Below are 72,089 nucleotides of genomic sequence, written 5' to 3'. Positions count from 1 at the left end.
AACTAAATATCTATAGCAATTATAGTAGTTAATTTTTACTGGTCAGTTAGTATATGCCAGGTGCAGTCTCTATATTTATTATGTATTGTAAGTATCTTGTAATTTTAAAAATAAATTTGAAAAGTTAATTTTTATGATACAGTTCCATGGGCTGTAGGATTTCCCCTTTGCCCCTCTCCAAGAGCAGGGTGCCCCACTGATTTCCCCTATATTATTACAATAATATAGTCCTTGAAAAAACAGTCATAAGTCCCATCATTCTGCTAGTTAAGTGTATCCTGACATGGTAGGTGTGGAGAATGGCAGAGTCCAGCATGCTATTGTCAAGATACATTTGACAGTTTCACTGGGAATCCATCTTTGATTTGGAAGTAGAGGTGCGTAGTGCATTGTATCTTCACATCTCCATATGATAGTCTCTATTATACAGTTCCTCTAGATGACTACATGTACATGCAGATTTACCTATATATATTGCATTTGGCATGAAGGTTGCCTTTTATCAAAGAGAAGATATGATATTTGTTCCTTTGGGATTGACTTATTTCACTGAGCATAATTGTCTCTAGTCGGGACCACTTTGTTCCAAATGGTAGACTTTCAATGTTTAGATTAATATTCTTTTCCGTGATATGGTTTTGTAGGCATAGGGATGCCCCCTCCCTTTCCTCCCTTCCCCTTCTCCCTTCCCACTGTTTACCTCCAATTATTATACTGTAAATGTATTTTTATAAATTTCAAGTTAGTTTCTTCTATATGTCATTTTGTTTTGCTTTGTTTTCAATATTCTTGTGGAATGGATAGGAAAGTTAGTAGCACACTTTTATAAAATACCTGAATGTCTAAGAAAAGACAATCTGTTGAAGGTCACAAACCCAACTCTAAGCAGCATAATGTGGAGAAAATAATTGACCAGCAGGGGGATGAAAAGGGAGGAAGACTTCAGTTAGATAGGAGCTTAAATCTCTCCCTTTATGTTGAGGCTCAGAGGCAATTAGAATTCTCCAGGAAGTGTCTGACCAGAGGATGGGAACTGATGGGAAATATGGTCTGCCTTAACTTCAGGCAGATATCCTTGAGGACCAGGTTTGTGGAGGCGGGCTGGGCTCAGTTGCAGCACCCATTGGCCCGTATGAGATACACGGCTGGAAAAGAATTGATCAGCCAACTGCATCCACTTGTATGTGTATTGGCTGGTAAAGGTTACACTCCACCTGACCCTGCACTGGCTAGCGCACAGAAGAGTCTAGTCGGAGATCACCCCAGGTGAGGTTTCTTGGACTCTCCAGCTAGATGGCTGAACTCAAACTCTGGCCACAGGGAAAATCACAGGATGTGTGGTCTGACCTTGGAGGGCATGTATTGGGATTGGGCCTCCTCAGTTGCTGATGCCCATGCAGTGCACAGCATGTCCAGATGCACACAGGGAACACGACAGTCAGCTCCTCTAAGCCAGTAGGGGCTGTTGACTGTCTTGTCAGAGGATGGAAAGCAGAACAGGTTGTATAATTCTCCTGGCCAAGCTTTGCACAAGTGTCTGGGTCTGTGGATGCACTAAGGATGACTTTGTCAAGCAGTAGATCTTGGAAAGATTTTCTCACCCCTGATGCAATGAAATCAACAAGTTCTCAGAACCATTGAAACCACTCAAGTAACACTGTTGGAACATTCTTCCCAAACAAACTAAACTAAACTAAAGCATGTGTCCCAGCCACCTTCCTCCATTCCTGACCTTCCCCACCCTAACTAGAGGCCCACATAGGCTTGCATCTCTCTCAACTATGTAAACAATGTTAAAAGCAAAACATTTGAAAAATTAATTTAAAAAAGATCTGCCCATTGTATTGCATGACGTTGTAGTTAATTTTTAGATATGGAATCACACCAGGTGAACAATATTGCATAAGAAAAAAATGAAAGAAAAAAAAAGAGAAGGAAAGAAAGTAAGGGAGAGAGGGGGTAAGTATGGTTATCTTAGAATTTTATCTATATGATTCACAGAATCTATTCTTATATTAGTAAATTTTTAGAAAATAATACTTCAGCTGAAAGAAATACATGCATTTTGGTTCTAGAATAAGTTTTTAAAGTTACCAGTGTTGAGTGACAATAGAAAAGAATTGCAGTGACTCTTCTACACTACATTCTTTTTTTTTTTTAATTATTTATTACGTTGGATTATGTGACACAGTTTCATAGGCTCTGGGATTCCCCCATCCCTTCCCTGTGCCCTCCCCCCATGGTGGATTCCTCCACCTTACTGCAGTATTACAGTTCAAATTAAGTCGAGATTCTTTCATTGCAAACATATACCAAGCATTGAGTCCAGCATCTTATTGTCCAGATAAATTCAACGGCTTCTTGGGGAGACCATCTCTGGTCTGAAGGCAGAGCCGGCAAAGTATCATCCCTATCAATTAAAAGACCTGACATAACATCAGCAACAATCTATAACGTTATGGAATTAATTGACATGGTATTGAGTAATCAATTTGTTTAAAAAAATGCAAGTTCTTAACCACATCCTGTGACTATTTCATTGACATTTCAATTTTTGTTTGTACACGGAACCGGCTGCTATACATCTTAAAGTGGCTATAGGGTACTATTCAGCTGTCTCGTGTCTGTTTTTATTTTAGTATTTAGCATTTTATTGTGTTGAAGCATAATTTTGCTGAACTTGGTAGATTTCAGGGTAGTCTAAACTGGCTTATAACTCTAACAAGGCATTTGTCAACAGTTGAGGTGCAGAACAGTTTTAGGAGGGGTGTGCAGAGAAATCCTCCATCCCCTAGTGAGGAGTAATTAATCTTTGTGTCCTATCTAGTAAGGTATATGTGGATCCACGCTGATTGTTTCCTGTTTGGTTCTAAGCTTTCCTTGTATTTCTCTGACTATCTATTCTAATTTTTTTTTTTGGGGGGGGGGCGGTATCTGGAGTAACCCTGATGGTCATTGCAAGAGAAGGTGGGGATCCAAAGTTGGAACCAAGTAAGGACCAGGAGAAGTTCCTCTCCCTAGTCCTGAAGGAAGTTTGCTGTTCTTCTATTTCTGCAGATCCCTCAGGGCTCCTGGCTGTTGTTCTGATGACCTTGGGTCCTGCGAGGAAGGATTTGGGCCTCTTCCATCCCATGTGGTAGATCCAGACGGGGCTGGGTGACCTCGGAGTTCTCGGCCTCCAAAGGCACTCCAATTCCCCGTGTTCTCCTTGTCTGTTGGGATGTAGTCCTTGGTGCCCATACTGATAGTCCTTGGTGAGGATCCGAGTCTTCAGGGTCTACACTACATTCTTGGGGTAGAGTATTTGAACTTGAGTTAGGAGCAGCAGCAAATGGTAAACCACATAGGACTTTGTAGGCCATGGCAAAGAAGTGGGCTTTAATAAGGGTGATGGAATTCATAAGGAAGGATATTGACATAATCTGGCTTGCAATTTTAAGAGATTAATTTAGCTGTTTATGAACAATAGAATAAGAGGAAGAGGTTATAAGAATTCAGTTGTGACACGGTTGCTACTGCTGTATACATTTTACAGATGAAAAAATAAGGCTCAGAGATGTTAACTACCTTGCATAAAACTACACAGCTTCTACAGTTGACAGAACTGATTTTCACAAAAGTTGCATAACTTTTGTTGTAACCGGATACAATCTGTAAGGCCAGAGTTCAGGGAGGCTTAGCATGAGATACAAATTTAAAAATATATCAGAAATTGGGCCCGGTATGGTAGCTTTGTGGCTAAAGTCCTCGGCTTACATGTGCTGGGATCCCATATGCACAACAGTTCATGTCCCGGCAGCTCCGCTTCCCATCCAGCTCTTTGCTTGCAGTCTGGGAAAACAGTCGAGGACGGCCCAAAGCCTTGGGACCCTGCACCTGCTTGAGAGACCTGGAAGAAGCTCCTGTATCCTAGCTTCAGATCGGCTCAGCTCCGGCTATTGATGTCACCTGGGGAGTGGATCAGCGGACAGAAGATCATCCTCTCTCTCCTCCTCCAAATATCTGACTTTCCAATAAATATAGATACTTATGCATATTTAGATTTACATTGTATATATTTATATTTATATATATTTATATATCTCACAAATTCATAACATCCAAAGCAATGAGATTACAGGAGATTACCTAGGTAGTTAGAAAAAAATTAAGGAATTAAGAAGACCTCAAGTACAGTATTATTTAGACATTGGTGGAGGAATAGAAAAGGAAACTGAAAAAGTGTAGCCAATGAGGTAGGAGAATAGCATGAGGGCATATTTAATATATAAGAGAGGAAAAAAGACTTCTTCAAGAAAGAAACATAATGTGGGTGTAAACACATGGGTGCAGCAAATTAGGCACCAGCTTGGGACAGCTGCATCCCGTTTCAGGGTGCTTGAGATAGACTTCAATCTCTGACCTGATAAGCTTCTTTAAAAATGTTATTATTTTCCACAGTACAGCTTTATAGGCATGGAGGTTCATCTTTCTGCTAGAAGGCAGCAGATGACAGTTCAAGTACTTAGATCCCTGCCAGCCACATGGAAGATCCTGGCTTAGCTCTAGCTTTCACAGGCATTTGAAGAATGAACTGGTAGATGAACAATCTAGCATCTGTCTTTCTGTCTGGCTGTCATATCTCTCCTCTGTGTTGTCTTTGAGTTAGATTGAAAAGTGATCATTTGATTTAGCAATGTGGAGATCTTTAAAAGAAGTATTTCAGGAGAGTAATGAAGAAGAAAGGAAGATTAAAAAGTGCTCAAAAGTAAATATGCATTCTGAGAGTGACAGTTACCTCAGGAGGTGAAAATTTCATGCAAATTTCAGAATGGAAACTGCTCAAGGAAAAGAAAAAAAAAAAACATTCAAGCTTATGTGCCTATACTCGGTACAGTTCTTTCCATTGGATGCTTGTGCAGTCAATGTTTCTTGAATTTATTTGAATTAGATGTGACTCCTTCCAACCCTGGGGAATTGCGTTGTGTTTGGGGAAATAACACAAAAATAAAATATAACGGCATGAGATATTTTCTGTAAAATCAATCCAGGGTACATATAAAATATGACCCGAAAATGGGACCATAATCATTAAATCAAAAACCTGTTTGTAAGGTACTTGAAAAACCACTCTCAGATATTTATAATCAAGAACTTTGAAGGGTTACCTCAACCAGAGGAGAATGCCAGACTTAACTAAGTAACCTTGTTGCAATCTCTTTGTCAATTTTTTAGCATGAGTTTGAAGCTTTCACAGCTAGATGGTCTGCACCACACATTTCCCAACCAGTAGCAAAAATAAACACCAGCTTCAAGCACAGGCCAGGAGAGGGAGTTGAGGACCCCCTTCCAACCTTGAGCAGATCTCGAAGGGTGGCAAAAATATCTTGCGGCCCAGCATCGAGTTGTTGAAGCGAAGTACTGGGCAGATAAGTAATGGTTTTCATCTTTGCAGCACTGCCTATGGACACACCTCTGCAGTAGCCCCAGGATCAGGTAGAGATCTGTGTTGTTTTGATTCAGACTTGTTTTGTCATGTGTCACCACCAGCCTGTTGTGGGCCTGCTTTGTGTCCACAAGCCTGCACAGGGTGGAAATTAAAATTCCTACTCAGCCAAGCTGATAGCATAAACAACACATTAAGAAGTGAGAAGAAAATATCATAAGGCAGAAAACTGTTAAGATAACTATACAAATTCGTGATGCTTCAATAGAGCAAACAATGTAGAAACTATATCTTCACTAAGAAGATAAAAGTAACAATGTTAATAGACAAGCAATAAGTAAAGATGTGAAAGGTAACAAAAAATAAAATCCAGAGGGGGGAATAATAGAGGACAAATGTTATTATATTATTGGGCTTTCTTATCTTTTTGTCTTTTTGGTTTTTGCTTGTCTCTTTCTCTATGTTTATAATCAATTTAAGTGACTCTCATTTTTTAAGATAAGTTGTCATACGCAAAATAATTTTTTGTAAGTCTTATGGTAAATTACACAGCAAAATCCTATAATAGACTTGACAAAAATAATCAACACGGAAAACAAGTACTCCACTAAATAGATATCACTTAACCGTAAATGAGGATTTTATGAAATAGAAAAAGAAAAATTATGGTAAAACAAGTATCAAAATGACAGCAGTATACCTTACTTATAAAATATTACATTAAATGGCAAAAGACATAATTCTTCAGTTGAAAGAGTATGACTGAGTAGATTAAAAAACAGCACTTCTGAGGCTGGCATCGTGGCATAGTGGATAAAGCCACTACCTCCAATGTCAGTATCCCTTATGGGTGCTGGTTCACTTCCTGGCTGCTCCACTTCCCATCCAGCTCCCTGCTAATGTGAGAGAATGCAGTGGGAGATGGTCTAAATTCTTTGGACCCTGTACCTACATGGCAGATTCAGAAGAAACTTCTGGCTCCAGGTTTCAATCTGGTCCAGTGTTGGCCATTTTGTCTCACTACAGAATGAACCAGTCAATGGAAGATCTCTGTCTCTTTCTTTCCGTCCCTCAGTTTCTTCTTCCCTCTCTTTCCGTGATTCTGTTTTTCAAGTAAAATGGATTTTAAACAGCCAGAATTCACAAATATGTTGCTTTCAAGAAACCCATTCTTGGGCCCAGTGCAGTAGCCTAGTGGCTAAAGTCCTTGCCTTGCATATGCTAGGATCCCATATGCAGGTCGGTTCTAATCCCACCCATCCTGCTTCCCATTCAATTCCCTGCCTGTGGCCTGGGAAAGCAGGGACCCTGCACCCATGTGGGAGACCCAGATGAAGCCCCGGCTCCTGGCTTCAGATTGGCTGAGCTACGGCCATTGCAGCCACTTGGAGAGTGAATCAGTGGACGGAAGATCTTCCTGTCTGTTTCTCCTCTTTGTATAACTGACTTTCCAATAAAAATAAATATTTAAAACAAACACTCATCTCCAAGATACAAGTAGACTAGAAATTAAAATATGCAGTAAGATATTCCATGCAAAAGGAAACCAAAATAAAACAGGTAGCTATAGTTCTAGAAAATAACATTAATTTTTAAAAAAACGATTTATTTATTTTTCTTGGAAAGTCAGATTTACAAAGATCTTCCATCTGCTAGTTCACTCTTCAAATGGCTGCAGCACCTGGAGCTGAGCCATTCTGAGACCAGGAGCTTCTTCCAGGTCTCCCACGTGGGTGCAGGGTCCCAAGGCTTTGGGCCGTCCTCTCCCGCTTTCCCAGGCCACAAGCATGGAGCTGGATGGGAAGTGGAGCTGCCGGGATTAGAACCGGAGCCCATAGAGGATCCTGGCGCGTTCAAGGTGAGGACTTTAGCCACTAAGCTGCTACACTGGGCCCAATAACATTGCTTTTAAACAAAAGCTGGGACGGTTATTATGTAATGATAAAGGGTACAATTGAGCAGGAAGATATGCTGTTTTTCAACATGTATGTGCCCAGTATTGGAGCATCTAAATACATTAAAAAATATTAATAAAAGAAAAAGAATAGACTCCAATACAGTAATAGGATGTTTTAAAAATCTATTTTGAGAAATGAACAAGTATTATACACAGAAAATCAACTAAAAAACAACAGAGTTAAATCACATTTTAGGTCAATTGGATCTAACTGACATCTACAATACCTCCTACCTCACACCTGCAGAATACAAATTCTTCTCAGCAGCAAATCGAGCATTTTTAGGATAGATTACACGGTGGGTCACCAAACAACCTCAACAAATTTAGAACAATAGAAATCATAACAAGTGCTATTTCTGACAAGCATGAAATACAACACAAATTAATAACAAGAAACACTTCACGAAGTACACAAATACAGGGCCCTGCACAGTAGCCTAGCAGATAAAGTCCTCACCTTGCATGACCCAGGATCCCATGAGGTTGCCGGTTCTAATCCCCAGCAGCCCCACTTCCCATCCAGCTCCCTGCTTGTGGCCTGGGAAAGCAGTCGAGGATGGTCCAAAGCCTTGGGACCCTGCACCTGCGTGGGAGACCTGGAAGAAGCTCCGGGATCCTGGCTTCAGATCGGCTCAGCTCCGGCTGTTGCTGCCACTTGGGGAGTGAAACAGCGGATGGAAGATCTTCCTCTGTCTGTCCTCCTCTCTGCATAGCTGACTTTGCAATAAAAAGTAACTACACAAATATCTGCAAATTTTATGTCTTACCATGAATATCAATGGACCAAGGAGGAAATTATAAAATCTTCAACTGAATGAAAGTGGAAGGAAAACATACTAAAATCAAATACAACTAAGAGGGTAGTTTATCTCAATCAATGACTGCATCAAAAACAAGGCCAAAAAATCTCAAGCAATGCATACCTCAAAGCACTGGAAAAAAAAGAGTAAGTCAGATTAAAAATTGGCAGATGAAAAGAAGTAATTAAATTCAGAGAATAAATAAATGACACGGAATTTAGAAAGTGCTGAAAGCAAAGAGCTGATTCATTGAAAAATTACAACATAAACACTTGAACCAGAAATGAAAATGGAGATATTATGACTGACACTACAGAAACAAAAGAGTTTAGAGATTATTAATTGATTTTGATAAGAGTAGAAAGCAAGATATTCATGGATAAGGACAACTTATCAAGACTAAATCATGAAGATATAGATTGCATAAGCAGATCAGTAATGAGCAGAAAGGTTAAATCAATAAGAAAAATTCTCTCATCAGATTCTCAGCTAAGCCAAATCCACTGCTGAATTCTACTAAATATTTAAATAATTAACACCAACCCTTCTTAAACAATTTTTAAAAAGGACAATATATATTTAAATCAAAAACATACAAGTAGGGTCCGGTACTGTGGTGTTTTAGGGTAAGCCACTGACTGTGGCACCACCATCCCATATGGGTACCAATTTGTGTTCCAGATGCTCCTCTTTGGCTACAGCACCCTGCTTATGGTCTGCAAAAGCAGCAAACAAAATAGCCCCTCTACCCACAAGGGAGATTTAGAAAAAGATCTCAGTTCCAGGTTTTTGATTGGCTCAACTCTGCATGGGTGCTGCAGTCATCTGACAAGTGTACCAGCAGATGAAAGACCTCTCTGTGTCTCCTCTCTGTAACTCTGCCTTTCAAATAAAAATATAAATCTTAAACTAGACAAGTAAATTTAAAAAGCTTCTAGGCAATATACTTGATGAACATAAATATAAAAATCTCTACAAAATACTACCACACTGAATCCAACAGCACATTAAAACGATCATTCACCATCACTAAGTTGGATTCATCACAGAGTAGTAAAGTTGACTCACCATATGCAAATTGACAAATATAATATATCACAAAATCAAAATTAAGGACAAAATTATATAGATACAACAAAGGCGTTTGACAAAATTGAACATCATTTCTTCACAAAAAAAAAAAAAAAACTTTGACCAAATGAGGTGTAGGAGAAACATACCCCAACACAGTAAGAAGACAACAGAGAATATGTTGATGGGGTAGAGCTGAAACAGGAGATGAGTGCTCATTTCACTAATTTCATTCATCATAATACTGGAAATTCTAGCTAGATAAATTAAGGGAAAAAAATCAGAAAAGAGGAGGGAAAATTGTCACTATTCACAAAATACATCATCATATATAATAGAAAACCCCTGAAGACTCCACCAAAAGGCTGTTGAAACTAATAAATAAAATTAGCAAAATTGTTGAATACAAAAGTAATGTGCAAAAATAAGTAGCATTGTTATTCACCATTAGAAAATCATCTGAAAAAAAAGAAATGAAGAAATCACCTGAAAAACAAAATCCCACTTCCAACAGCTACAAAATTAGAATAGATAGAGAACAACAAGGAAAGCTTAGAACAGACAGGACACGGTCAGCGTGGACTCACACATACCTTACTAGGTAGGACACAAAGATTAGTTACTCCTCACTAAGGTATTGAAGATTTCTCTGCACACCCCCTCCTAAAACTGTTCTGCTCCTCAACTGTTGACAAATGCCTTGTTAGAGTTATAAGCCAGTTTAGACTATCCTAAAATCTGCCAAGTTCAGCAAAATTATGCTTCAACACAATAAACTGCTAAATACTAAAATGAAAATAGACACAAGACAGCTGAATAGTACCCTATAGCCATTTTAAGGTGTATAGCAGCTGGTTCTGTATATAAACAAAAATTGAAATGTCAATGATGTAGTCACAGGATGTGGTTAAGAACTTGCATTTTTTTTTTAACAAATTGATTACTCAATACCATGTCAATTAATTCCATAATGTTGTAAATTGTTGTTGATGTTGTGTTGGGGCTTTTAATTGATCGGGACAATATTCTGCCAGCTCTACCTTCAGACCAGAGATGGTCTCCCCAAGAAGCCGTTGAATTTATCTGGACAATAAGATGCTGGGCTCTGTGCTTGGTATATGCTTGCAATGCAAGAATCTTGACTGAATTTGAACTGTAATACTGCAGTAAGGTGGAGGAATCCACCATGGGGGGAGGGTTAGGGGAGGAGTTGGGGGAATCCCAGAGCCTATGAAACTGTGTCACATAATGCACTATAATTAATAATAAAATAAATAAATAAATAAATTTAACCAAAGAGGTAAGGATCTCCTTAATGAAAAATCTCAATCATTGATTAAATAAATTGAAGGGGGCATCAGGAAATGGAAAGTCATTTTGTGTTTGTGGATTGGAAAAGTCAATATCATGTAAATGTTAATACTATTAAATGCAATTTCCAATTCCAATTCAATCTCTATCAACACTCTAATAATATTATTCATAGAAATGGAGAAAACAGTGCTAAAATTTCTATGGAACAAAAAGGCTGTGAACAGTCAAAGCAGTCTTGAGCAAAAAGAACAAAGCAGAGGCATTATACTGTTGGACTTTGAAATATCTTACATATCTAGACCAATTATAATAGCATTATATAGGCATTAATTCTATTAGTATAATTAATATACCAATGAAACAAAATGAAGACTGTAGAAGTAAAAACAATGATATTTAGCCACTGATCATTGACAAAATGCTAAGCACATGCATTGGAAAAATAGTCTTTTTAATAAATGCTGTTGAGAAAACTGGGTATCCACGTGCAGAATAATGAAACTAGACCCCTATTTTTCACCATGTAAAAAATCAACTCAAATTAAATTGAAGAAAGAAATATGAGATGAGAAATGTGAATATATTAGGGAGAAACATTTCAGAAAATTGTCAAGGGCAAGGATTTTCTAGATTGGTGATTACAAGCACAGGAAGTAAAAGCAAAAATAGACACATAGGACTACATCTAATTGAAGAGCTTTTGTACAGCAATGAAAGCAATCAACAAAGTGAAGATACACTCTACAGATTGGAGAAAATATTTGTAAGATATGATACATCTGACAATGAGTTAATATCCAAAATATATAAGGAACTCAGACAACTTAATAGCAAAACAAACAAGCAAATAAAAAAACCCAAAAGTCAGTCTATTGAACCCATCAATTGTTTCCATACCCTTGTCTGAAAATATGTCTCTTTGTTTTGTGTATCCAATCAATTGTTCCCATTCAAATAATATCCTATCAGTTGTTCTCATACAAATGATATCCACTCGATTGTCCTACGGGCAAGGATGTGTAGGAAAAGGAATACTTGTTGGTAGGAAAGCAATTTTTACAGTCATTTTGGAAAACTGTATGGAGATTACTCAAGAAAACTAAAAATGGAGCTGTCATATGATCTAGCAATTTCACTTCTCATCTATCCATGGGGCATGAAATTCATTGTCAAAGAGACATTTGCACTCCCATGTTTATTGCACCATTATTCACAATAGTCAATAAATGAAACAACCTGAGTATTCACCACCAACAAATGGATAAAGTTAATATGATATATATATATATATATATACACACACACATATATGCAATGGTGTACTACTACTCAGTCTAAATCATGTAACCTGCAATACCATGGATGGAAGTGGAAGTCAATGTTAAGTGAAAAAAGCCAATAACAGAAAAATAAATATCAATTGGTATCAATCATATGTGTATGTCAGGTGTCTGTGTTCATTTCAAATAAATAAGTAAATGAATGAATAAATACATAAATAAAATTTTAAGAAAAATATATCAACCCAATAGATTTCTGAAGACATTGCTTTCAACTTTCTTTCAAATATTGAGTTCCTGCTTTAAGATGGCTACGTTTCTGTGCTCTGAGCAGCAAATAGATAAGTCCCTGATCTTACTGAACTTGTACTGTAGTGGAAGTTATTTTATCAAAAGCAAACCTAAATCTAATATTTTTTAAATTTGTGATTAAAAATAAAATTGGATGAAGCCATGGGAAAAAAAAACATCTCATGGGAATTATTTTAATTTGGGTGTTCATTGAAAGCTTCCCTGAGATCTGAGATCTATAGGATATTTAAGCTCACCCCGAGGTAGAACCAGACAAAAGAACAATGAAGTGCAAAAGTCACGAGTTGAGACACACCTTAAAACGTTGAAATAGGAAACCAGTACGTCCAGGGCAGTGTGAAAAGGCTGTTTACACATCAGCACAAAAACTGGAGCTGTGGTGCAGGAAGCTGATCTCTCCACTTCCAAAGGCAGGCATCCCATGTGGGCGCCGGTTCTAATCCCGGCAGCTCCACTTCCCATCCAGCTTCCCTGCTTGTGGCCTGGGAAAGCAATCGAGGATGGCCACGTCCTTGTCCTGGCTTGGAATTAGTTCCACTCCAGCTGTTGCTGCTAGTTGAGGAATGAAACAGAGGATGGAAAATATTTGTCTCTCCTTCTCTCTGTAAATCTTTTACAGAAAAGAGAAAAATCAGGATGAAGAGGCGGGGATAGAGCTGACGCGGAAGGCCTTGTAGGTAACAGAAGAACCTTGTTTCAGACTAGTGGAAGGCTTTAAGCACAGGTGTGCCCTCTTCCAATCTGCCCTTAAACAAACAAAACCTACTTGCCGACTGGAGTATGGATTTTAAGGGGGCAGAGGTGCAAAAAGGGAGACCAGTGAGGAGATTCTAGTAATCTAGCTGGGATTCTAGCGGTAAGGTTAGAGAAGGAATCGTAGTAGTGGAAATTGTCAGCTTCTGGGTGCAGTTTTGAATAGAGCCAATGGAGTTTCCTGAAGCATTGAATATGACTTGAGAAAGAAGAGGGATCAAGGTTGTCTCCAAGATTTTTGGCCTGAACAGCCAAGTGGTGCCATGAACAGGTATGGAGAATGACATTAAACATGATTCCGGATGGGTTACGCTGTAATCCTACTTAGATTTGGAGGACAGGACGTCAGGGGTCACTTTCTTCTAGCTGCCTATTTATGGAGTACAGCAGCGGCATGGTATCGCTAACCAGGGTGAATTGGAGGCATCAAGCACATTGTGGGGAATCCTTTCTGTCTCACGTGACATTCAGAAATTTGGAGATGGGCACAAATCCGAGGTGAAGTGGACTGAGTGTCTGAGCCAAGGCAGAATACAAAAGCCTCAAGCTGTTCCTCTCCAGTCCAGAAACTGCAGGGGAGCGGATGACGCCAAGGAGGGCGCTACAGAAACTTTCTGGGCAATACTAGGGAACTACTTTAGCCAGAAATAAAGTAAAGAGATGGCATGGGGTGTGGCGGGGTGTGGCTTGGGTCTGGCTGGGCCAGAAGGCATTTGGGTGGAGTCCACTATGCAAGCTTTGGGCTGTGGCCGATGGGAGACAGCCACTAACCACTAACCTCAACTTCTTGAACCCAGCAGAGAAGTCCAGGTAATTGTAGGCAACGGTAGGACCCCGGAGATTGCATCCGTCTGCCAAAGAGCGAAAACTCAAGTTGTGCTATGCAGCTTTAAAGGGGCTGGTGATTGACAGAATGTGTAACAGTGAATGGGGTGGAGCCGCTGGGTGGGGTCTGGGACAGGCAGCTGGGAGAAACCAAAAGGAAGAAAAAAAAACCATTGCCCCCGATATCACTAACGCCGGGCGGAAGAAGTAAACCAGAAACTGGGGGGAGGAGGAAGGGTTTCAGAGCTTACCTCCACTCACACCTATGGCTAACTCTCTCACGTTCTTCTCTCTTGAGATAAATAAAACAGAGCTTACACCGGCCCTGGTCGGTACTCCTTCCTTCTAACTCTCTACAGAACTCGGTTTGTGGTCCGAAGGAGTGAGGACCCCGAATTCACCAGCTCAGTCCCGGCCCCGCCCCGTCGGCCAGAGGGCTTCGAGGAGAGGATGCCTTCGGAGGCGCAGAATCCCAAAGTAAGTCCTTTCATTTTGCTTAACTACCCCCCTCCGCTGTCTTTTGCCACCTTCCCTAGGGTCTTCTCTGGACAGCAAAGTAGCCGCTTTACAGAATCTTTCAAGGAGGATCAAAAGGGTGGAGCTGGGTGGGGTTGAGTAGGAAGGGGAGGGGAGAGAGAGAGGTGGTGCTTCAGAGCCTGTGGAAGCGGCTACCGGCGGGATAAATTCGCTTCGTTTGTTGGCAGTATAGTGGGAGCCTCGATTTCACCTCCTGGTGAAAGCCTCTACTTCCTCCCCTCCGAGCATTCTTTCTTATTGTCACACTCCAGCATCCCTATCAGGTTGCTGGAAGCCTCTAGGAGCGAGCTGGGAGGGCTCCATCTTGCCTGGTTTCTTAAAGGCACAGTGCACAGTTTTAACTGAAGGAAGTCTACTTGACTGGAAGGAAATTCGGTTTGTGAAAGGATAACAGTGTTTTCCTTTTGCTACAGACCTAAGCAGGTGTTGGGGAGCATGTGTGTGGAGAGGTCAGCTTTTAGTTCCTCAGACCAGCCTTCTAACTTGGTTCTAATATCCAGTTGCTTCTTAAGTCAGAGGTGTGGCAGTGGGCAATGTTGCCAAGTCGCACATTAGTTAACTGCAGAGTAATTGGCTTTACAGTTTTAGCTGAAGGGAAATTTTTAGGTTTTCAGACAGGCACCTTGATAGTGCAATGAATTTGAAGAATGTCATTCATGATGCATCTATTTATTGAATGCTAGCTGCATTGCCTGTGGATGCTGCCGCCGCCGCTGCTGCTGCTGCTGGGTGGTGGGTATAAAATATTAAGGCTATATAAATGTCGTCGCTGGCTCCTTTCCTAACTGATTGGTGGCGAAGGTTTTTACCAAAGATGTGAAGGCAAATGTTACATTTGATCCCAGCACTCACCAAACACCTCCCACATGAATAGCTCAATGTTTCATGTTTATTGCTTTTTCTTCAGTGCTTGGCATCTATCCATATACCAAATCCCAGGTGGTTGGGAGATCGAGCTGGAAGAAATAAGGCCTTAAGTCAAAATGAACATGCAAAGGGAAAAGGAGTAGGATGCTTCACTAGGAAAGCTGGAGTCACCTTGGCTGCTCAGTCATTGCACTGTGCACGCCCAGTTAGGGAGGTTGCTCTGGGAAGCAGCTGTGCTGCTGCGGTGGTGTTAGTGAAGGCCTCTTATGGACCAGCGTGTGTCGTGCTTCGGCTTAGGGAAGATGGCAGGGCTGTGGGTGGAGCCCACAGATCCAAGACATGAAAATGCATTGAAGGTTTTAAAGCAGATGTTTCACTCTGAAAAGTTGTTGTTTGATCAATGGAATGTAATAGTTCCCTGTCATCTGCATCTTTCAGTTTTGTTCTCTCTGGTGTTAAATTCCAGCCACAGAATCCTTCTGTTCTTTAATATGAAGGGTTTCATTGCATCCTGACTGCTCACTCCCAACAAGGAATGGGTATGTTATAGGTTCCTAGGAAACATTTGTAGCCAAGGAACTCTGCTCCATCTCCTATCTTCAGTAGATTGTCTAAACCTCAAAATAGCCTCACTCTGAATGGGTTCTCCGGATTCAGATTTTTAAAAAAAAGAAAGCCTAGTGTTCTTTCTTCCCAAAAAACCTTGACTCATCAGCTCGTAAAGGCAAAGAAAAAGGTTAATTGAGATGTAATGTTCTGTTGTTTTTGACTGTGTGGATGCAGTCGTGTCATTGAGCCAAGAGCCACTTGTGCACGGCACACCCACTGAACTCTGTTATATACACCCTTGTGTAGAGAGGGTGGGGAAGGAACTATGTGCTGCTTCCATAGCAAGCCCCATGCACTCTTTATGCATGGAATATATTGGTGGCTACTGCGTGCGGAGGAAAAAGAACAGCTATCAGATTGGTGAGAGAAAGGGGCTAGATCAGATAGGATCTTATCAACACTTAGTTTCTTAGTTTGCATGAAACAGGATATCATTTTTAGAAAAACAAGCATCAACAATCATTTTATTTACAGTTCTACTCCACGAAGTATGATGAATCTTGAATTACTTGTTATAACACAATCAGGATAAATTATTTTATGTTTTGGATACAATGCTTCTTTGAGTAAAGCTTACTAAGCTTATTGCTGAGTTATTCATGTCAAGTAAAACAACCTAATTACATAATAACTATTGTTTTATGATAACTATCTTATAAAGATCTCAAACTCATTTGAATCTATTTAAGTACAAAAATCTCTTCAATGTTCTCGAATAATGTCACAGTAAGTTACAGTGTTGGAAGTTTTGACCTTTTGGTAGTGTTTATTTAGCATTTGCTCATGAAAATTATTTTCTTGGAAAGTCTTTTCTTTTTTTTTTACTTTTAGTTTTGTGGGCATACACAATGCATTTGAAATGACTTCCTGTGCTCCTCTGCAAGTCTTTGGAACTGCAGGTTTAGTTTCATTAGCACAAGGAACTCAGAAGAGTAAAAGAAAAAATGGAGATTAGAGAGGAGAGAAAGAAATGATCAGAGAATTTCAAAGTGAAGAGATGTCAAAAAGAATAGTCACAGAAATGCAAAGTAGCTTCCTTTATACTGATTGTTAACTTCGACCGCACACTGATATCATCTGGAAGCTTTTTCAAAATGCTGATAGCTTTGTGCTCTGAAATTCTGAATTTGATTAGGGTACAACCTGGTAGAAGGAATTTTGTTTTGTTTGTTTTTTTTAATGTTGAGTCAAGCTTGCAAAGAGCTGACTCAGACCAGAGGTGGTTTTTTTTTAATTTTTTATTTTTATATATATATATTTTTTATTAATATTTTGCATTATGTGACAGTTTCATAGGCTCTGGGAATCCCCCCACCCCTCCCCCTCCCCTCCCCCCTGGTGGATTCCTCCACCTTGATGCAGCATTACAGTTCAAATTCAATCAAGATTCTTTCCTTGCAAACGTATACCAAGCATAGAGTCCAGCTACTTAGTGTCCAGATGGGTTGAACAGTTTCTTGGGGAGACCATTTCTGGTCCGAAGTTAGAGCTGGCAGAATATCATCCCAGTCAATGAAGAGTCCCAGTATAACATCAACAGCAGTTTGCACAGACCAGAGGTTTTTAGTGCCTGGCCATCGGTATCAGCTGAGGACCTTTTAGCAACGCACATTTGCACGCTGCATCTGAGATGGACTGATTCAGAAATCCTAGGGGTGAACCCCACAAAGGAATATTTTTAATAAGTCTTCCAAGGTGAATTGGATGCATGCTGAAGTTTGAGGATGACTGCCTTGGAGGCTCTCAAAAAATTGTTTCAAGCCTCAAAACACATGAGGGATATAATGCACACCTGTCAATAAAGAGGCTCCCTATGCCTTAGCTGTGAGGGATGTCGGCTAGGGAAGGAATATAACCGCTCCTAGTCCGTGTCACAACTCCCATTCCCACTGTCTCATCCTAGAATTCACAATGACCATGTTAGAGTGCATGGCTCTATCTGGTCTATGCATCGATTCGTGTATCTTCTTTTACTGTTAGCATTCTTTGTTTTCAGGCATCATGTTATTTAATCCTCAGAATAAGCTTGTAGCATCTCTAATTTTTAGATGAGGCTTGTGAAGCACATAGAAAAAAAATAGTTTCCTAACGGTATGGAAGACATACGTGCTTTTCTATATATTCTGGGAAATTGTTCTACCATTTTGCTTCCCTCTCTTCTGTCTTGTTCAGCTTGATTCTCCCACCCATTCAGCCAGGACTGCCTTTTTATAGCTAGTACTTATTGGAGATTTACTCTATACGAGGCTCTCAACTGAGCAGTTCAAATGTATAACTTTGTATAATACAACAATCCGTTGTTTTCTTCATTGTTTAATTAAGGAAATTGAAAAACTGAAAAGTCAAGCAATTTGCCCAGCCTCACACAGCTAGCAAATGGCAGAACTGAGACTTGAATTCAACTCTGCAAAGTCTATGCCTTGATTATTATGTTGTAACTCATAATCTTCAGTTTGTAAACACATTTTTCCATGACTCAAATCAGTGTTTTTGATGTTTAACCAAGTCACCCTTCTTGCTAAAGTTATCTGAAGATCTGTCATGTCTCCTGCTCTCTCACACACTCTATCTGACTCCTGATATCTATCTATCTTTTTTTATTTTTATTTTTTTATTTATTATTTTTGACAATTTTGACATAATTAGGGTAAAAAGGTTCAAGCACTACAGGAAGATGGGTAAGACAATTAGTTCTGTATTGTTTCCTTAATGTATCTGATGTAAAAGGAGATTTTAAGGGAGAAGCCCCACCCAGTCTCCCACCCACCCCAGGTCCCAGATGTGGGGCATGCTCCAAGGGTCTTGCTCAAGTGGTTCTGATAATTCAGCAGTTCTGAATTGCTGCCACTCTCACCACTCCAAGCATGATGCGGTTGTTGGAGAATCCACTGATTGACATAGTCCATCATAGAGTCTCCGTTTGCCCAGTATTTTCATTGCCAACATATAGCTGAGGTGGTTGATTGACTTGTTCTGTCCTCTGTCATTTGATGGTTAGGGTTCTGAGTCCGAAAGTTCAATTGGGAGGATCCCCAAAGAAACTTTGTCTGAGGTGTTCCCAGACCAGATTCTTGTATGTATTAGCAAGCACAGGGCCCGGTAAAGATCCTGTGATTTTCACCGTGGAGAAATTCTGAGTCCAGTGATCCAGTCGTGTATGGGGTACCCAAAGAAACCTCACCAGAGGTGACTCCAGACCTGACTCCTGTGGGTGCCAACCAGTGTAGGCTCTGGATCACTCCATCACAACATCTGCCTACATACACACTGGTGATTACAGTCACCTGGTCAGTTCTGTCTCCAAACCCATCTCATACACAAACCAATGGATACTGCAGCCCAGTCAGAGCTATCCCCAATAACCTCCCCCCAGGCCCAACCCCAACACCAGCTCTTTGCACATGCTGGTATGTGCAGAACAGTGCTTCAGTCTGTGCCGCATCGCATTCAGCTCTTGCACACAGCAGTGGGCATTGAAGTATATCTCAGCCCAACTACACGGTATTCTGAACATGCCGTGGTGTCTTTGCTCATTCTATTCCCTCTTCTATAAATGCCTTTCTTTTTCCCATAACATTAGTAGTGAATCCTTTTCTTTTTGGTGAGCTTCTAAGCACATAATGATACATAATTCGAATTCTGTTTTCTCTGAAGTTTATCTGTGTTTTAAAATATAGCTGGGGTTTGAATAGCCAGAGTGGAAGAGAAAATAAGATCTTTATAAATGAAGATAATGGGCATTAGCCTAGTAAGTGTTAGAGGGGTTTAGAGAAGGAATGAGTTTGGAAAAAAATTTTTTTTTCTGTAGTGGTAATACACGTGGGGCAGAAGCAACAAGGTCAATATTCTTTTCATGGTACATCAGGGAAACAGCCAAGTTCAAAAGAATGCTGTTATTTAGCTTAGCCTCCTAATGCTAAGATGGCCTATATTTTATGCTATAGATAGCTGGGGTTTTAAAATAACTCCTTGAGATGTGAGTATTTTTGCTGGCCAGTGACAAAATTATGATATGCAATGGAGCAGAAAGGAGTTTTTCCTGCTGCTTTAGTCTAATTACCCCTGGTCTCATGCATTAATCATTTCCACATATACAAGCCAATGGATTTGAAAGGAGGAAATGGCATCCACTCATTGATTCATTCATTCATCCATTCACTCAGTAGGTTTGCCCTGAGAACCCTTTAGTTGGCTGCTTCTGCGCTACAACAGGAGACTACAGAAGAGATTGTAACTGCATCGGAGCTCAGCTGGAAGACAGACAAAACTTTAATATGTAGCATTTTTTTATTTCTTATTATATGACAAATACTAGGCTAAGCCTTTCGCATGTTTCTCAATTAAATTCAGGAGAGTTATGTCCATTTCAAAAATGAAGAGTGTGAAGGAAGTTGAGACAATTTTGGGAGGGGGATTATCGGCAAACTTACAAGATAGCAAATCAATAGTATGATCAGGAAAGATATGAGTAAAACGGGATGAGGAGATCAGAGAAGACGTATTCAAATATGATGTTTGAATCTTGAAGGATAAATAAATTTCAACATATGTAAATCGGAAAAGGAAAAGCATTTTGTATGGTAGGAACATCATATACAGATGAATGGAGGCACCAGAGAGTTTATGAATTCAGGAAATAGGATTTCATTTTGGCTGGTTGCTTATTTGGTGTCAGAAAGCAAACAAGTAGCCCTGGAAGAGTAAACAGAATCCAGGATGCCACCATAAAGAAAGAAGACTAATCCAGTGCTGCTGTATTAGGGACATTTACCAAACCAAAGCTATTCTTTACTATTTGTAACCTTACTGACTGTATGCAACTGCTCGTGGCAGTAAAGAGCTAAATTAGCAAGGTTTTCGGCACTGGGGGGGCGGGTGTTTAGTCAACAGACACCAGAGAAAATTACTGGGTTAGAAGGTAGACAGAAACATAAGGGGTCATTGAGTCCCAAAAGTCATCAGAGATAAGGGGTGAGAGCCTCTTACTTTACAGGAGGCTGGACTGATCGAAATGAATACAAACCAGGGAAAAGTGATTGTGGTAATTATACTTAATAGTAATGCAATAATAAGTGTTCCAGATGTTATTCTAAACACTGAGTGATCCTCATTTGATAAATGGGAAACTTTGGTACTCCCAAACTGTCTATAACTGTAAAAAAAACCAAACCAAACCAAAACAAATAACTGGGAAATTCTGCTAGTAACTGGGATATTTACATTTGAACCCAGTTACTTTGGCTCCACAAGCCATGTTTTTAATCATTATATTGATCACTACTGATTATTTTATTCATTATTATGTTTAGCTAGCTAATTAACCAAACTGAAGAGGAAATAGAAACCATGTAGTTCATTAACTCCAGACTCTGCTAGCGGTCTAAAACAGTATGCCATGGATACATGATGAAAAGACAGGAGTAGATTAAATAAATATCTAGGTAGTATGAAAAAGTAGGTAGGACAGATTAGTCCTTGCCTTCTATATTCAGGCCACAATGTACTTTGTGTCGAGCAGTGATGTGAAAGATGTTTTCTGACAAGGGCAATTTAGATATGTATTTTTTAAAGATTTATTTGTTTTTATTGCAAAGTCAGATATACAGAGAGGAGGAGAGACAGAGAGGAAGATCTTCTGTCTGATGATTCATTCCCCAAGTGACCACAATGGCCGGAGCTGAGGCGATCTGAAGCCAGGAGCCAGGAGCCTCTTCCAGGTTCCCACGTGGATACAGGGTCCCAAGGCTTTGGGCCGTCCTTGACTGCTTTCCCAGGCCACAGGCAGGAAGCTAGCTGGTAGGGAAGCAGGGCTGCTGGGATTAGAACTGGCGCCCATATGGGATCTCGGTGTGCTCAAGATGAGGACTTTATCTGCTAGGCCACTGCTCCGGGCCCTAGATATTTATAACATCTTCCAGGTCATGCAAAATTATTAACTTAAAAATTAGCCTGCTATAGATTTATTGAATTTTGAGCCCCCCATTTGTGGTTGCCTTGGCAAGGCCATATCAACTGTTTTTTTTAAAAAGGATTTAATTTATTTTTGTTGGAAATTCAGATTTTACAGAGAGAAGGAGATGCAGAGAGAAAGATCTTCCATCCTCTGGTTCACTCTCCAAGTGACCACAATGACCAGAGCTGAACCAATCTGAAGCCAGGAACCGGGAGCTTCTTCCTGGTCTCCCATGTGAGTGCAGGGTCCCAAGGATTTGGGCCGTTGTCTACTGCTTTTTCAGGCCACAAGCAGGGAGCTACATGGAAAGTGGAACAGCTGGGATTAGAACCAGTGTCTATATGGGATCCCAGTGCGTGCAAAGCGAGGACTTTAGCTGCTAGCGTTTGGCGCCGGGCTCTGGAGTTTTAGAGCTAGCTAGGGTGACAGTGACTTACTGTTTCTACTTCATGGGTCCGCTTGACTCCAAGGAATTCCCGAGCTTCCTGTTAGTGGTTTAGGCTTGGGACACTTATCTTTTCAATGAGTTTTGTTTCCCAGTTATTTTAAAGTTCCCTTTGTGACATTTATTATTGAGATAACAATTGGTATTTCATGGGGTCTGCTCTCATTCCAGTCTCGTCATAGCTATTCTCCGAAGTGGGGTGCTGGAATCACCAGGTATCTTTAGAAGATAGTTAGCCCCGAGGTAGCAGGTGGGCCTGCTCTGGCTGCAACTGTCCTCTCGCCAGATCCTAGGGTAGATAAAAATTCAGTTTCTGTCCAAATCCTGCTGCCTAGTCCTGGAATTCACTCTGAGTTTAATATATTGAATAGAATTATACTGACTTTGAGGTCAGAGATGCTCGTTTCCAGGGTGAGAATGTATATTCTTTAGAGTGAAGTAGGGAGAGCCCAGAACTGAAACAAAGGAACTTCTCAGAAAGAGAAATCTCTCTTGGAGCATTTGAAATCAGGACATACATGTGTTTGTTTTCTTTTACTTTCCTTTTGATGAAATCAGTTTACATTTTTCTAAAGCATCTGTAGTTTCGTTCCTTTGGCTCCTCTGTGTCTTCCTCCAGCCCTTTCTTGACAGGTTTATACAGTATTCCTTACAAATAGCAATGAGAGTTCAAGTGTATTGAGCAGTTACTATGTGCAAGATGTTGTTCTGAATTCCTATTTGCTAAAATTATTCTCTTAAAAAATATGTAAAAAATATTACTGTGGTTTAAATATTCCTTCCAAAATTCATATTGGAGTATTTCATTTTGTTGATCTTATTTTAGAGGATGAGGAGGAAAAAAGAGAGAAAGAGGCCTCCATCTTCTGATTCACTTCCCGAATGTCCACAGGAGGCGGGACGGGAGCTAGGCCGGAGCTGGGAGTTGACAGTCCAATCCAGCTCTCCCATGTGGGTTGCCAGGAAACACAGCACTTGATCCAGCAGCTGGAATTGAGAGCAGAATCAGAACTTGAACAGGATACAGGCCAAGCCTGTGCCCCTTGTGTTGAAATGTTATTGTCACTGTGACAGTAGCAGAATATTTGATCTTTTGTGGATGATCAAATCATGAAAGCACCTTCATGGCCGGATAAGGAACTTACCTGAGTATAAACATACGTTGCTTATTTGGGCTTCTCTTGCACACGCGCTTTCTCCCTGTGTACTGGCCCCTATGTTAAGGTGAGCAAGAAAGCTCACCAAATGTCAGTGCCTTGATCTCAAAATTCTCAGCCTCCAGAACTTACAAATGATGTTCTTTATTAATTTACCCAGCCAAAAGGATCTCGGGGTTTAGACCCGCCAACAGGCCCCGAGGTCACCAAGGGTGAGGCAGACAGTGGTCTTCGGCCTCAAGAGCCACGGGAGATGGGCTGCTGGGGAATGTCCACTCTATTACACACAGGATACAGGCTTTAAGGGGTAAGGAAGGGGAGGGCAGGAGGAAGCCTTCCGGCAGACCCCACACGTTGTAATTAGCTGATAACAATGAAGATCAGCTGCAGGGATCGCCCACAGCAGTACCATGTCATAACAGAGGAAAGTTGACTAACTCAAGTACCTAGCATATAATGTTCAGTGAATAAGAGTATTCATATGTTCTTTTTCTAAAGATTCATTTTTATTGGAAAGTTAGATATACAGAGAGGAGGGGAGACAGAGAGGAAGACCTTCTGTCCAGCTGTTATGGCTACTCCCTAAGTAGCCATAACAGCTGGAGCTGAGCCAATCTGAAGCTAGGAGCCAGGAGCTTCTTCTGGGTCTCCCACGCGGGTGCAGGGTCCCAAGGCTTTGGGCTGTCCTCGACTGTTTTCCCAGGCCACAAGCAGGGAGCTGGATGGGAAGTGGAACTGCCAGGATTAGAACCGGTGCCCATATGGGATCCTGGCTCGTGCAAGGTGAGGACTTTATCCACTAGGCTATGGCGCCAGGCCCTCTATTCATATATTCTTTATCTACTCTGCTGTTTTCTTCTTAACAAATTCCTGTATTGGGCATATTATAAGTACATAATTTGTAATCTCTTAAGACACATCTCATCTGATCTTCCATCCTTTCATCCAATCCCATGGTAGCAGTTTCAAGATGTATTTTTTTTTTTTTCGTATCTCTGAAGCCCCATTCATGCGCACTTCTAACTTTGGCATCTTAGTTTGCTGACAAAATTATACAAAATCCCTTAACTCTTGTATGCTTCACTTATGTCAGGAAAGCTCAAATTGTAATATATATGATCCGTCTGCTTTGAATCAGAACTGGTAGGGGAGGGACTTGACATTTTAATTTCTGTTTCTGAGTGATACCTGTGCTGCTGGGTTATAGTAAGGACCTAAACAAGGTCAAAGTTCATTAGCCCGTTTTTTTTTTTTTTTAAGATTTATTCAGTTTATTACAAAGTCAGATATACAGAGAGGAGGAGAGACAGAGAGGAAGATCTTCCGTCCGATGATTCACTCCCCAAGTGACCACAATGGCCGGTGCGCGCCGATCCAAAGCCGGGAACCTGGAACCTCTTCCAGGTCTCCCACACAGGTGCAGTGTCCCAATGCACTGGGCCGTCCTCAACTGCTTTCCCAGGCCACAAGCAGGGAGCTGGATGGGAAGTGGAGCTGCCGGGATTAGAACCGGCGCCCATATGGGATCCCGGGGCTTTCAAGGCGAGGACTTTAGCCGCTAGGCCATGCCGCTGGGGCCCCGTTTTCTTTTTTAAAACGAATAGAGTGATACTTAAATGTTAAATGATTTTCTCTAGACTGTACAACTGTTAAATGCTGGAGTCAAGGCAGGCACCTGACTCTTCATTCACACACTGTGCTTACACTTCTTCAGTTCCTTCTTAAAGCAATTCCCTGATGTTGAGTTCCTTTATTTTAATTTTTTTTTTACCTCACTGCAATCTATGCAGGTAAAGCAGAGGGGCTTTGTTCAAGCTTATGACTGACCTGAACATAATTTCGCTTTGCCTAGCTGCTACCATATTTATGTGAAAGTTTACTTCCAAATAGTTTTAAGTCAGTCATTTTGGCTGGAAATGTTTTGTAAGTAGTGCGTGAAAGCTTTGAAGATCTCTGAGGCAGTGAATTCGCTCTTCATAAAATTATTACTTTAATGAAAGAATGAAGTCAACTTGGCTATTTGGAGATAATATGTAGGATTGTTGGCAGTTCGAGGTAAATAATGTCCAAGTATGCTCTCACTTCCGCGCCCAAGCTGTGTGGAGTTGAGACTCTCTTTCCCCTTTGGGGGAAGGAAAAAAAAATCTCAATTTGCTGGCTAAATGAGGTAGGAAATTCAAGAATTTCCATAGAGAAATCTTTTAAATGTTTCCTACTAAACCTTGCAACATAGGGTGCCTGCAAGCTGATGAGACTTGCTGAGATCATTTCACTGCCTCAAAGTGTAGGACAATTGGGAACTTGGAGATTATTAAGCAATGTTAAAATCCACCCAGTTGAGTTATTTCACATCTGTGCCTCAGATGTAATAATAACTGTATTAGTAATGCTAAAGGATAGCTTCAGCTTTATTCAAAGTTTCCTCTGGCTATATTGCTTTTATGTGTAGATTTGAGGCAGTGCGTTTTATTTTAGTCCAGAATGTCAAATTTTATTTCAAACCGTGTTACCCGGACCCCCTTCTGCTAGCTAGAAAACATACAATGATAAAGTAGAAAAAAGGCTCAATCTAAATAGCCCTTTGCTTTTTTTCTTTTAAAGATTTATTGATTTTTATTGGAAAGTCAGAGACACAGAGAGGAGGAGAGACAGAGAAGATCTTCCATCCACTAATATACTCCCCAAATGGTCGCAGAAGCCGGAGCCGAGCCGACCGAAGCCAGGAGCCAGGAGTGAGGGGCCTCCTCCAGGTCTCCCACGTGGGTGCAGGGTCCCCAGGCCCTGGGCCATGCTCTACTACCTTCCAGGCCACAAGCAGGGAGCTGGATGGGAAGTGGAGGAGCCGGGACAGGAGCCAGCATCCATATGGGGTGCTGGTGTCACGTGTGGAGGATTAACTTGCGATGCCGTCTCCCACTATGTTGGTTTTTTTTTTTTTTAAGATTTATTCATTTTATTACAGTCAGATATACACAGAGGAGGAGAGACAGAGAGGAAGATCCTCCTTCCGATGATTCACTCCCCAAGTGAGCCGCAACTGGCCGGTGCGCGCCGATCCGATGCCGGGAACCTGGAACCTCCTCCGGGTCTCCCACGCGGGTGCAGTGTCCCAAAGCTTTGGGCCGTCCTCGACTGCTTTCCCAGGCCACAAGCAGGGAGTTGGATGGGAAGTGGAGGTGCCGGGATCAGAACCGGCGCCCATATGGGATCCCGGGGCTTTCAAGGCGAGGACTTTAGCCGCTAGACCACACCGCCGGGCCCTGTTGGTTTTTTTTTTAAACAATCATGAGATCTAGAATGAGAGAACTTCACTAAGAACTTGTTCACAGTCACACAGCTGATCTCTGAGACTGGCTGGAAGGCCTTTCAGTACTGTATCATGTGGCTTTTGAACATTAGGGAAGTGACAGACTTAAATACTGTCACTCCCTTTTTATGATTATTCCCTGGTTATTTACTTATTTGTCTTCTTACTTAAATGGGAATTTTATCATAGAAATACCAGGAGCCCTATACTGAATTAAGAAGATATTTTATCTATTACCTTCGGGTTCCTATAGTTCTAGACCCTGTAACCTAAGGACATTTTGGGCCTGCCCCACTTTTGTGGAAGATAGGAGAAGCATGAATACTTGTTTACAGAATGGATAGATGAGTGACTGAACCAATGTTTGCTGTAATTGCCTACCTGGTTTGAGAATTCCTGGCAGGGATTTATCCATGTACAGGGTCTTGGTCAAATATACATATCTATTTCAAAGGCTGATGCTAAGGCTCTGTGTTGCAGTGCTCTCTCCTCCGGGCTTGGAAGGCTTGCCCTCTCAACCAAGTGGGGCGGTGGCCCTACCTGCTCTCCAAACAGCTCAAGTTGGCCAGCATCTCTGTTCCTGTAGCTCTGCTCTGGAAGTCATTCTTCCTTCATTTTATCCCATCGCTGTCCTTTTCAGTTCAGCCTTGTGTTTCCATTGATAGAAATTTTTCATAAACTTGATCTCTTCATGAATAGTTCTCAGCATATCTTTTGGAAGGACATCATTCAACCCGTAACACTTGTTCTCTGTGCAGCAAAGAACACCCATTTATGCTGCGAAGATGGGCTGTGCATTAATGTGCACTTTGGGTCTGTTCTGTGAAGCACACACAGGCCTTCCTGCTGTTCCTTAATCGTGCTAAGCATATCATTGGTGCAAGACTTTCAGTTACCTTTCCCCTTTTTAGTACTTTTTACCCTCCCGAGGTGTTTGCAAAATTTCCTCCTTGTCTTCATTCAGAGCTCAGTTCAAGTAAGATCTCAGAGCAGGCTTCCTTGACTGTTTCATCCGAAGGGATCCAGTTCTGTGAACTGCTGACATTTTTAGTTTTCTTTGCATGCTTAATTTTATCCTTAACTTTTAATTCTATTTGACCATTATACATTTATTTCTTTTTAAAATTATGTCTTCCTTTACGGGTATATAACTTTGTGAAGACTGGATTTTTTTCTTTATTATTTTTTTGTTGTTATTGTTTTCCTCAGAGCCTAAAATCATCCATGGCACATGGCAGGCACTCAACATTCACTCATGAAATGAGTGAATAGAGAGGAAAGGGGTTTTATGGAGTAGCTATGGAAGCTGAAACATTTTTACATTTTACCTAATTTAATGCTCAAAGGAATAAAGGGCTTTTAAAGATTCATTTTATTTTTATTGGAAAGTCAGATATACAGAGAGGAGGAGAGACAGAGAGGAAGATCTTCCATCCTATGATTCACTACCCACGTGGCCACAATGGCCGGTGCTGAGCCAGTCTGAAGAAGCCAGGAGCCAGAAACTTCTTCCAGCTCTCCCTTGTGGGTGCAGGGTCCCAAGGCTTTGGGTCGTCCTCAACTGCTTTCCCAAACCACAAGCAGGGAGCTGGAAGGGAAGTGGGGCTGCTGGGATTAGATTCAGCACCCATATGAGATCCCGGCATATGTAAGGCAAGAACTTTAGCTGCTAGGCTACACTGTTGGGCCTAAGGTGTTTTTTTTCCCTTTAGATTTATTTATTTTTATCGGAAAGGCAGATAAACAGAGAGGAGGAGAGACAGAGAGGAAGATCTTCTGTCTGATGGTTCGCTCCCCAAGTGACTACAACGGCTGGAGCTGAGCTGATCCGAAGCCAGGAGCCAGGAGCCTCTTCCAGATCTCCCACACAGGTGCAGGGTCCCAAGGCTTTGGGCCATCCTCTACTGCTTTCCCAGGCCACAGGCAGGGAGCTGGATGGGAAGTGGAGCTGCTGGGATTCGAACCAGTGACCATATGGGATCCTGGCGTGTTCAAGGCGAGGACTTAAACCACTACATTATTTCGCCAGCCCCCCCCTTTTTTAATAGCACAAAAGTAGGTAAGTCATATGACAGTACATGTGAAAATCAGTATCTTCAAATTCTTTAGTGAAACAAAGTGACTCTGGCTTCTACTATCATGTGAAACATTGGGTTCATTCAGTTTAACAACTTGTGCCCTTTCGGAGTTCTGATATAAATGAACTATGCTCTCTTGCCTCAGTGAGCTAGCAGTTTCCTCCAGAAAGGTGACATTTCCTTATTTCTGAGAGAGATCTCAGTATGAAGCACACAGAGCTGTAAGGGAGCGAGAAAAGGAGAAATAGCGTGATCATACAAAACAGTTTGGGGATTTGCTTTTTTCAGTTTCCTTATTAAGCCTTAGTTCCTATTTCAGAGGCAACATATGCAAGCACAAAAATGCACAAACACACACACACACAGATACTGACACATGCAATACTGGTTTAGTCATTGTCAACCACAGTACTATCTGTCCCATCAACTAAATGCCACACACTAGAATAAAGGGTGAGTATGGTTTCATCTGTAGTGTAAAGATATTTATGGTACAATTGAATGGATGAGGACCATAAGAAAATAACTATAGAAAATAGCACAAAATGCTCAACAGGAAAGCAACAGATAGCTGGAACCCAGGTTTAAGACAAGTTCTAATGGATGAGACTGTTGAAAATACCTCAAGGAGGTGGAAAGACTTGGGATAAGCTTTGAAAGTGACATTTTATTAAAGACACAGAGGGAATTAGATAACTTTTGTAGGGCCAAGCAGTGGTCCAAGGTCAAGTGACTAGAGTACAAAATTCTCTGAGGTCAGGAAACATGTCTGCCTTTAAGGACCATGATTCTCATTTCTGGTACATGAGTCAACTCTTAGTACAATGTTACTGATATTTATGGTAGTTATATGTTTCGTCTAGATGACCTTGCATGTATGAACCAGACTCTATGTGGATGAACAGTTAGAGATAAGACTACACTGTATGGGGTATTTCCACAAACATGTGATACAGGTGCCTTTAATGTCCCCATCTGTAGGCAATGGCCTAGGCTGTACTGTGCCTAGGCAAGTGTTACACTGCTGGGAGAAAAACAACTAATAGGTGGTGGGCATGCTGAGCTTGGTTAATGCCAACTCTGTGTTAACTATGCCAGTATCCTATTCTATTTTTTTTTTAATTTGTATTTTGAACTTTTGAATTTTATGGTACAATTTCAGAGGGACTGTGATTCCCCCCACCCCAAAAACCCCACCCTTGACTGATTTTCCCCACATTGCTGCAACAGTATGGTCCTTCATAAGGAGTCATTATTCCATCAGTCTTATTTAAGTGCTGGACAGTCTGACATTGTAGCAGCAATGTCGGGGCACACCTATTCTATTTTTTTAATATATGTGAGGGACAGATGCTGGCATGCCAGCAGACAGGGTGTGGGGACCCACGCGCAAGTGGGGGTGGGCCTAGGCTGGCACAGGTGCCTTTTATCATGTTCTCATTCAAGTTCTAGGAATATAGGGGAATTTTATATGAATGGGCTAGATGCTGGAGAGCTGATCCGCAGTTCCTTATCTGGTCCAAAATATAGCACTAATATTGTGTTAAAATTGGGCAACCTTGGATCATAACATAGGTTGTCCCATGCACTGTAGGATGTTTAGCAATACCTGGCCTACACCTGCTTTATGCCAGTGGCAACTCCTTGCATTGTCACAATGAATAATATAAGTCTCTTTTTCTCCCTTTCTATCTTATCATGAATGGTGCTACAGTGAACAACTTGTAATCTCCTTCCTGTTAGGAGATATATTCTGATACATGTGTGTCAGAATTTCTCCGGGATAGATATCTGAAAGCCAACTTTGGTGCTAGTGTATAGAGTACACACTTTCAACTACCAAGAATAGCTCCCCAGGGAAGATGTGTCAATTTACAACTCCATTCTGTATTCCCAGTGTGTGTCTGTTGTGGTCTTTGATGGGATTCTATCATGGCTACCAGGGCTAGAGCAAGAAACTGCAGGACAGGAATATTTAGTGCAGCTGATCGACCTCATCTTCACATACCTGCAAAATAGATCTCACATTCGGGTGCAAGTGTATGAACAGGTGAAAATGGCTGAAGTCCTCACATGGCACGTGCTGGGATCCCATATGGGCACTGGTTATAATCCCAGCAGGCCCAATTCCCATCCAGTTCCCTTCTTGTGGTCCGGGAATGGAATGGAGGACGGCCCAAAGCCTTGGGACCCTGCACCCGTGTGGGAGACCTGGAGGAGGTTCCTGGCTCCTGGCTTCTTCACATTGGCGCAGCTCCAGCTGTTGAGGCTGCTTGGGGAGTGAATCATTGGATGGAAGATCTTCCTCTCTGTCTCTCCTCCTCTCTGTATATCTAACTTTCCAGTAAAATAAATGATCTTTAAAAAATGATAGTGATGTGATATACTATTAATTAAATTATAATTTATTATTGCCAGTTTTTCTACTAATTCCATTTTTTTTCTGTTCTAGGATACATGCTGCATTTAGTTTTAATATGTCAGCTTCCTCTCCTTTACCAGCTTTTCATGGTCTTTAAATTTGAATGATAGTGGCCTGTTGTCACTCAATTCCACATCATCTGATGTTTTCTTAAAATTAAACTGAGGCTGTGTATTTAAGAAGAAAATACTATTAAATACTATTATTTAATAGTTTATTGAATACCAATAAAATACTATTAAAATACTGTTATATGCCCTCCTCATTATGTGCATGAATATGACCTGTTACTAGAGGTGATAAACTGATCATTTTTTTAAACTCAAAGTGAAACTTTTATTGTCCAATTCATAGAGAATTACATATCTTCATTTAACATTTTTATCTTCAGCTTTTCTTTAATATTTTATTTATGTAAGGTGAACAAAGCTCATGTACTTCAAATAGACAGCTTTAGGAGCATAATACTTCCCATCTTAACCTCTCTCCTGCTTACACTCCCACTCTCCCTCCTTCCTTTGTTATTTTCTCCTTCAATTTTTATAACATACTTTCAGTTTACTTTACAATCACAAACTTAACTCTTCACTAAATAAAGAATTGAACAAATACTATGTAGAAAAAGCGCTGTTTCTCAGGGCCGTAGACAAGGGCTATAAACAACAATCAAATCTCAGCATGTCAATGTTACTCATATAAATTACATTTCTGTATTTATATTGTTTATTACAAACCAGGGAAGCCATAGTATATTTGTCTTTGAGGGACAAATATTTCACTAAGCATAATAGTTTTCACTTGCATTCATTTTTCTGCAAAAGATAGGATTTCATTCTTTTTATTTTATTTTTTTTTATTCATTGATTACATTGTATCATGTGATACAGTTTCGTTGGAACTGGGACTCACCCCACCCCACCCCTGCCCTCCCCCCATGTGGAATATTCCACCTTGTTGCATATCCACTGATCAAGTACAGTTGAGATTCCCTCTTTGCAAGCATAAACTAGAGTCCAACATCTTATAGTCCAGTCAAGTTCAATGGCTTCTTAGGTATACCCTCTCTGGTTTGAAGACAGAGCCAGCAGAGTATCATCGCGATCAATTAAAAGCTCCAACATACCATCAGCAAAAATTTACATCATTATGGAATTAATTGACATAGTAATGAGTAACCAATATGTTAAAAGTAAATGCGAGTTCTTAACCACCTTCTGTGACCACCTCATTGACATTTCAATTTTAGTTTATACACAACATATAACATACGTAACATAACATGTTATACACAACATCATATCATCTTAAATTAAGGCAAACATGTGGTATTTAACCTTTTGGGATTGGCTCATTTGCCTTAGCATTATGGTTTCCAGTTTGGCCCATTTGGCCACAAAGAACTGCATTTTGTTTTTTTTAATAGCTGAGTAGTATTCCATGGAGTAGATGAACCATAGCTTTCTTATCCAGTCCTCTGTTGATGGGCATTTTGGCTGTTTCCATGTTTTTGCAATTGCTGATTGTGCTGCTATGAACATAGGAGTGCATGTTGGTTTCTCATAAAACAAGTGTTTTGGATATATTCCTAGGAGTGCTATTGCTGGATCATACGGTATGTTGAATTTGAGTTGTTTGAATGTTCTCCATACTGATTTCCATAGAGGCTGTACCAGCCTGCAGCCCCACCAGCAGTGGAGTAGGGATCCCTTTTCCCCGCAACCTCGCCAGCAAGTGTTGTTGGTGCTTTTATTCATGTGGGCCAGTCTTACTGGCGTTAGGTGGTACCTCATTGATGTTTTAATTTGGATTTCCCTTATTGCCAGGGAACTTGAGCATTTTTTCATATGTTTATTTGCCATTTGGGTTTGTTCCTTTGTGAAGTGGCCTCATCAAACTAAGAAGCTTCTGTACAGCAAGGGACATAATCAACAAAGTAAAAAAGCAACCCACAGAATGGGAGAAGATCTTTGCACACTACGTAGGTGATAGAGGGCTAATCTCCAGAATATACAAAGAGCTACAAAACAACCAAAATGTCAAAACAAACAAGCCACTCAAGAAATGGGCACGAGCGTTGAACTAGGCTGGACAGTAAGATGATGGACTCTATGTTTGGTATATGCTTGCAGTGAGGGAATCTCAACTGAACTTAACCTGTGGTCATGTAACAGAGTGGAGCAATCCACCATGGGGGGAGGTTGTGGGGGGGTTGGGGGAAATCCCAGTACCTATGAAACTAATACAATGTAATTAATGAATAATAAAAAAAAAAAAGAAATGGGCATGGGATATGGGCTGATATTCTTATGCTCATATTTAAGGAGCAAAGTGGTTCAAAAGCAAAATGTCTGCCAAAGCAACATTTTGAACTGTCTGCACTTGATGATCTGAAAGGTTGATTATCTCCAGCTAGTGTTTCTTCAAATTCATTCAGGTTTATTTTTTAATATTTATGATTTGAAAGGCAAAATTACATAGCGAGGGAGAGACAGAGAGAGGGAGAGATGTCCCATCCAGTGGTTCACTCCCCCAATTGTTACAACAGCTGAAGCTGTGCTGTTCCAAAGCCAGGAACCATGAACTTCATGCACATTTCCCATGTGGATGCAGGGGTCCAGAAACTTGTGCCATCCACTGCTGCTTTCCCAAACATATTATCAGGAAGCTGGGTCAGAACTGGAGTAACTGGAACTGGAACCGGTGCCCATATGGAATAGCACCACTGCACAGAGTAGCTTAATCCACCACGCTACAGTGCCAGGCTCAAATTCATTTAATTTCTTTTTTTTTTTTTAAAGATTTATTTTTATTACAAAGTCAGATATACAGAGAGGAGGAGAGACAGAGAGGAAGATCTTCCATCCGATGATTTACTCCCCAAGTGAGCCGCAACGGGCCGGTACGCCGATCCGATGCCAGGAACCTGGAACTTCTTCCGGGTCTCCCATGCGGGTGCAGTGCCCCAATGCATTGGGCCGTCCTCGACTGCTTTCCCAGGCCACAAGCAGGGAGCTGGATGGGAAGTGGAGGTGCCGGGATTAGAACCGGCGCCCATATGGGATCCCGGGGCGTTCAAGGCAAGGACTTTAGCTGCTAGGCCACGCCGCAGGGCCCCATTTAATTTCTTAATGTAATTTACGAGACAGCGTGGGATAGTAAGTGGGCTCTGAAGCTATGCTCTCCAGATTCTAGTCGTGGCTTCTCCACTTCTTAGTTCATTTGGACTGCTTTAACAAAGTGCCATAGACTGGGTGGCTTGTAAATAATAAACAACAGAAATGTTAGTTAGAGCAGTTGTAGTAAGAGCGAGTTGAAGGTGCCAGCAGATTCGGTGTTTGATAAGGGTCCACTTACCGATTAGCACGCAGTTGTCTTTTGTGCGTATGCTGACCTGACCAAATCAAAGGTACCTCCCTGAGGACTGTTTCGTAAGTGTACTCATTACGTTCATGATCTCATCATTCTTGTGACTATATCATCTCCCAAATGTTCTACATTCTAATATTAACATTTTGATGGTAAGGATTTTAATGTATGAATTTTGGGAGAAGAACACAAATACTGACTGTATAACAACTTCTGAACTGTATGATTTACAATCTTTCACAGTTAAGAGCTAATCAATGTGAATCAGTCACCCTTCAGATCCAGCACTTAGTATGTTGGCTATCATTATCAATACGTGCTACAAGAAAGGAGTTAGTGACTTGGAGAGTTAAATATACCTTGCTTTAAAATGGAGCTTCTAAGTATTTGTTACTGTCTTTGCTATTCTTAAAATGCATCTTAGTTCACTGTTTCTGGTCCTTCACAGTCTTATTTCCGCCTGTTCACTGTAGCATCTGTATGATGCAGGTTCAGTGGAGATTCTGAGTTAAATTGACTGATGTTTAAGGAGACTAGGTGGTTAGCTAATTAGCTCTTTTTAAAAAACTAAATATTTATGTTTAAGGGTCATACTTGTAAGCCTGTCTCCTAATTCACAATTTCACATACTTCTGCTGCACAGGCTATTGCTCTCTATTAGCTATCAGTGAAAATAGCATTGTCACTTTTAGCATCAATAAATGACAGTGAAAAATCTGCTTTGGGGTACTGAAACTTTGACAGTAGGAATTTTCTTGTTTCTGTCTACATAGTACAAGATCTTGGGAAGCAATCAATGGTTACACTGCTTTGTTTTCATGTTTTATCACCTTTGACCTTTTTTGATAATGGCTCTGTATGTATGTATGTGTGTATATATATATATGGTCTGTGGTAACGGAGCTGAGCCTATGATTCTGTGCCAAGAGTTTCTAATTTAGATTGTTTTTTATTATGTGTGTGTTTACTTGCTGTGCATAAGTATATCTCAATTCAAAATCTCTATATTTAACATTTGCTCATGGACTCATGGGTGGGTGGGGGAAGATGGGACAAAGGACGTCTCAAAAGGGAGGAAATTCCTGGAGAAGGTGTGGATATAGAGAGGGCTGGGTGTAGCCCTGCTTTGCAGGACCTAGACTAACTTTTATTAATCCTGTGAACACTTCTGAGAATCAAGTATTTGTCTGTCTTAGATGAGAGGTGGCCTGTGTGTGAAAGAAAGAAGGGGGAGAAGTCAGAGACTGGTCTACATCCCACAGTCTACTTTCCTCCTGCTGGGTTACTCTGACAGAAGAGGGCTTTGATTTCCTTTTGCTGAAATGTGAGAGTGATGAGGATCACGAAGAGCTAGTGAAGAAGTTGCCTGACTTAGCTTTTTAGCTGCCCAACCCGCAGAGAGACTCATGTGAGGGTTGTGGAGGTAGCTGCAAATAGGCCTGCTGAAGCAAGCTGACTATAAAACAATTTTGTTACCATGCTAAGTTCCACTTATTTGTAATCATTTAAGAGCCCGTGAGTTTTGATTATTTCTTTGTTTTAGTACAGTCCAGGGTCTGATTACTTTCACAGTTATGATGGGGTTGGCTGCTTGAGTGTGCCTACAAGCAGGAAGGTAGCTGGTGGGAATTCAGGTCTGTGGATACATAGAGTCACATTCATTTTTTTTATGTACCACAAAATGAGGAAGGCTAAAGGCAATCATCTCATAGAAGTTACTTCATTTGGGCCTTTTTACATGAGTGGATGTTGTTTAGAAAGGTGCTTATATATACATAGACTCTGTGTGTGTGTGTCTGTGTGTGTGTGTTTGAGTGTATGTGTGTGTTTATATTTTCAAATGTATGAGTATCAGAACGTCACCAGCCTTAGTTCCAGAGTGGTTCTTCCGCCATTATTTGTACATTCTGGCCATTTTCACCTGCATTCTGGAAGTGTGTGCTTGGATTTCTCTAATTGTTCGCCTGCCATAGGGCACCTGGTTTCCCCATTCATCATTTCACCCTAACTCTGTGTCTATACCACCAGGTGTCTTGTGGAGTGAGATTTAGATTCTCTATAATTTCTGTCAATGACCTCTAGCCACTCCAAATAAAAAAATAATACTGATAACATTAGTTTAAGAAGCTAATTGACTGTATAGTGGTATAGCAGGTGAAGTTACTGTTTGTGAAGCTGGAATCCCATATGGGCAGTGGTTAGTGTCCCACCTGTTGTGCTTCCATAATAGCTCCCTGATAATAGCCTGGGAAAAGCAATGAAGGTGGCCCAAGTGCTTCAGCCCCTGATAGCCACATACAAGACCTGGATGAAGCTCCTGTGTTCTGGCTTCAGCCTGGTCCAGCACTAGCTATTGTAGTCATCTGGTAAGTAAGCCAGCAGATGGAAAATTTCTCTCACTGTTTATGCCTCTCTCTCTGGAGTTTTAAATTTCAACATAAATATTTAGTTTTTTTTTTTTAAAAAAAAAGAGCTAATTAACAATATCAACCCTATGTCTAGTTTAGATAAATAAAAACATCATGGACAACTGTACTTTTAACATCCATATTCTACACTGCAGTAAAAGTATGCCTACAATAAAAGTCAATCTTCAGATCATTGCTTTTAGTTTTTCTACCTCCTTTCCAAACCAAGCTCATTCTTCTAAGCTCCTCTGAAATGGAAAATAGGCATTTCATCACTACTATGTTTTGCCTTTCTCCTCTTATGCTACCTACTTCCAACCCTGTTGCCAGCACAGCCCAGCTTCATGTAGAATGGATGCTTTTGGATGTCTGACTTCTAGATATGACCTTCTGAAGACTCAGAATCTCATCTTTTAAGTTTTGGAAATATATATTGGTTCTCAGCCTTTTGGCTAAAATAAAATGGAAATTTTATGAGTGTAGAAAGTTTTCATTGAGCCCTTTATGGTTTTTAAATATTCATTTTTTTATTTATTTGAAAGACAGAGCAGATAGAAATAGGCAGATACTGAGAGATCTTCCATCCACCGGTTCATGCCACAGAGTAGCTGGTGCTGAGCCAAGCTGAAGCCAGGAATCTAGCACTCAGTCCATGTCTTCCATATGGGTGGCAGGAACCCAAATATTTGAGTCATTGCCTGCTGTCTCAGAGGGTGCACATGAATAGGAAACTTGAATCGGAAGTGGAGCCAGGGCAACAAGTACCTTTAAGTGCTGCATTGAACAAGTGCCTCTATTTTAGCTTTTAAAAATACTATTGTCCACTATTCAGAGGATTTTTATAGAGTGGCTTGCATTAAGGGAGAGTCTATTCCACACAACTGGCCAGGTGTCTGACTAGTTTTCTATATTCCTAATTGCTGCGTGAGGACTAAGGAGAAGAAAGAAAACATTCCCTAGCCTGAGAGGCCTTGCTCTAGCTTTATTTATTTTTTTTTCCATTTTCACCAACTGTTGCAGAAATTCCAGAGGTCTGCTAGGCCTTGGGATGAGTGATTTTGCCAGTCCCAGAATCATGCCTTTGGTCATTACTTCCTGGCCCTACCCACTATCAAAACACTTTGGAATTTTCTGCATGGAAGTGGGAATATGTCCCCACTTTCTTCCCTTTGAACCACCCTGAAGAGTAAATGCTGGGTTTTGGAGGGCATGTTTCCAAGTGAGAGTGGGAGTTTGACCTCTTTCATATTTTCTTATGAAATCATGCTGATTTTTGAGCAGTGTAGCTACAGCATGCCCTGGACCTAAGGAAAACACTACACTCAGACCCCACACATATAAGGCTTCCTGTCCACGGTTGTGAGAAGAATACTAAGAAAGGGACAGAGGGATAAAGAGCAAAAAAGACAAGGAGATGATAGAGAGAGATAGAGGAAAAAGATGGAGGAATGATAGGCTCAAGTCAGAGAAAAGAAGTTAAAGAAAGTCTGGAAATGGCTAGCACTGACCTATTTGTCTGTTTGTGTTATTTGTTGGTTTTGGGTGTCTATCCTGAATCCTTTAGTTTCCATGTGCTGTGATTCTCGCAGGCTGTTCTAAAAACCTCTGTTCTGGCTGGAAATTCTTTTCTCAAAGACAGCAAAGCAGAATTATCATTATGTTGTTGTTTTCTGCCTCTTTAGCTTTTGCAAAGGCAGCCTGGTAATATGATTTTTGGAAAAGAGCCATAGAGCCCATGTTGACTGAATTTTAAATTCAGTGATAACTAACCCCAGCCAGGGCCTGATAGCTTTGCTGTTAATACAATACCTGTGAATGTTGGATAGGATTTGTAGCATACTTCAAAATACAATTGATGTTTAATGATTACGGTATTTTTAAAAACATTTTAACTTATTTCATTCATATGAAATGAACAGATTCCACACATGGCACAATACAGATTCATGAGCATGGTGATGCTCCCCCCACCCTCCATCCTGCGTGCATTCCCTACCCTCTTCCTCCTTTCTTGTTTATTTTTTGTTTAATTTTTGCAGTGGTGTATTTTCTGTTCACTTTGCAATCACAGGCTTACTATTGTGTTAGGCAAAGAATTCAATGAATAGCAAGGAGGAAAATAAAACTTACTGTTCTTCAGGAGTACAAAGGCTGTAACAAGAATTACATATCAAAATGGCAGTCTTGTTCATATGATAATTTTTTGTATTTTGTATATTAGTTACCACAGATCAGGGAAGACGTGATATTTGTGATATTAGGGACTGACTTATTTTACTGTCATAAATTTGTAGAAAATACCCCAGTTATGGTTGTGTCTAAAAAAGAATAATAATCTTTCCTGCTCTGAGTAAAATCTAATCATTTTTATTTTCCTGAAGGTTGTTATTGTTGGGTTATTTTCTCTTCCTTGTCAAATACAGTGTTGATACAGCCTCAAAAGTTTATAGCCCACTCAGCGGAATATTAGTAAAGTTTGTTTTGTGCCGTAGCTTGGCTTTGCACTGTGGGGCAGATGAGAAAGAAAACTTAATTACAACTTATGATGTAACTGAAGAAGTAAGTCTTACAACAAAAAATTAAAAATTTGAGCAAGTTATACATAGAAGTCAGTAGGCTATAGTAAAACACATATCTACACACACATATGGATCAATTGAATCTGGACACCAAACCTCACCCTATTGCTTATCAACTGAATGCCTTGGGGGAAGCAATATAACCTCTTTAATCATCTATTCATTTATTTGTTAAAATGATGGTTTGATGAAAATTAGAAATAAATGACATAAATAATCTTGCAGCTGTTAAGCTCTCAATTAATTATGATAGTATTAATAATGCTTATTATTCTAAGATATTACAAGAAATCTGATTTAAAGGTTTTTTTTTCTGTTCTACAATAGTAACAATTGACTTGTAACTCCATATCTTATTTTTGTTTAAACTTTATTCTTAAATAAAGGGGAATAAAGTTGAGCTCTGTGGCTGGCACTGTGACATGGTGGGTAAAGATGCCACTTACGATGCTGGTATCCATTGTGGACACTGATTTCAGTCCCACCTGCTTAGCTTCCAGTCTAGCTCCCTGCTGATATACCTGGAAAAACAGCAGAAGATGACCCAAGTGCTTGGACCCTTGCACCCACATGGGATTGGGCCATTATCTGCTGCTTTCTTTGGCACAGAAGATCAGAAGTAGAGATCAGAAGTAGACCAGCTGGGACTTGAACCACTGTTCATATGATATGCTGGCATCCCACGTGGCAACTTGATCCACTGCACCATGATGCTGGCCTCCTTGCTTCCTTTTCCTTGTAATGGTAATTCTTAGAGTTGAGCCTGGATTGAAAACTTACAAATTCCTTTGCCTCATTTGTCTCTTGCCTTGATCCCATTCCTTTACTAATTTTCATATTCTGTTCTCCAGATCTTGACAATCCCATTCTACCAATACTCCACCCTGGGACACACAAGAGATGTATGTAAGCACTCTTGCCCTCCTGGAGTCTGAGAAACCATGACTTTTGACACAAAAGTTCCACATTATGCTTCCTTTAGATGTTTTCTTTCTTTCTTCTTTCTTTCTTTTTTTCTTTCTTTCTTTCTTTCTCACTCTTTCTCTCTTCTTTCTCTCTCTTTCCTTCCTCCCTCCTTCTCTTTCTTTCTTTCTATCTTTTTTTGAGGGGTGGTATTTTTCGACATTTTCAACTCGGATTTCTTAAGCATTTCCCCAAGTGTAAGCTGACAGAGAGCCAGTGCAATACCCCTACTGTACAAAAAGAGTCAACAATTTTAGCCAAAAAATTGAAACTTTTGAGAAACTTGAGAATGGACACAAGCTAGAAACAACTTCAGTGAAGTCTAGTCACTGAATGAAAGTAGAGGAATTGAACAGTATTAAGATTATAAAAGGAGCATTATTTAAAGGATGAGGTCTATAGAAGTTGTTATTGATAAGTAAAAAGTAATTTTTCACAAATATTTGTTTATGAACAAATATGTCATTTATTTCATAAATAGAGTCTAATTTCTATAATAATTCTCAGCATGGTAAGAGTATTTTATACAAATGTTACCCTATCTGGTTAATGTATTTTCAGCTGTTCCTAAAAATTACCTAACTGTGGAGTGGGTTGTTATTTGCACAAAAGAGTAGATGAAATTTCTTTTTCCATGGCACTAATGGAGTTTTGGTAGGAAGCTGTCTTTGGCCAAACAGTATGGGACAACAATAATAGCTAAAATAAGGCCCTGAGTGGTAGTCTAGTGGCTAAATTCTTCGCTTTGCAACTGTCAGAATCCCATTTGGGCACTGGTTCATGTCCTACCTGTTTCACTTCCTATCCAGCTCCCTGCCTGTGGCCTGGGAAAACAATGGAGGATGGTCCAAAGCCTTGGGCCGCTGCACCCAAATGAAAAGCTTCAGAAGAAGCTTCAAGTTCCTGGCTGCCAATTGGCTCGGCTCTAGCCATTGTGGTCACTTGGGGAGTGAATCAGAAGATGGAAAATCTTTCTCTCTTCTCTGTAAATCTGTTTTTTCAATAAAAATGAATAAATCTTTATAAATAAATAAATACATTCATAAACAAAGGTAATGAAACATGTCTGATGATCCAGGCACTTCAAGTTTATAAATCACTTATGTGTCCATTGTATGAATAAGGAAACTGGTGATTTTCTTCCCTTTATCTTTCTGATATCTACTTCTTTTGCTCTGCTTTTTCATTTCTGCCTTACTTTTCACCTATGAAGATGAAATATAATTTTATTCTTTATTATCTGCTTTCCCTTAGTAGCCTTTATGAAGGCAGGATGTGTGACTAGTTCACTCATAAAGGTGGCCACAATGTTATAAAAGATGCTTCTCGCATATTAAAACTCCAGTTAATTTATACTGAATAAATAAATTGTCTCAGGCTATAAAATTAATGAACAGTCACATCTAGAACTGAACATAGGCAAACTTGCTTCAGTGTTCTCATTTACTAAATTATATTGTTTTCTACCTGGAGCGTATGTGCTATTCATCAATTTCTTACGGCATGTAAAGCATGATGCTGTCCACAGTTGCCCTTACAAACCATTGGCCATTGTGGTCTATATAAGGAGGAGTCGTTAAGTTTTCTGCATCATTGCCACTGGATTTTCCCAGGAAAATGTCCAGCCTGTCTCAAGCTCGTGTGAGCTCAGTTTAGCTTGGCTTATATATACCATGATCATTCTGGACACAAAAGTGTGATGTTATAGGGGTTCAAGCATTTTCTTTTAAGCCTTTACTATGATTGAACCCAGAGAAAAAGGATTCTTTGTTTCGTGTAACTGTGATCTTTTAATATCCATTTCACATTCTCACTCCCCTTTCCTGAAGTAACAAGAAGAATTCTTAATGAAGATCAAAAGTCAGAGGAAGTTCAGCCATGGATTTCATCCAGAAACTGAAATGTGCTATAAAATCTCTTCAGAAACCCTTTTTGTACTCAGTGGGCGGCAGGCTAGCAGTCAGCTGTAAGACTTGGTTCGGATGGCAGCTGAAAGAGCCCTGCTGGCTGAGGCGATCCTTTTTCTGGATTATGATATTTGAATCATTACCAGTAGTTCAGCTTAAAGTAAGTGCTCCCCCTTCTAGAATATTCATTTTTAATATTGTAAAAATTGTGCAAAAGAAATTATAAGAGGGCTAGTTCAAATCCAGTTTGTGGAAAAGAATATAGAATAGAAATACATGGTGGTTTTGAAGTGCAGTATGATGGATGCTCTGTCATTTACTAGTCCGGTGGCATTTCAGGAGCAGAATGCTTAACCTGTCTGAGCCTCATTTCATTCTACAAAATGAAAAACTACTTTGTAATTTCAGTGTTCAGAAAATGATTAAATGGAAATATATGTATAAAATATTTACACTGCTTGACACATATTATCTGACAAAATAGATCACAATTGTGTTTTATCATTGTTTTGGATTTTATTTTGTAATCCTGTGATGACTGATAACTCAGGAAGCATCAGTGTCAAGCAGACTTAATCTGGTTATAGCAACGACATGTTAACTGCTTATATTATTCATTCATTTATCTTAACCTATACCATTTTAACCTAGCCAAAGAGCAACTTAAAGTTCCCATTGCTATCATCAACCTGCTCTTCTCTGTCTTTCCGTTTTCAATAAATTACAACCCCTTTTTTTCAGTTTATAAGACTAAAAGCTTCCCAAGCTGTAGGCAACTGCCCAGGTTGCATTGTTCCTAGGCAAGTGTTACACTGCTGGGAGAAAAGCAGCCAGTAACTGGCGGGCATTCTGGGCCTGGTTAATGCCAAATTTGTGTTAACTGTGCCAGTGTGCCAGAATAGTCACCTATTCCATTTTTTTGTAAGATGCTAGCATGCCAACAGAGTCTGGGAACCTGTGCACAAATGTGCATGGGCCCTGGGTAGGAAGGCAGGGCCCCCGGCTGGCATGGCACACCACCAGAGGACTGGGCATGGGGTATGGATTGCTCAGGGAAGCAAATCTGGAGATGTGTGGGAGGGAGGACTGCTGAGGGAGAATGTGACGGGTGAGGAGTGACTTCTAGGGGACTTCCACCAGTCTGGCTTGCAAGTAAACAAGGGGGCTGAGACCAGGTGCTTTAGAGGAGTGAAGCCAGAGGGTCTTATGGGGCCATCCAGTATACTTGCCCATGTAGGAGACCTGAGCTGGAACAGTTGGTATTGACCACTGCCTACCTGTGCACACAAAGGTCATGGATGGGGCCCTGCCTGACAGGCCTTGACCACTACCTGTCAGTGAGTGTCAGGCAGGGTGTGGACCACGTTAGGCTGGGCCATGACACTAATGAGCTCACGAGAGAACTGGGTCTGGGAGCAGTTTCTGTGGAACATTTGTGGGCTCACCCCTATGGAACTGCCATACCAGCTGGTTTTCTCAAAGGCTGGAGGTGGTGATGGGCTCAGCTAGGCATGACCATGAAACTCAGCAACACTCAGGGTTGCTGGGGTTGGAAACAGGACAGATGATCCAGGCTGTAACACCCATAGGCACATCCAAGAATTGGGTGTGGGGCGAGCCGGGCTGCAACATCCATCCACATAAAAAGGTGTAGATTTTGCGAGGTAAGCACCAAGCACCTGCTGGCACATGTGAGATCTGGGTCTGGGAGTGGGCCTGGTGGGGTAACTTGGGAAACGTCTCCGGAGGGCCATAGCTCTAGCTGGTGAGCATGTGAGTCAGAACTAAGTGTTGGTCAGAATGGGGAGGGCTGCTTTACTTGCCAGCAGATGTGTAGATTGGCTCTGTAGGGGGGTGGACTTGGCAGGGCCAGGTCAAACTATAGCACCCTAGCATGTGCAGGATTCAGGATGGGGTGTGGGTCATGCCAGGCTTGGCTAGGCTATCACATCTATTGGTTTGCATGAAAGCCAGAAATAGGGCAGTCTGGGCAGGGCTAGGCTGCAGCACCCACCAGCCAGAGTTGGGAATATAGTCAGGCCAGGTAACTGCAGCATCTGATGGCAAAAGCCAACCTGGGTGATAAGATATGCCAGGCCAGTCAAAGCAACCATGACATGTCCAAGATCTGTGGCTGGGAGCAAGCTTGGTCGGGGAGCTAAAGACACTCCTGTTGGGTTGTGGTTCCCATTAGTGAGCGTAAGAGTTGGAATGGGAATGGTGAACTGGGCTGGACATGGCTGCAACATCCCTTGGTAATTGGACTAGGCTCTAGCAACCTCTAGTGCTTGCAAGAGCCAGGGTGGGTGTAGGACAGCCTGGGCTAGGTGTCTGTACCTGCTGAACCCACTTGAGAGCTGGATCTTGGGGTAGATCAGGTGTGGCTGGGTTGTAGCAGCCAACAGTAAGACCTGCAGTGGATGTGGGCTGATCAGGAAAGGCTGCTGTTCCTTCCAGGATAGGTGGTGGACCAAGTCAGGCTGGGTAAAGGGCCCACCAGTGTGCACAAGATCTGCCACTGAGAGGTTATCCATTAGGGCAGTTTGGGGAACTTCCCTGTCAGGATGTAGTCCCTGCAGATGAGCACAAGTACCAAGGCTGGTAGCAGCCTAGACCAAAAGCCAGGTTACAGTACCCACTGGCATATATGTGGGTCAGGTCTGGGGGCAGACCAGGCTATGCCGGTACATAGGACCCACTGGCAAATGTGGAAATCAGGACAGAGTGCAGGACAGGCTGGGTGGACCATAATGCCATCCAGTTCACATTAGGGCTGGGACTGAAGGCTGGCTGGGCTAGGCTAGGCTGTAGCACCCACCAGCATGAGCTGGAACTGGGGTCAGACCGGGCCACGCCAGGCTGAAGTACCTGCTGGTGGATGCCAAATTAAGGTAAGCCATGCCAGTCTGGACCACAGCTCCCATCAGTATATGTAAGACCTGGGATGGGGGGCTGAACTCAGCAGCTCCCCTGCTGTGCCATTGCTCCTGCTGGTAAGCATGAAAGCTGAGAATGGAAGCAGACCACGTTGGTAGGGCAACTATACTCATTGGCCTGAATGTGAACTGGGTTGTGCAGAGAGCCAAGCTGGGCTAAGCGACCATATCTACTGGTGCATCCATGAGCCAGAGTAAGTGCAGGCTACTCGTGCTCTGCTTCAGCATCAGCTGGCGGGTGCTAGGACTGGGTAATTCCTGTCAGACTAGACCATAGAACCAGCTGGAAAGCACAAGATCCGGGGCAGGGAATGGGCTTATTGGGGAACTGTGGGCACGTCTCTGATGGGCTGCAACTCCCACTGGTGAGCGTGAGAACCAGAGCTGTGGCAGACCTGGCTAGACAAGCGGTGACTCCCGCTGGCATGCGTGTGGGCTGGATAGTGGGGTGGAGCTAGGCTTTAATGCCCATTGATGTGTATGAGAGCTGAAGGGCTGCAGAACAGACAGGACCAGTCTGTTAAACATATTGGCATACACAGGAACCAGGGCTGGGAGCAGGACTAGAGGGAATTGTTGGGGTTCACTCCAACTAGGCTGCAGTTCCCCTAGTGTGTGTGAAGGCAGAGTATATGGTGGGCAGGTATGGGCTGGGCCACAGCATCCATTGGTTTGCATATGAGATGGGGCTGGAAACAGAACTTACCAGGTGACTTTAACTACCAGTGTGTGTGGTGATGGACTGAGCTGTACCCCATACTAGCTAGCACACACAGGAGTAAAGTTTTGGTCACCTCTGGCAAGATTTCTTTGGGTACCTATACCCCCTGCCCCCACCGCCACACACACACACACACACACACACACACACACACACACACACAACTAGATCACTGGACTCAGAACTCCAACCATGATGAAAATTACAGGATCTGTGGCCTGTGGATTGCATGTGTCAGAACTGGGTTTCCTCTGTTGCTGAGGCCCGTGCAGTGGCCAGCATGCCCAGATGCTCGTGGACGACATGGCAACTAGTTCATTCATGCCTGCAGAGGACATCTGGTGCCATGGAGGGCAGAACAAATTGGACAGCAATCCCGGATAAGCATCTGGGCGAATTGAGACTCTAAGGTGGACTGTGTCAGCCGATGGACCTTGGAAGTGTTCCCTCAACCTTCGAGCAATGAAATCAACAGCATCTCAGAACTATCAAAACCACTTAAGCAGTATCCTCAGAACATGCTCCACATCGGGTCCCCTAGGGTGACATCAGGTGTCCATCCCCTATTCCTGGGCACTTTCCCAGACGCAGGAAGAGGAAAGGAGACTGGTGGCAGTTGTCACATCCAGTTTCCCAACTCCTTGACCCTCCCCACCTTAGTTAGTGGCCCACACGGGCATGCATCCCCCTCAACTATGTAAACATCATCGAAAACAAAATGAATTTAATATTTAAAAATAAAAATAATCATTTAAAAAGAAAACAAAAACAAACAAAAAAGACCACAGGCTTTATAGTCATCATTGTCTCAATACACAGTAAATACTTCAGCAAATGCTAACGGCTCTTGTCTTGAAAACAGAATACCCCAAACCTAACCACTTCCAGCCTGGTCCAAACAATCATTATCTCGCAAAGTTTTGTAATAATCTTGTATCTGATCTCTCTGCTTTTGTACTTGCCCCTAACAATATATTGAACCTGTCAACCAGTGTGATTCTGTTATAACAGAAATCAGATTGGTTCACATCACATAAATACCACCAGTGGTTTTCCAGTGCACTGAATATTATAGTCCTATTTCTTATCATGACTTACAGAGACCTCTAGGATTTAGCTTCTGCTTCCTCTCTGACCCCATCTTCTATTTTTCCCCATTCACTTTATTCAATTTACAGCAACTTTGTGATACTTCCTGCTGTGAATCTACTTCTCTTCAATAGCCACATGACCCACTTTCTCAATTCTTTCCGTATTCTGTTAAAATATTACCTTCCCAGGAAGACTTGTGGAAAATAATACACCCTCTCCAGCATTCCCCATCCCTTTTACTCTCTCATTATCTCTGACATGTTGTATGTCTTTTATTATCTATTTCCCGTAACTAAAATTTAACTTCATAAGAGATATTAATGTCTTTGCCAATGTACCTGTGGCGCTGAGGAGAAAATGAATGAAAATGTACTGAGTACTTTCTCTGTTAGAAAAACTGTAGCAGGCCCGGCGCAGTAGCCTAGCAGCTAAAGTCCTCCCCTTGTACACGCCAGGATCCCATATGGGTGCCGTTTCTCATCCCGGCAGCTCTACTTCTCATCCAGCTCCCTGCTTGTGGCCTGGGAAAGCAGTGGAGGACGGCCCAAAGCCTGGGGACCCTGCACCCGTGTGGGAGATTCGGAAGAAGCTCTGGTCTCCTGGGTTTGGATCAGCGCAGCACCGGCCATTGCAGTCACTTGGGGAGTGAATCATCGGACGGAAGATCTTCCTCTCTGTCTCTCCTCCTCTTTGTATATCTGACTTTCCAATAAAAATAAATCAATCTAAAAAAAAAAAAAAAGAAGCACTGTGGGACTAAGGCTACAAATAAAACATGAAGTCTAAACCTGAGGAGTTAAGATGAAGGCCCATTAGTAGCCATTCTACATGGATATGTGTATCAAAACATCGTGTTACATTCTTCCAGTATATACAATTTTGCCAAATTTATCTCAGCAAATCTGGAGAAAATGAAAATAATTACTTCTCTGAAATAAAAAAAAGAACTACCTCAAAGAGTAAATAAGCAATAATATTATTTTGTGAAATACCTGTCATGACCCTCTGGGAAATAAAACAAAAGATTAAGGCCTGCTCAGACAGACCTGGAGTTAAAGGCTGCGGAAGAAAAAGGGCATGGAGATGAGGAAGGGGCCTTTTTGGACTCTGCTTGGCATGGAAGCTGAAATGAGCGTCACCTCGACCCTTCTTTGGTGGAGTGATGTGGGTTTGTGCCCCTCATTAGTGCTACGGTGGTTTCACAACCTGAGAGGGGCCCCACCAGAGTTCTACCATGCATTCCAGGTTTGATTGGAGGCAACTCCGCCCTCCTCTGATTACTGTGGTAGACATCACCTACCTAGATGTAAAATTACTATAGCATTTCAAATATGTCAAATGCAAGCTATTTATGCAGCTCAAAAGGAGTTACATGTGTTCCACTAAAATAATGTTTACTGTGACAAAGGTTAAAACCTAATAATTCTTTTGCATCTAAGCTCTAAAGCTCAAGTATTCAAACTAAAGTTTCTAACTGAACTCACGACCTACTAAGTTGGAAAGGATTATAACTATATTATATTTTGTTATCTAGACTTCAACAAAGAAGGGCCTTTCAAGTGCAAGGCTGTACATCGAGCACCTGATGAGCACCTGATGACCTCTGCCTTCTATCAGGAACCTTTAGATGGACCCCCTACTGCTGCTGTTACTCAACTGCGCCCTCTGTCAGCAGGAAGTAGTCAAGAGCGGACGACGTCCCCTTTCCCTAAACAGTTGGGGTCTAGTCCTCTGTCTGGAAATATAGGAGCCAGATGGGATGATAGGCAGTTAGGGTCTCCGGTTCCTGACAGAACTGTGTTGCATATATGTAACATCTTAGCACTAAGAGATTCTTAAATCTTAGTATTTTCAAGCATACTTGTACATTGTTAATTGTATTACTAAGAGTGTTATTGTATCAAAGATTTGATTAGTTACTAGAAAGAGGGGAGAATGAAGAGCCTGGAAGTTTTCTGCCTTTTGTGATTCCGCCTTAATGGCTTGGCTGGGGGCTGTGTGAACTCCAGCCCTGATAGCCTAGGTGACACCCGGCAGGACATGTGGCAGGTCATGTAGGCAGACCACTCCTCAGGAAGGAGGTACCTGGTGTTTGATAAGATCCACCGCCCTATAGCTCATCAATTTGTACTTTTTGAAAGTTGCTAGTTTCAAACCCACCAATAGAAGCCTGCTAGATCATGACTGTATAATTAATAGCCTGAAATGTATAAAAACTGGGGGGCTTGGGCTCTCGCTCTCTCTCTCTGGCTCGCGCGCTCGCTGTTTGCTAGCCCTGCGGACCCTGCAGCGGCTGCCCCTGCCCAGCCATGCTGGGCTGGGGGAGGTGGCTGGGAGACCTAGGTTTGTTTGAATAAACCACCTTTTTGCCTTAAAAAAAAAAAAAAAGATTAAGGCCTGCCAAGAAATAATACAAGTCCCGGTTCTCAGTGTTCAGTTGTGTGGTGGTGACCTTCGCTGGTGCCCTGGCAGCTTAGATGAGGAAGCCTGACAGCATCAAGAGTGGCGAAATCCTCACCAAGAGCGGAATGCTGGAGCTGAATTTTGAAGGATGAGTGTTCAATAACAGCTCAGGGTGAAGAGGTAAACCGAATAGCGAACACTAGGCAGGTGACGACATGTGACTCGGCTCCCAAGTTTGAGGACTGTCAAGCACAAATGTATGCTTAATAAAAACCTTCATTACCTGTGGTGATGGCACAACTGATCAAATATCTTTGCTGAAATTCTGCTCTTATACGCGTATGTAGGTAAAAGTATCATAAATAATAAATGAAGAATCACTGTCTGTACCGGCCAGGACCTGTTGTCAGCCGAAACACTTTATTCAAGTCATAATATTTGTGCCTTTGCTCATGAGACTTCTACTACCTAGACTCTTCTTTCTTTTCTCAGAAAACTTCTTATTCTTCAAAATTCACTTTATGATATTCCTGCTTTTTAATTCCTTTTTGTTTTAAGCAGGAACATATCTTTTGGGGAGCCTTATGAAACAAACCATCGCTGCCAGTTGTTTGTTATTTTTTTTAAGATTTATTTATTTTTATTGGAAAGGCAGCTATACAGAGAGGAGGAGAGACAGAGAGGAAGATCTTCCATCCAATGATTCACTCCCCAAGTGACCACAATGGCTGGAGCTGAGCCAATCCAAAGCCAGGAGCCAGGAACTTCTTCCAGGTCTCCCACATGGGTGCAGGGTCCCAAGGCTTTGGGCCGTCCTCGACTGCTTTCCCAGGCCACAAGCAGGGAGCTGGATGGGAAGTGGAGCCACCAGGATGAGAACCGGTGCCCATATGGGATCCCGGCACGTTCAAGACGAGGACTTTAGCTGCTAGGCTATTGCACCGGGCCCTGTTGTTTGTTATTTTTAACTACAGGTGTTTGTCCCCACAACCTCATTGAAAATATCCCTGTCAAGATTACCAATGTTCTTCAGTATTAAACCCAATAGGAAATTTTCAGTCCTCATCTTACTAAGAAGCCTATATAGCAAAACATAGTTTTATGTGACTCCTTTCCTGGAAACACTTTCTTATTGTGACTTGCAGAGTCTCATGCTTTCTTGGGTTTCCACCTAACTGGCTTCTCAGCATCCTTTTCTGACTCTTCCTTATCTTTCCTACCTCCAAACTTTAGAGTATTCTGCAAGGCTCGATCTTTAGAACTCTTTTGCATGTATACACATTTTCAATAACGTTATCAAGTCTCACAACACTTCACATAGTATCCATACACTGATGATCCCTAGCTTGTACACGTGGAGTAGAATTCATACCCAAGAAATCACAACTCATGTATGTATCCACCTACTTTATATCATTACCTGTATGTCTATTAGGCATATCAAACATAACATGCCTCAAATTTGAGTCTATTTTTCCTTCTGTTCATCGTGAAACCTACATAAAATTCCCATTTGCTCTGTTTCACCTAATCAGCTATCCACATAATGTGCAATAATGACCAAGATGTTATCATGTCCAAGGTCTTGTACACTCTGTGCCTCTGCTGCCTCTCTGATCTCCTCTCCTTGTATTCTTTTATCTTTTTTGTGGCTGTCTGTGTTTTAATCACACGACCCGCCCCTGTCCCCCTCTCTGTTCCAGGCATGCTGTCAACATAAGTCACTTGCATTAGCTGTTCCCTCTGCTGAAACATTTTCTGTCAAAACTGTTGTCTGCAATAGCAACCCCGCAGTCTGTGACTATACTTTACCTTGTTTGCATGTAACACTGTCTCACCTTACATTGTCTGTTTATGTATTTTACTGTCTGCTCGAGTTGAATAAATATAATAATGGCAGATATTTCTCTTCATTATTCAAAAAATTTTCATTTTTTTCCAGTTCAGTGTGGTATTATCTAGTAGCGTATTATGTGTAATTTTATTATTTTGATGTCCATCCCTTCTGTACCTATTTAGTTCACTGTTTTGGTCATGAAGACATGTTGAATTTTATTAAATGCATCTTCTTCATTTTCGTCCTTCATTCTGTAGTGTTATAACACATTTATGGATTTTTATATGTTGAATCATACTTGCCTACTTGGGACTCAATATCACTTGATCAGTTCAAACAATCATTTGAATGCACTGTTGGATTTCATTCACATGAACTTGGCCTGTAGCATTCTTTCTTCTTTGTTTCTGTGCCTAGATTTGAACACAAGGTAACACTGGGTTCAGAGGATGAAGAATTTCCTCCTCTGTTTTTTCTTTGTTGTTGTTGTCGTTTTTAAGTAAAAATAGTAGGATTGAGTTTAATTCTTATTTAAAAGTTTGGTAGAATTCAATTGTGAAGCCTTCTGACCTTGGGGTTTCTTAATGAGAGCCTTCTTTATTATTGATTCAATCTCACTATTCATTATGCATGTATTTGGGTACTCTCTTTCTTCGTAATTGAATCTTGGTACACAGTGTGTCCAGAAATTTGCCTTTCTTGTAGTTTATCAGATTGGCTATCATAAATTACTAATAATTAGTTTAGCCCCGTTTTGTGCAGTGTTATATAAAGTCTCTATTTGCATCTCTGATTTGACAGGTTTGAATGTGGTTTGCTTGTTCTTGGTCCATCTAAGGAGTTCTTGATTTTGTTCAGCCTCCAATGAAGCAGCTCTTTGTTGCAGTGCCTTCCTAGTATTTTTCAGCTTCTGTGTCATTTATTTGTGCTGAATAATCTTTCTTTCCTTCTACTAATTTTGAGATCGCTGACTTTTTTTTAAAGATTTATTTTATTTCTATTGGCCACCCAGTCCTGCAGAGAGAAGGAGAAACAGAAAAGATTCTTCAGTCTGCTGATTCACTCCCCCAAGTGGCCACAGGGGGTGGAGCTGCTCCCATCCAAAGCCAGGAGCCAGGAGCTTCCTCCAGGTCTCCCAAGTGAGTGCAGAGTCCCAAGGCTTTGGGCCGTCCTCTACTGCTTTCCTTGACTACTTTCCCAGGCCACGCGCAAGGGTGGCTGGGAAGTGGAGCAGCTGGGACACTAACTGGTGCCCATATGGGATCCTAGCACATGCAAGGCGAGGGCTTTGGCCACTAGCTACCGTGCCAGGCCCTTTTTTGTTTTTAATGTGTTCTAGTTCCTTTAGGCATAGCAGTAAGTTCTGTGTTTGCGATCCTTCTGCTTTTTGAGCATGAATATTCCTTAGCATCTATTTCCCCCTGTTATTACTGCTATTTCTATAGCCCATGAATTTTCCTAAGTTGTGTTTCTACTTTAATTTGAATAAATGATTTAATTTTTTTGATTCTTTTTAAATTTCAATTTATAAAGGCAACGAACTTTTTATATTTCATATAAACAGTAATAAGAAATAATTCCTAATTTTTCTCAATCCAGTGGTTCTTTCAGAGTATGTTGCTTAATTCCTTTTTATTATTATTTAAGTACTTTTCAAAATTTTTTGATTATTTGTGCTTAATTTTATTGCATTGTGGTCTGAAAAACTTCATTTGTGGTTAAGTGACTTTTTCTACTGATGTGCTTTGGCTATTTGTGTTTTTGTATAGAATTTTGCTTTGTGGTAAACATGTGCTTTAAAAACTTCATTTGTTTCTAATAGATCTTTTGAAATGACAACATTGATTGCAAAATAGGGAAACAAATGCATAAGAAATACTAAAATAGAACTCTATAATTGCACTCTGTCCCTTCCTCAATTTCTAATTTTGACGTCCCATTTAAATATATGTTGCCGCTCTTAATATTTTAGTGTAGCTATTACTCTTAGATGCTTTGTTTCCTAATTTTTAAAGTTTATTTACTTTTATTGGAAAAATCAGACAGAGAGGAAGATCTTCCGTGTGCCGATTCACTCCCCAAATGACCACAATAGCCAGAGCTGAGCCAATCCGAAGCCGGGAACCAGGAGCTTTTTCTGGGTCTCCCATGCGGGTGCAGGGTCCCAAGACTTTGGGCCGTCCTCAACTGCTTTCCCAGGATACAAGCAGGGAGCTGGATGGGAAGTTGGGCTGCCGGGATTAGAACCTGCGCCCATATGGGATCCCGGTGCGTTCAAGGCAAGGACTTTAGCCGCTAGGCCACCATGCCAGGCAAAACTTCCTAATTCTTGCATTAAATATAATGATAGTTTTATGTTCCATTCTTACAATATTAGTGCATTTTTATTTTGTACTGTTACTCTCTAGTGGGTTTTACCTTCTCATACTTGCTTCCACTTTATTAGCATTTCTCCCTTTCCATTTGAAGAATCCATTCAACATTTCCTGTGGGGCAAATCTGATAGTGATAACTTCTCTTAGTTTCTATTTGTCTGAGAAAGGCTTGATCCTCTCTCATATCTAAAGGACAAATTTGAAGGATACAACATTCTTTTTTTAACATTTGTTTATTTTTATTGGAAAGGCATATTTATAGAGAGAAGGAGAGACAGACACAAGATCTTCCACCTGCTGATTCACTCCCCAAGTGGCCACAATGGCTGGAGCTGAGCCGATCCGAAGCCAGGAGCCAGGAACTGCTTCTCGGTCTCCCACGGGTCCCATCGGTTTTGGGCCGTCCCAAGGCTTTGGGCCGTCCTCGACTGCTTTCCCAGGCCACAAGCAGGGAGCTGGATGGGAAGTACAGCAGCTGGGACACAAACCAGTGCCCATTTGTGATCCCAGCACAATCAGTGCGAGGTTTTAGCCACTGAGCCATCACGCCATGCCCTATATTGTTTTCTTAGTGAAAGATTCATTCCATTCCTTCCTGGCCTGGAGTGTTTCTTTTGAAAAATCTGCAGCCAGGCAGCTGAGACCTTCTTTTTTTCTTTTTGCTGTTTTTTTCTTTTTCTTGCACTTTTGCTAACTTTCTCTATCTTTAATCTTGAAGAGCATGATCCTAGCATTTCTTTGGGTAGACTTGTTTGACTTGAATCTCACGAGTGACTTCTATCCTTTCTGTATTTACATAATGCTATCTTCATCTAGATTTGATAAGAATTATGGTATTAACACGTAGAATAATTCCTAGTTGTTTAATATTCTCATGTCCCACCTGAACCACAGTGTTTTAGACATTTGTTCTTTTTAAACTGATCTAAAATTCCTATAAACTTTCTTCATTCTTCATGATTCTTTTTATCCCCTTTTTGCTTCCAACAATGCATTTTTGAAAGATTTATTTATTTATTTATTTTTATTGGAAAAGCATATTCACAGAGAGGAGGAGATAGAGAAAGATCTTCTGTCTACTGGTTCACTCCACCAAGTGGTTGTAATGGCCAGAACTGAGCTCTGATCTGAAGCCAGGAGCCAGGAGCTTCCTCTGGGTCTCCCCTGCAGGTACAGGGTCCAAAGGCACTTGGCCGGGCTCGGCAGCGTGGCCTGGTGGCTAAGGTCCTCGCCTTGATCCCATATGGCTGCTGGTTCTGGTCCCGGCAGCTCCACTTCCTCTCTGTCTCTCCTCCTCTCAGTATATCTGACTTTGTAGTAAAAATAAAATAAATCTTAACAAAAAAAAAACAAAAAAAAACAAAGGCACTTGGCCATCCTCTGCTGTTTTCCCAGGCCATAAACAGGGAGCTGGAAGGGCAGTGGAGCAGCCAGGATATAAACTGGGTACCAATATGGGATCCCAGTACACGCAAGGCGAGGATTTAGCCACTAGGCTACCACACTGGGCCCTTCTTTTGGAATTTTTTTTCTTTTAAATTCTGCATAGGATATTTCGGAGTGTTGCATTGGATTTGTTTAATTACTTCCATTTCTCTATCATGTCTTGTTATTGGAATACTAAATTCTTTTTATTCTCTTGAAGTCCGTTGATTTTCCATAAAAAAGCTGTTTGGAAATCTTCATGAAAACATTTGAAAATTTCAGTTTTTGGATGGTTGGGTTCTGGAACATTATTGCTGTTTTGTGAGGTCATTATAATTTCAAAGTTCTTCATACATGCCGATATAAATATCATCTGTATGTTGAAAGATTAGTTATAATGATTTGGCCTTATATGTGACTGTTGTTCTAGAATTAGTATTACCTGTTTATTTCTCCAAAACTGTAGACACCTCTGAAATTTCATCATCAGATAATACTTGTTAAGATCTGTTCACTGAGATTTACTGCTCTGACACTAAGTCTCAAAACAGTCTCATGGTGTGTTGATTGTTTGTTTGTTCTCTGGCTGTCTAACCAAGGTTATAGGAGGCATGACAGTGGCAGCTCCCATCTGCCCAGGTAGGTAGGTCACAGCTTGTCTCACAGTCATCAGGCTCTGTGAAATCTTGGGGTACATTCCAGGTCCATGAAAGGTTAGTCAGTGATACATTCTGAAATAGGCCCATTGCAGCAGTGCTTGGTCTCTATGGACAAAGCAAGTCTAGAAACTCCACTCTCAGGACTTCCATAGGGACAGGCTCCTGTCTAGTGCCTGGCTTTACCAACCCAGCACTGCATCCTGAGTCACACCTCTGTAATTCCTTACTGTATACCCACAATTGAAAGAGGAGTGATGTAGGCAGCCTGTTGGCAGAATATACCTACACCAGGCATGATCATTCCTGGATCTCAGTTCCTGGGCCCCATGAAATCTTAGGGGTACACATGAGGCATCCTTGAGGCTGGTGGTGATACACAGTGAGAAAAATCCATCCCATAGCAGCTAGAGTATTGTTGAGCTTTGGGCCAGAATTTGGGGGAAGGGGTGGCAGAGCTCTCTGTCTACAGAGTTTCTTAAAACTCAGTCTTCAGGCACAGGCCATGTGGGCATGGGACATGTGGTGCTGTCTGATTTTTTATGGCAACAGGCCTGCCTGTAGGATTCAAGTCTAAGGACTAAGCTTAAATCCTTCTCTACTGCCCAGGTGGGAGGCAGCTCTAGAGTCTGTTGCTTGCAGTTAAGTGACAGTCGGACATAAACAACTCTTCCTGCTTTATTCAATGTTACTTTCCTCTCTATTATACTAAATCCAAACAATATGGTCTCTCAAGGATATCCAACGTTTTTCTGAAGGTGATTTGGTACGTGAATAGCACTTCACATTGTTTTCTCTGTAGCAGGTGATTGCTTGAGCATCTTATCCAACCATTATCTTACTTACTAAGTCAACATCTTGCTCTTGGAAACTCTCCACAAGTTTTTATTTGTTTACTAGAGAAACAGACTATTAGCTGTACTTCCCCTACCCGCAGGAATAGAAGCATCTGGATGGAATGCAGATAATGGCTGGTTAGATTTGAAAATAAGTGGAAGACTTATAAAATGTAATTCTTGATTTATTTATAAAAAGGCTATAGTCGGAAGCTGGAAGGGAAGGGGAACAGGAGGACTGTATATGTTACTGGTGTCGCAGCAGTGGCTTTATCTGCTCTGCTGTTATGCTGGTACCTTGTCTCATTTTCAAACATTCATCTAGGCATCTTACTTAAGATAATATTTTGTTTTGTTTTTCATTTTTTTATTATTTATTATTTTTAATTCATTAATTACATTGTATTATATGATACAGTTTCATAGGTACTTGGGTTCTCCCACAGTAATTAGCAATCCTGTTATCCATACTGTACTCCTTCCATACGACTTCAAAGTTTTTAACTTCAATTCTACTTGATGATGTGTGGATTATTTCACACTAATGTAAAGCACTAAACATGCATTGTGACTACTATAAATTGAAGAAAAATATTCCTTACATTTATTTGTACTCAAATATGTATAAATACTTACCTGGATTTGTAACACTTTATTCCCAAGGATGTTTATTTTTTTACTTCTAGAAAAACAAAGCGCTACTATGACTCTAACTCTTACACCAAAAATACAGGCATTAGCAACACCGTTCTAGTTTTGAAGCACTTCTGTAACTTATCAATCTGTTACTTGTAGAGAAACTTACAGTACAACTATAGCTACAGCTTTGTGTTAATTCTAACACCTGAAAATAAAGCATATCTTCAAATTCTGAAAAAAAAAAAAAAAGGCTATAGTCAAGGCAAACTCCATAAGCCCAGACAATGTAGGGACTTATAGAGTAAATAGAGCTTTAAATTAATTTCAAAACATAGTGGATTGGCCCAGTGCGGTAGCCTAGTGGTTAAATCCTTGCCTTGCATGTGCTGGTATCTCATATGGGTGCCGGTTCATATCCTGGTAACTCCACTTCCCATCCAGCTCCCTGCTTGTGGCCTGGGAAAGCAGTTGAGGACGGCCCAAAGCCATGGGACCCTGCACCCGCGTGGGAATCCTGAAAGAAACTCTTGGCTCCTGGCTTTGTATCAGCTTAGCTCTAGCCACTGGGGTCCATTGGGGGGTGAACCAGCAGACGAAAGATCTTTCTCTCTCTCCTTCTCTGTAAATTTAACTTTCTGATAAAAGCAAACAAATCTTAAATACACACACACACACATATATATATATATAAAAAATAGAAAAAGGCTAGTGTTATGATGTGGGTGAAGCCACTGCCTTGCAATGCCAACATCACATATAGGAATGCAATCAAATCGCAGCAGCTTTGCCTCCAATCTAGCTTTCTGCTGATACTCTTGGGAAAGCTCAGGGAGATGGACAGGGTTCTTGGACCCCTGCCAACAACGTGGGAGAGATGGATAGAGCTCAGGGCTCCTGATTTCAGCCTGGACCAATGCTGTCCATTGTAGCAATGTGGGGACTGAATCAGAGAATGGAAGATTTTTTTTTCTGTGTTCTACCTTCTTTCTGTTTTGCTCTGCTTTTTGAAAATAGGTAAATAATTTTTCAAAACCATAATGACAGTCCAGGATTAAATTATTATGTATAGCCTTTGTTTACATACCTGATGAATAATAGTTTTTTTTTAATTTTTGTCTACTTATTTTTTCTTGGTTCTTTGTTATCATTTCTATTGCCATTTGTTGATATCATCACCTAATGTAGTGTTAAACACGTGGAAAAAATAAAATTAAAGAAAGCATAGACCAGAGATGGTCTCCCCAAGAAACTGTTGAATGTATCTGGACAATAAGATGCTGGGCTCTATGCAAAGTACATGCTTGCAACAAAAGGATTATGACTGGATTTGAACTGTAATACTGCAACAAGGTGGAGGAATCCACCATGGGCAAGGGTACGGGGAGGGGCTGGGGGAATCTCAGAGCCTAGGAGACAGTGTCACATAATGCAATGTAATAATAAAAAAAGAAAGCATAATGGAAGGTTTTGTGCATATTTGGGAATAGTGCATATTTGGGAAGAAAAATAAAAACAGATCAGTAAAGAGGTAGTTACAGTGGTTTAAACAATGATGTTAGGTACTGGAACTAAGATAGTAGAAATAAAACAATTAGACACATACCTATCCATAACATCTGAATAGAGACATTTAATGGATATTTAGATGTGAAAATCTACAACTCAAGAGAGAAATCCTGGGCCCAGAATGATGGCCTAGTTAGTGGCTAAATACTCATCTTTCATGCACCAGCATCCCCATATGGGTGCTGGTTTGTGTCCTGGCTGTTCCACTTCCCATCCAGCTCTCTGCTTGTGGCCTGAGAAAACAGTAGAGGATGGTCCAAAGCCTGGGACCTTGAATTCACATGGAAGACCTGGCAGGGGCTCCTGGCTCCTGGCTTTGGATTGACTCAGCTCCAACCACTGTGCACACTTGGGGAGTGAACCAGCAGTTGGAAGCTCTTTCTCTCTGTATCTCTTTCTGTATATCTGCCTTTCCAATAAAAATAAATAAATCTTTTAAAAAGAGAGAGAGAGAGAAGTTGTGGCTAGACATCTAGATTAGGGTTCATCTCAATGTGGTTATATGAAATTTAAAAGGCAAATAGAACCAGTTTGTTGATAATTCATGACACACAGATTCACAGTGCTTCATAAATATTTCCAAATTTTTAATTTGACAATATTACAAATTAGCAAATTATCCACCAAAGTTGAATTATCTGGTTTTTCTTGGAAAATCCAAAAATTTAACAGGACTGAAACTCACATAATTAAAGCTTAGTGACAAGCATCTCTTTCAGATGTGAAATACAGAGTGAAGTTTCTGTAATCCTCTTTCAGCTGCTTTCACGTATTTATGTTACTTGTTTGGCCACTCTATTTGAATTTGCTTGTGCAAGGCTATTATGATTACACGGGGATGGATTTGGGGAAAAGTTTACAATTAGGTGGAAAGAGTAAGTAGAACTAAGAAAGACATAGATAAGACATAGAAATATTGGGAGATGAAAGACTTGAAAATACAGTGTTACAGAAGATAATGGAGAGTTGCCAAGGAGGAGGTTCATCAGTGGTGTTAAGTGTCCCCAAGGAGGATCAGAATGACACTATCTGGGTAAAATTTCCCAGCAGTAGTGATTAAGAAATCCCTTTGAAATCAATGTGGAATTCACGGCCAAATGAAGCTGTTTATGATCTGTAGCAACCTTGAAAACCATCACAGGATCTGGCTGGGGAATGCTCTGGGCAGAACAGAGCTGCTTATCAGCAACACAAGCCCCAAAGAATGTATGGTTCCATTCCTGACCTGGCCTAAGGTCCCTGCCCTGCAACCAGATGGAGGAAGCGATCTCTTCTCCACTAGCGCAATCTGCCAGTACCTCTTTCTGTTATGTCGCTTCAAGCAAGATGACCTCAGCAACCAGCAACTGAAATGGCCGGCAACAGAGCTGTAACAAGTTTGCCGGCTACCTGTAGCAGTCTGAGGCAAGAAAGGGGAGAATGTTCTTGACCAATCCAAAGGCCTTAACTCACATTGAGCATGGCTTGAGTCATCAGAACTGTCCTTTCCTGGCAGGGCAGATAGAATCTCTAGCTGACATTGTTTTGTGGGTGAGATTATACCCTTTAGTCAAAGACTCAGCTGACCTCTTAGAGAAACTGGGAGTTCTGCACAGCTGGTTCTAGACACTGAGTGCCCAAGAAACCATGTTAGACAACTCCAGAGACTGTGCTGGAACAGCCAGGGGTCCTGACTCTTGAACCCCACCTCCGCCCACAACTCTAGCCCAGGCCACCTGAGAGAGAACTGTCAACAATGACCTGTGAAGGAGGAAGAGATGACCACCCTATCTGAGGAAGAGATCACCTAGGCTGTTAACTGCTCAGGAAAACCATCTAGAAAGCTTGCCCCTGCTTTGGACCCAGCAAAATACATTTTTTGCCTGTGGCTGGGGAAAGGAATGCACTCATCACATTGCCTTCCCTATGACAACAATGTTCTTCACCTTGAAAACATCATTGGTTGCATATTCAGTGATAATATCTTTGTCCGGTACCTTTCCATTGGAACATTCTCTACTGCAGGGGAAAGATTAAGTATGGTATAGACACAGAGGCTATGAGGGAAGACTAAGTGATATGTGACAAAAACCATGTTATCCATTATGGCATCTACCAGTGGTTTAATTAATGTTTTTGTTTGCATCATTACTTCCCAGACCAAAATCAGCCAGCACATCTTCAGTGGTTGCTGTAATGAGGTTTTATGCTTCACAGTACTGTGGAGTGACTGGAAGTGTAAGTACCCTACCCAAGTCTTTGGCTGACTATTTCGTGGAGGATATATGTCCCCTCTGTGTTTATGAAGAAGCCTGCAGTGACGAATGTGGCAAGCGTGGCAAGGTCACCAATGCTGCTGAACTCAAGAAAACTCAGTGTAAAGCTGGCAGGTGAAGTCCTTGCGGTGAAGTCCTCGAAACAACTGTACCTGGACCTCCCCAAGCTGGGAAAGCCACTGGAGGCAAGACTGGGGAAAGACATTGCCTGGCAATAACTGGATACTCAATGTGCAGTTTATTATTTGTTGTTGGCTTCAGAATGGCTTCGGGCCACATTGTATAACCTGAGACCTCAAATGGAGAATCCAGGGAGGGCCAGGAAATTTTTAAAAAAGATTTAGTTATTTTTATTTTAAAATCAGATATATATAGAGAGGAGAAGAGACAGAGAGAAATATCTTCTGTCCAATGAGTCACTCCCCAAGTGAGCGCAATGGCTGGTGCTGTGCCCATCCAAGCCAAGAGCCAGGAACTTCTTCCAGGTCTCCCATGCGGGTGCAGGTCCCAAGGCTTTGGGCCGTCCTCCATTGCTTTTCCAGGCCACAAGCAGGGAGCTGGATGGGAAGTGGAGCTGCCGGGATTAGAACCGGTGCCCATATAGGATCCGAGTGCGTCAAGGCGAGGACTTTAGCCGCTAGGCCCCAGCGCCGGGCCCCCAAGAAAATTTTGAGGATAGGGTCTGGCACGGTAGCCAAGTAGCTAAAATCCTTGCCTTGCATGCACCAGGATCTAATATGAGTGCTAGTTCATAACCCACCTACTCCACTTTCCTTCTGGCTCCCTGCTTGTAGCGTGGGAAAGCAGTAGAGGATGGCCCAAAGCCTTGGGAGCCTGCATCCACATTGGAGACCCAGAAGAAGATCCTGGCCCTTGGCCTTGGATTGGCTCAGTTCCGGCCATTGCAGCCATTTGGGGAGTGAACCAGCGGATGGAAGAGCTTTCTCTCTGTTTCTCCTTCTCTCTGTAAATCTGACTTTCCAATAAAAATAAATCGGTATTAAAAAAGGAAAAAAAGAAAGTTTTGAGGACAATGTATTCTATATCTAGTTTGGTGCCACTATTGGCTACCTGTCACAGCCAACACACAGACCAGAGGGAGAGATGGTAGCAAAACCCAGAGCAAGTGCACATTTATCAGTTAATATTCAAAGACAATGCTCCCCTCCATGCCTTCTTCTTTTGTTGTTTAGCTCTCAGAGTTGAGGACAACTACACCTGAATCAGAGTGCGCAAACTACAAGGACAGGAAATTCTCTAAAAGCCAGGGCGTAGGAATGCTTGGGGACATGACCTAGGACACAGGAATCCGTGCTATCTCGTGTCTTTGTCTGCTAGGTATTCAGCCTGAGGGCCACACAGTGCTTTCTTCTGGACAAGATGTGCTGGTCAAGAATGACTGAGCTACTTCGCAACCTGGGCAACTTAAGCAACAGAACTTTGATGTTTATATTTAAGCTGGCTGGGGGTATGTACATCAGAGAGCCAGTGCTTGTTGATCTGTGTCATCCTAGAGATTCAAAACTATCACGTGCTGCTGAAGGAAGGCTCAGATCTTGGATGCATTACACAGTAGCCTTCCCAGGCCTGCACACTGTAATTTATACATTCAGGTGAATGTACCCTTGGAGCAGATTAAAGACAGTGAAGATGACAGAAAGCTGACAAGCACAGTAAGACACTTGGCAGCGACTGTAGCTGCCACCATGCTCCAGTTTGACATATTACATGCCCATGGTTAATGCCATCCTGTGGGCCCAGATGTAGCTCCCACCTCTAGCCTGCAGGTTTCTGCTCACACATCTCCTGTGTATCTTACCAGCAGCACACCAGAAAGTAAATGCATATGGACAGTAATAAGTACATATTATAGGAGATAAGGAGAAAAATCACTCTGAAAAAGCAATTTCTCAAAAACGAGAGGGAAACCACACTGGAAGAATGTCATTGACCATTGTGTCTGAACCTTAATGGGTATATTCATTCTTCTTAGGCCGCCTTAATGATCTTTGGACTTCCTTGGCTTGTAGAAATGCTTACCCCAATTTCTGTCTTCATCTTCATATAGTTTTCTATGTCTAGGTACACATGTCCTCTTTGGCACTAGTCATACTTGGTTAGGGATCCACTCTGCTACAGTATAATCTCATCTTGCTTAATTACATTTCTTTCTTTTTTAAAAAACTTATTTTTTATTGAAAAGGCAGATGAGATTTTATGGAGAAAATGAGAGACAGAAAGATCTTCCATCCACTGGTTCACTCTCTAAATGGCTGCAATGGCCTAAACTGAGCCAGTCTGAAGCCAGGAGCCAGGAACCTCTTACGGGTCTCCCACACAGGTGCAGGTCCCAAAGCTTTGGGCCATCCTCTACTGCTTTCCCAGGCCACAAGCAGGGAACTGGATGGGAAGTGGAGCAGCCAGGAACTAATTGGCACCCATATGGGATCCCAGCACCTGCAAGGTGAGGAATTAGCCATTGAGCCAATAATACTGAGCCCTAATTACATATTCAGTGTTTCTTTTTCTAAATAAGAATCCCCAGGTACTTGGGTTAAAGGACTTCTTTATACAAATTTTGGGAAATCACAATTCAAGACATAACAATAGATAAGTTATCTGAAATTTTCTGAGCCAGTTGTCTTCTCCAAATCTTGCCTTCCCAGTGTTGAGACAACTTGTGACATTTACCGTATTTCATCTCCTGCCTGCTCTTATGATCCAAGCTTTGTTTGGTAAACTTGTGAGTCCCAAGTGTTTTCTTATTAATGTTTTCAGCTTAGCTTTCATCTCCAATCTCATTTCATCCCTGGTGCCACACACTCATAATTTACCATATGTTCAGCTCCCATCATCACATTGTCCCTTTGGCCTTCTTCTAACTAAATTCCTTAGTAATTAATGAAGTGTTACTCCAATTTGGTGGTAATGTTACCTCCTGCTGTAGGTCACTGGTTGCTATTAAGTGAACTTTGGCCACCAACTACATGATCTCCTCCTAGCATCACAAACTGTATCACAGGAGCTAGAAAACATGATGTAGTCAGTAGAGATGCGGCAAATATGGATTTTCTCCCAAAATGTATACATTGGAAGAAAGAACAGAGGGTAGAAATGGTTAATCACATGGCCTAGACAGAAGGTGACTGGCAGCATGGCAAACCAGGGAGATAATCAGGAGGTAGAGATAATATAAGGGTAAAGAACAGGCACAGTAGGAGGATAGGAGTGGAATAAATTGGAAAAATAGGAGTCACTAGTCAGAGAGGAATTAGAGTTGAAGATCTAGAAGGTAGAGTCGTATTGAGAAATTACAAACACCTCAGTGGTGGCTATATACACTGAAGTGCAGGGCTGTGAGTCTTTGATATTCTAAGGACCACAGTAGGAGAAATGGAGAGTAAATTTGTGAGTGCTATGGGTAAGTGTTTTAAGCCTGAATTATATAAAAGTAAGCTGAGGAAAAAGTGATCAATGTAGCAATATTGTAAAGTGATGGTGCAGAGTTGTGTGGATAATGTGATTGAGCAATTAGGAAAGTGAATTTCATATATCTTAACATGGCTCTTACAGAATGGTATGCAAATATTTTCTGTACTATCCATTAACTTTTCATACATATATGTTAATTCATTAACTTTATCAACCTCTAAAATCTAATGAGGACTTGTCTGTAGTGTCATGTGCTTAGTCCTAAGCTCTAGAAGGCCTGGGTTTGTGTTCTAGCTATAGAGCTTACGATTTTTGTAACCTTCTCTTTGATTTTTTTAAATAGAGATGGAAGTAAGCCACAAATAAGTGTTGGTCTCCTTATTTTCCTGAAATATGAAAATCTATACAATGAGCAAAATGTTACCATTTTCAGATTCTTAATCTTTAAAATAAGTATAATAAAGTACAATAATAGAAATGTGTTCATATAGCTATTAGTAATTTAAAACGAGGTAATTATGCTAATTAATTAGAGCAATGTCTATTATTAATGCACAGTGATAAAAAATGTTGGTTATATTCATCTTTGATAAATGTATTATCATGATTTTTATAAATCTGTGCTATAATTTGTTTATAACATTGCAGTGTCATTCTTGGAATTTTTTTTTTTGCTTTCATGTTTGTATTTTATCTAAATATTTCAGTGTATTTTGACTAATGCCTTACTAGTCTACTTAGGAAACAGTTCATTCATGAGTGGAATCTGAAATAGCTAAGGAGTAGATATTTGGCATATCAGTTCAGATTCTGCCTAGGATGTCTGCTTCCCCTATCAAAGTGCATGGTTTCGAGTCCTCAATACTTTCCCCATTCCAACATTTTGCTAATGTTCACCCTGGGAGGAAGCAAGAGATGGTTCAAGCAGTTGGGACGCTGGTATCCAGGTGTGAAATCGGGATTGAGTTCCCAACTCCTGGTTGTAATGTGGCTCAGCCCTGGCTGTTGCAGGCTTGGACCATGGATAGTATATAGGTGTTTTCTCTCTCTCTCTCTCTTTCTCTCTCTCTCCCTAACCCTAACCCTTCCCTTCCTTCTTTCATCCTTCCTTCCTTTCATTCCTCCATGTATCAACTATCATCTATATCTTTAAATCTATTTCTGTTTCTGTCAGCATACCTCAAAAAAACCCAAAATAAAACAGTTGTTCTCCCAGAAGTCGAGAGTAGAATAGTACATTACTAGCAGCTGGAGAGGGATGATGGGAGAGAGAATGGAGAGAAGTTGGTCACCAAATAAACCTTTAGTACCTCAAAGGAATAAAATCCTAAGGCACAAATTATAGTTAGAAGTCAGCATTTGTCTGGTCACATTATTCAAATGAGCCTGCATTTTGAAATAATCAACCATGTTCCGGAGATTAATGATGGTTCAAATTTAGAACATATTCAGTAGCCTCACTGTTCACTTATTGATCATTCATATTAATCTTTGCTCTATTTGTATTTTATAATGTCTTTTCTACCGCTCCAGAAAGTTAGATCTGTCATTTTTTTTTATTTCTTATGGCTTTGAGTTTCTCTGTGTGGTTCTAATTTGAAAATCCTTTCTTCTGCACCTGCCGTTTCTGGTAATTGTTCCCAAGGTAGTCTTCTATTCAGAATTGCTTTCAAACCCCAATATTAATGATAGGCTGCCAGAAAGAAAGCATTTCTAAATCTAACTGTCACATTATAAGTCTTGCACTTTCACAAAATCTAGGGTTCCTTATAATTTTTTTCAAATGATAAGGATACCATAAATGTGTTATCTTTTTCATTTAAAATATGTGTTGCTCAAACACTGAGTTCAGTAGATATTTTTACTCTATCTAAATGTTGAATAGAAGATATGATTAGCAGATTCTGAGCAATGCAGTGAAGTATGAATTGACTTTAAATTTTGAATTTCCTTCAAGTCAAATGAGCATGTCCAATATGGCTTCTTTACTCTTAGACTGAGCTCAAGAACATACTGGAATGAACAAGGAACAGAAGGAGATAGAAGCCATAATGAATGTTTCCTTCAGAACAATCGCCAGAAATTCATTCTGGATGAATCTGGCGCTGTATTTCTAGTAGAATATGTTTTTTTTTCTTTACTTCCCTTAGCTTGCCACATTAATCCTCCATTCCTACTGACATGGAAATTTGTTTTTTAAAACTCACAATAACAATATAAAAATACTTAAATGCTGCACTAATGTCAACATCTTTGTATAAGAACTACTTAAAGGCAAAACAGTTTTAGTATTTACAATAACTCCAGCATCCAGTGTGGCACCTAACACATGCGGTAGATACTTTGTCAAATCAATATTTGTCATATATATTGATGAAGGAAAGGTGACTCACCAGGGAAACGGAGCTTCTGGACTTCTCCCAAGACATGGCACATTAGACGCTACTGGTCTATAATTCTATGAAGGTGGTTTTTGTTATATAGTCTCCTGGTTTCCCTCATGTCCTAGGGCTATTCCCATTAAGAATCATCCTTCTCTTGTTTTAGAGTTGTCTGTATTGTTTAGGCAAGCAGATAAGAGAGACATCTTGGAAAGGAATCCTTCATCCTCACTCATTCCTTTAGATGGCTAAACAAGATAGACAAAAATAAATAAGTCTTAAAAAGTGTCATCTCTCTCCCTTTTTTCCTCTCTGTCTCTATCCTTTCTCTCTACATTTCAGAGAAGCAAAGCTGGTTTTTCAAAGAAATAAAATTGACTGAACATAGTGGTAGATTAGTTACTGTTGGTAGGAGATAATAGGAATAGTCAATACCAACCATAATTCCTATAGTTTTTGGTTTTGTAACTAAATGAATGGAGGTGCACACACAAATTATAGGGAACAATATAAAAGCAAGGTATTGGATATGAATGTGGAAATTAGGAGTCTATTTTAATCCACTTATTTTTTTTTTAAAGATTTATTTTATTTTTATTGGAAAGTCAGATATACAGAGAGCAGGAGACAGGGAGAAAGATCTTCCGTCCATTGATTCACTCTCCAAGTGACCACAATGGCCGGTGCTGCATTTATCCGAAGCCAGGAGCCAGGAACTTCTTCCAGGTCTCCCACATGGGTGCAGGGTCCCAAGGCTTTGGGCCGTCCTTGACTGCTTTCCCAGGCCACAGGCAGGGAGCTAGATGGGAACTGGAGCAGCTTCGACACAAACCGACACCCATAAGGGATCCCAGTGCTTCCAAGGTGAGAATTTAGCCACTAGGCCGTCATGCTGTGTCCACTATTTTTTATGGTTAAAAAGAATTTTAGTGTGCAGCTAGAGTGCAGCTTGCATGTTTTCTATTGTTAGAGATGTATTTTTTGTTGTCACTGAATACATAATGAATTTTTATAATTGTTCCATGGATATTTGAAATTAATGGATACTATTTCTTCCTTTTTTAGCTTCCTATTTACTGTAGTTATAGGTTATTATCTAAAAATGAATACAGGAAGGTGCTTAACCTCAAATTTTCTCATTGAGTCATATTTTCTAAAGGTGAAGTGGATTCGATGGCTATGGACTGTGGCCAAATGTGCCTCCTCTCAGAAGGAGATTATTAAATTCTAAGGGCATAAGAAAGGCTTAGGAATAGGTCCTAAGCCCTACAGAATACATAAGTCCTCTTGGATGGTCTGCTGTGTAATCATGAAAAGTGGCTTTGTCTGATCCTGAATCCTTTGAGGGGTTAGCTAAGCAGTGTAGGCTCCAAAGAACATTGCTGAACCGAAGATTTAGTTCAGAGTGAAAGAGAGATGGCAACCACAATTTTCTCAAAGTAGCATATTTTCAGCATTTCAAAAACATAATATATTGACATGCCAGGTTAGTTAAAGGAAAATGAGTGGAAATAAGTAAGAGAAACTTGAGAGAGTTGTGATGACAGGGGAGGGGAAGGAAGCCCGAGCTAGTGCATATGTTGTGTGATCCTCTTGACATCAGCCTAAAGCAGAGGCTCCATCCCTGACTTTGGCTCAGCTCTGGCCTTTAGGGCCACTTGGGGAATGAACCAGCAGACGGTAGAGATTTCTCTGTCTCTCCTTTTCTCCATAAAATTTGTTCTGTCCTTCCCATAAAAATAAATAAATTTTTTTTAATGATTTGTGGAAGCTTTTATTGGAAAGGCAGATTCACAGAGAAGCTAGGAGCCTGGAGCTTCCTCCAGGTCACCCACATGGGTGCAGGTCCCAAGGCTTTGGGCCGTCCTCTACTGCTTTCCCAGGCCACAAGCAGGGAGCTGGATGGGAAGCGGGGCTGCTGGAATTAGAATTGGCGCCCATGTGGAATCTTGGTGTTTGCAAAGGTGAACTAGCCAATTGAAAATTGTCCCAGGCCCAATGCTATACAATTTTAAATAGTATCAGTTTCTCTATGCCACAGGCTAAAATATTGTGATGAACTACTTAATTTTGAGATTTTGTTTTCTTGCAAAATAATAATGTAATACAAAAAAATTGCACCCATCTAGAAAAAAAAGTGTGCTGTTTTATGTCATAGCAGGTTTCTTTAATCTCTAGTTTAAAAGAATACAGATACTTTATTATACCTGCTTCTGCAATATGCGGCAATGTTGTTTTGACTCAAACATATAATGTAAGTATGAGTTTGTTATTAAAGTACCTTAGTAATCTTTCCAAATAATTATGATATTTTGTCTTTGATGTTATACCAAAATTTGGCAAGTAGAAATTTCTTAGGACTTGACTGGAATGTAGAATATGAGGATGTATAAAAACTTTTCCTACTCCCTTACAGTAAAATCTACTGGTCTGATTTGCATTTTGAGTGCTTCTTGTACCTTTGCATGCTTTTGCACTCTTGTGTTGGTTGCTTGGAAAATATTGGTTCACTAGGTTATGAAAATCTTCCAGATGTCATCATATTTTGTAGTACAGTGTCAAAAAAGTCATATTCGTTAATATTATTACCAAGCTCATCAGAAAACCTTTAAGAATTAAGAAGTCATCAAGCTCTAGAGGCTGATGGAAATCCTCCAAAATGTGAATTTTTGTTTGAAAACTCAAATTTTAGTTTTGGCAAAATTTCTGCCAAAAATTTGAATTTAAATTCCAAGAATGTGTCAAATGTACTTCCAAAGCAAAAATAGCATTCCGTAAAAATAACAGCTGGTTTCCACTCATACCTTAAACAGTTATATAAGTACTTCTTTTTTTTTTTGTTTGTTTGTTTTTTTGGAAACAACTACTGTACGTCAGTGTGCATTGAAAGTGGTTTTTGCTGCATATTATATTTTAAAAAGATTTGTACTTGGGGCAGACATTTGGCTTAGTTAAGATGCCGTGTGGGGAGATAAGAATAGTGATACAGCTGGTTAAGCCTCAGATGACCCAATTACTTGTGTCCCTTCCACCCATACAGCAGTCCTGAATGGAGCTCTCGGCTCCTGGCTTTAGCCTGGTCTAGTCTTGGCTGCTCCAAGCATTTGGAAAGGAGGCGTAGGAGGGTTGGGTTAGCAGATAGAAGATTTTTCTGTCTCTCACTGTTCTCTGTCACCATGGCTTTCAAGTAAATAAATTTTTTTTAATGTGATGCTTTGGAAGCCCATATTGCATGTCAGAGTACATGTTTTTTTAATCCTGTTTCCACATCTGATTCCAGCTTCCTATTGTTTTTGGTCATTATTTTGGACAGCATTTATTTATTATGAGAGACATAGAAATGATTTACATGATGAAATATTTCAGAACTTCCGTGGAATGGACAGCTTCATATGCTACCATTTCAGTAGATTACCACCTCTATGTAGAAAATAATTCTTGTTGTCTAGAACAACTTGACGCTCCATACACTGGAAGAAGAACTTCATTGCCAACTGTCACACTAACTGGCTCAATCTCTCTACCTTTTCTTTTTTTTCTTTCAGAGCCTGATCCAAGTGACTAGTTTTGCTCATGATACTTTTGCTTGGGATTTGTCTGGAGCATAATGCCTGCTTTGCTTGCAGCTTCCATGGCACTTCTTTCAACCAATACCCAGCCAAAGACAGGAAGAACCTTCCTAAATGCTTGTCCTGTCATGGCCCCAGTGCCACAGCTTCTGTTCTGCTCTCGTGCCATCACAGAGAGACCCAAAGTCAGGCTCCAGTTTCTTATTAATGTGTACTCTTAGAGACAGCAGGTATTGATGCGTGTTTTGGGGCCCCTGCTGCCTATGTAGGAAAACAGGCTTGAATTCTCAACTCCTAACTTCAACCTAGTCCAGACTCAACTACTGCAGGCATTTCTCTCTCTCTCTCTCTCTCTCCTCTCTATCTCTCATCCAAATAAAAATGAATTAATTATAAATATATAAGTTTTACTGAGAGATGCAAATTAACTGAATAATTTTCCATGTTCACAACATTATTGTTCAATGGGCATTTTGCAAAAATTATCAATGTGTAATATTATACCATAAAATTGCTACTTCTCCTATTTACTGCCTTGATTTGTGTTATGGTACCAACAGTTTGATCTAACATGGCTTTGTACCATCAGAGTAAATAGCAACATAGTGGGAAATGCAGATAATGCCTTTATATTATTATACAATGTTTTTACCTCATTCCTCCTGAGAGCATTTTGAAGTCTTTTTAGATCGTATAGAGATACAGAAAGAATGGATTCTGAGCTTTGTAACCTGCATTCGTGGAAATAGCGCCCTAAAGATAATGTGCAGTATAGTGTCATTCTGCAAAACCTCATGACTCACTTGTGGCAGTCCCATTACCTTTGCTGCTGTTTCTCATTCTCTGAGCACAGGGAAAATCCACTCATTCTCCTTTTAAAGTGGCCAGAAAAGCAACAATATGACTATTGCACATATCATGTCCCCAGACACATGCACCAGAACATGTAGCTAGATGATTCCAGGCATGGAAGCCTTTGCTGAGCCTCTAAGGTTCTGAATTAATGCAATCATCTCATCGAAGAATTATTAAAGCAGTGAAATAATTGTTGGAGCTATATTTAATAAAAATAGTAGTTAACAATGATTAGGCATTTCTCATTCCAGGGATTGTAAGAAGCACTATGATTTATCTCAGTTTCTTAAAATCAACATTTTATTAATTTAATTTTTATTGAAATAGTCTTATTGTTATATTATTTAAATAATTGACAAGGATTCATGCCCATGAGGACCCTAATTAGGGTGGTTGGAAGGGTCAAGGCATGGGGGAAAGCAGGTGGGACAAATATTTCCAATTTACCTTTTCTTCTCTTTTTTCCTGTATCTTGGGGGGAGGGAACGGGAAAGGGAAAAAGGGCCTCTCCCAGCTGCTTACCTCCATCAGCTCTAGGAATGGGGGGATGTCCACTTGATGTCATCGTAGAAATCCCAATGCAGATAAGAATGTACTGAGAGTATTGCTTGATGGACTTTGATAGTTTTGAGACACTGTTCATTCTGTTGCTCTAAGGTTGAGAAAATCTTTCCAAGGTCCATTGTCCAACAGAGCCCGTCCCAGTGCGTCCACTCAACCGGACACTTGCTGCCAAAGCTCAGCCAGGAGAAATGTCCAACTTATTTTGCTCT

The 72,089-nt window shown here is 40.9% G+C and overlaps 1 long non-coding RNA gene and 2 pseudogenes across 1 annotated transcript; 2 read left to right on the top strand and 1 right to left on the bottom strand.

Moving 5' to 3' along the window:
- The first annotated feature begins 13,820 nt into the window (after positions 1 to 13,820).
- Positions 13,821 to 62,552, top strand: LOC101532907 (uncharacterized). Its single transcript, XR_009244583.1, has 3 exons — positions 13,821 to 14,217; positions 60,963 to 61,041; positions 62,418 to 62,552. It is a non-coding gene; the product is annotated as an uncharacterized LOC101532907 (long non-coding RNA).
- On the top strand, positions 59,490 to 60,868 carry LOC131477927 (methionine--tRNA ligase, cytoplasmic-like; annotated as a pseudogene).
- A 7,735-nt stretch (positions 62,553 to 70,287) lies between the features above and the next one.
- LOC101524369 (10 kDa heat shock protein, mitochondrial-like) lies at positions 70,288 to 70,591 on the bottom strand (annotated as a pseudogene).
- Between the last annotated feature and the right edge of the window lie 1,498 nt (positions 70,592 to 72,089).

This window comes from Ochotona princeps, chromosome X, assembly GCF_030435755.1.
Source record: "Ochotona princeps isolate mOchPri1 chromosome X, mOchPri1.hap1, whole genome shotgun sequence".
Classification (NCBI taxonomy): Eukaryota; Metazoa; Chordata; class Mammalia; order Lagomorpha; family Ochotonidae; genus Ochotona; species Ochotona princeps.
The sequence above is the reverse complement of the archived record's forward strand: the minus strand, read 5'-3'. Positions and strand labels throughout refer to the sequence as shown.